This window comes from Arachis ipaensis, chromosome B7 (genome assembly GCF_059453495.1).
Source record: "Arachis ipaensis isolate K30076 ecotype BB chromosome B7, ASM5945349v1, whole genome shotgun sequence".
NCBI classification, from domain to species: Eukaryota; Viridiplantae; Streptophyta; class Magnoliopsida; order Fabales; family Fabaceae; genus Arachis; species Arachis ipaensis.
Genome location: NC_142442.1, coordinates 12,903,525 through 12,975,613, shown reverse-complemented (window position 1 = coordinate 12,975,613; position 72,089 = coordinate 12,903,525). Strand labels below are relative to the sequence as shown.

At 34.9% G+C, this 72,089-nt stretch overlaps 4 protein-coding genes, 1 non-coding gene and 1 pseudogene across 5 annotated transcripts; 3 read left to right on the top strand and 3 right to left on the bottom strand.

The window, feature by feature from the left end:
* Nucleotides 1-3,186: 3,186 nt before the first annotated feature.
* On the bottom strand, nucleotides 3,187-6,046 carry LOC107609124 (ribulose bisphosphate carboxylase/oxygenase activase, chloroplastic). The gene is made up of 7 exons (XM_016310968.3): nucleotides 5,588-6,046; nucleotides 4,948-5,279; nucleotides 4,679-4,781; nucleotides 4,508-4,593; nucleotides 3,848-4,320; nucleotides 3,491-3,772; nucleotides 3,187-3,416 (listed from the first exon to the last, which is right to left on the bottom strand). Exons 1-7 carry the CDS (start codon nucleotides 5,630-5,632, stop codon nucleotides 3,301-3,303), a joined length of 1,437 nt encoding a protein of 478 aa, XP_016166454.1. The 5' UTR covers nucleotides 5,633-6,046; the 3' UTR covers nucleotides 3,187-3,300.
* A 1,729-nt stretch (nucleotides 6,047-7,775) lies between these two features.
* LOC148550367 (small nucleolar RNA R71) lies at nucleotides 7,776-7,884 on the top strand. Its single transcript, XR_015892545.1, has one exon. It is a non-coding gene; the product is annotated as a small nucleolar RNA R71 (small nucleolar RNA).
* A 20,923-nt stretch (nucleotides 7,885-28,807) lies between these two features.
* Nucleotides 28,808-31,059, top strand: LOC107606595 (LOB domain-containing protein 33-like). The gene is made up of 2 exons (XM_088494912.1): nucleotides 28,808-29,104; nucleotides 30,655-31,059. Exons 1-2 carry the CDS (start codon nucleotides 28,826-28,828, stop codon nucleotides 31,057-31,059), a joined length of 684 nt encoding a protein of 227 aa, XP_088351038.1. The 5' UTR covers nucleotides 28,808-28,825.
* A 5,988-nt stretch (nucleotides 31,060-37,047) lies between these two features.
* LOC148550366 (uncharacterized) lies at nucleotides 37,048-38,991 on the bottom strand. The gene is made up of 4 exons (XM_088494462.1): nucleotides 38,670-38,991; nucleotides 37,819-38,348; nucleotides 37,175-37,690; nucleotides 37,048-37,062 (listed from the first exon to the last, which is right to left on the bottom strand). The coding sequence occupies exons 1-4, from the start codon at nucleotides 38,989-38,991 to the stop codon at nucleotides 37,048-37,050; spliced, it is 1,383 nt and encodes a 460-aa protein (XP_088350588.1).
* A 1,114-nt stretch (nucleotides 38,992-40,105) lies between these two features.
* LOC148550365 (uncharacterized) lies at nucleotides 40,106-41,466 on the bottom strand (annotated as a pseudogene).
* Nucleotides 41,467-47,861: 6,395 nt separating this feature from the next.
* LOC148550364 (uncharacterized) lies at nucleotides 47,862-49,670 on the top strand. Its single transcript, XM_088494461.1, has one exon. It carries the CDS (start codon nucleotides 47,862-47,864, stop codon nucleotides 49,668-49,670), a length of 1,809 nt encoding a protein of 602 aa, XP_088350587.1.
* The last annotated feature ends 22,419 nt before the right edge of the window (nucleotides 49,671-72,089 follow it).

Genomic DNA, 72,089 nt, shown 5'->3' with positions numbered 1-72,089 from the left:
TATGATACATTTAAATCAATTTGTAATCATTAATAAATAGATATTGTAGAATACATTTAAGCTAAATTTGGTAATAATTATGCTATGAATATACAAAATATCAGTTATTAAATTAATTATTTGTATAAAATATATCTTTAATAAAATAATTGATTTAATAGTTAATTTTTAGTGTGTTGTATACTATTTTTTTTTATTTGACAAAGGTGTTTGTTTTTTTGAAAAACATAAATATTTCAATTTATATTTGGTAAATATGTTTAGTTCTGAAACATGTTTTTAGAAAGCAGACAAAGAATTAGATGATTTCATTAAATAGTTCCATCTCTTTGTGCTCATTTTTTGAAAGAAATTCTAAGCATAAATCGTCTTAACCATGGTTAATGAATTAACATAAAGTACAATATCCGAAGACAATTTATATAAATATAGGAAGAGGAGATTTGTGTGTTGAAAATTCATTTAGGAATTCATGTAAAGTTAGCTATTCTTTAATTTATTTAAGTAAAAAAAATCTATTTCTATATTTAGTTTAGTTTTTGTATCATGTAACATATAACTTCATGTATAATAGTATTTTTTTAATCTCCTCTATTGAGTTCTAGCATGGTATTAAAGTTATGGTATTTTTCTTGAAAATAATAAATTTTATTTTCGATGAAATCACCGTGCTTTCCTTTTCAAGTATTCTTCTTTTTCATGTATTTTTTCTCTCCTTTTTTTTTTGTCTTTATTTTGATGTTTCTTTACCTAACCGATGACAGATCAACATTCAACATTTTTCACCCATTATTCCAACCCGCTTTTGACCAGCGCCTCGACTAGACTCGCATCAATGTTAAACATGCGTTAACTTGGACTTACTCCGTCGCTGATACAGCTTCATTAACCACTCACGTGCTATCACGTGTCAGTAGGCTACAGACGTGGTAAGTGACATGTCTACTGACGTGATTGGTGATGTGCCAATCTTGGGGACCCCTCTTTAACTATTTTAGTGTCCTTTTTTCGATTTTATCATCCGTTTTTACAATTTTTGCTCCAATCTTATTATTTTTCATCTTTGTGGGACATTTACATATTTTTATGGAAAAATTAGATGTCTTTTTTTGCCATTTTCTGATAGTTTGTTATCTTTCTGACAATTTGCCACCTTTTCATTAGTTTGCCACTTATTCAGCAGTTTGCCATTTGTTCGGCAATTTTTTGGCAGTACGCCAATTTTCCAGCAGTTTCGTCTGTGCTACCTTAGTTCCGATAATTTCGTCTGTACTTTCTCTAGCTGTTTCATTTGCGCTTTTTTGGTAGTTTCATCTGTGTTTTTGTTTCGTCAATTCCATCTGTGCTCTGTTCTGACAATTTCGTCTGCATTCGTTCTATCAAATTTTGTTGTTTTTCTTATTACATTGTTTTAAATAAGTTTCAAACTTAAGTTGCCATTTGAGTTTAAGGGGTGATATTAGAGTAATAATAACTAGTTGAGAGTTAGTAGTGGTTAGTAATTAATAGATAAATATTTATGAGATTAGTTTTTAATATTTCTATATATAGTTTAACTCTCGTATCATGTAACACACAACTTCATATATAATATTACTTTTTTAACCTCCTCTCCTGAATTCTAACACAATAATTATTTCATGCTTGTATAGAAATTCTAGTAAAATATTATTAGGACTTTTTAATTACCAATTTGTTAAAATTTTTATTGTCGAAAATAACTTATCAAATTTAAATTTTAAAAAATATATTTTTAAAAATTATAACACTTATGTTTAGTAAATTAAATAAAAAATAAATAATTTTTAATAAGCACAAAAAATAAAAATTTTGTTTGGTAAAAATTTTTAAAATAAAAAAAATCATAATAGATATAAATAAATAAAATACGATTACTTCATTTTGATGAATCTTGAATCTGGATTTGATGTACTTTCCCCCAATTTTAGAATGTTACTTCCCTCATATATGCTCTCTGTGATTGATAAGTTATCAGAAATAGCCAAAAGCAAGTATACACAGAGCAGTAATATTTATAGAAGTAATTGTGTTATAATATGTTATGGTGGTCGCTTGCCTAAATATTTTTTGATAGATCACAAATATTTTAAAGAAGTCTCGTAATTAAATATTTTGTTAGCTTTTTTTTAATGTATGAAATAAATTATATTTTTTTAATTTTTTAATTATTAATTTTTTTAATAAATTTTTTAATAAAATTTTTTTAATAAATTATTAATATTTTAATAGTCAAATTTGAATTACTTGAAAATGCGTTCGAACTAACCTTGTTCGAATTAGGTGCATTCTTAGTTCGAACCAACCTGGTTCGATTTATGAAGAACAATCAACTGGTAATTCGAACTGCCCAGGTTCGAATTACTATCATATGCAGTTCGAACCATACTGGTTCGAATTATATAAATATAGCATCTGGCGTATTACTGAAACGATTTTCAGTTTGGCTTATATACGTCAATTCTAGATGGCATTGACTTATAATGGTTTTTTACCCAGATATTAATGTATATATATTTTTTTAAAGGTAAATATTAGTACTACTAATTTATTTATTTATTTATTTTTTGGACATGTAGTAGTACTAATTTATAAAAGACCCATATTATCTTTTTTTTTTTGGTCTTGAAAGATCTATATTATCTAGTTGGACTACATTTCAGTTCAAGATAATTATTGATACCATATGTGTCTTTAATATTGTCTGCCTCGATCTAAATGTCCAGAAAACTACTCTGTAGGGCCAAACCCAAGCTCAAAAAACAAGCATTAGCTTCAGCCTCTCTCACATCAGTCAGAGAAGAGATTTGTTCTTGAACAAAAAAAGAAAAACAAAGGAAGAGGAGATCTGACATGTTGCTGCTAGGAATACTTATTTTGTGTATTTTTCTATTTTGTACTTGGTCCTCATGTAGTCATGTCTCTGTCTACGTATAGTATGAACAAGACTTTTGAGCCGTATGTCTTCTGAGTCTATTTTCCAAAAAATTAAACCAAGGGAATTTGCACTTCGCAGCTTGCAATTCGTGACTCCAAGAAGGCCATTAGTAGATAAAGAAATACTTGTTCTTAATTCCTGTATATGAATTTTAGCTCGGAAATTTTATATAGATAGAGATAGAGAGAGGGATCGGAGGAATTTGATTTGATATGCATGATGCACAATAATAACCCAAAACTATTATTATTATTAGAGGATAATGATCCATGCAGTAGATTAACAATATAACAACAAAGTTATTTGATTATCCAAATCTTTGCATTTCTCTCCGATTCGTAAACTTAGAATGTGTATAGGCAGGTTCCATCATCACTTCTAGCGGTTGGGTCGAAGTTTGAAGCATTTGGATCAGTGCATCCTTCGGGGACAGGAACACCAATTTGTTGCGCTGCTTTCCCTGCATACATTTTTTTTTTATTAAATTATTTTATGTGACAAGCACATTATTAAGAGAAGATTTTGGGTACTAACCGTAGAAAGAGCCACTCTTAATAGCATCTTGGTTGGCATCGCCAAGAGCAGCCTCGTTCAAATACTTGTCAGCCAATTGGACTCTCTTGACATTCTCTTGCTCTTGGACAAGCATGTTGCCGTACTCCAACAACTTTGCCAATGTCATCTTTGGTTGCTCGAACGTTGGTGGTCCTTCCTTTGAGTTCACTAGCTTCTTCCCAACTCCATCAACTCCAACACCAGATACCCACTTCCTCACTTCGTCATCGTACACTCTAGCCCTCAGTGCTCCAAAGAAATCTGCATTCCCAACATTAACTCACCACTATTGCCTCGAAATTTCAACATTAAGTTTAGGGAAGAAGATCAAGTTACCAATAGATTGGCCGGGGAAAGTGTCCACAAGTTTAACAATGTCCTCAGGAGGAACATTGTCGGTACGGAAGATTCCGGTGCAGACACCAATCCTGTCCTCTCTCGTTGGCGCCCAGTAGAACTTCTCCATACGGCCGTCACGAATCAAGGGAGCATAGAGGGTGGAGAAATCGTTACCGGTGACCACGATGGGAACTCGAGGATTCTCTTCTTTGTTGTACATCCCTGGGAGCTGAACATTCGTGGGGTTATCGGCGATGTTCATCAGGGTGGCGTTCACCATCTGGTTGTTCACCGTGTACTGCGTAGTTCCACCCATACGACCTGCTCCTGCGTCTAGATCGTTGATGAAGAGGCAGCACATCTTTCCTTTCTTGATTATGTCCGCTGCTTCGCGGTACCGTTGCCTTATCAGCTTTGCTGGCTCTCCGGCGTTTCCGCTTTCAAGTTCTCCGGCACTCATCATGATCGGGCTGTCATGTCATTCACAACATATGCACCATATACTCAACATGTAAGTAGTATATTACACTAGTATATTACACCAATTATCTATAAATACATATATTGTTTAACTTATTTTTATTATATATTTTATATTTTAATATATATTTTATATTTGTGACTGTGATGCTGATGATGTAGTAATAACTAACTCACTTGATTCCCATCTTGGCAAACACAAGCTCACATTGGAAAGATTTTCCCTGACCTTTGCCTCCCCAGATACCAAGAATGAGAGGAACCTGTTTAAATCATGAAGAAGTATATATATCAACTAAAAGAACTAACATATTTTAACCAACAATAAGTTAATAAAAGTTAACATGCCTTGATATTGGGCAGAGTCATGAAGTTCTTGCTGATATGGACAACAAGCTTGTCCATAAAAGCAGGAGCAATGTAAAATCCGTCCTTCGTGTTGTCCATGTACCTAAAATCAAACTCCACTCCATCGTCATTCTTTAGGTTCGAAGAAAAAAGAGTAATGTTATTTGTACATAACCTCTAACATGTTAGCACATCGTGTCATTGATTATGTTCAGATAACATTATTCATTATCTGAATGTGCCATAAAATTTATTGATCTTTGACTCACGTTTTGAGCCCGGTACTGAGGTATTCATAGGAGCTCATGACTGCATAGTGAGTGCCAGTATCCATTGGAGCTTGGAAGAGAGGATCAACCATACCCTTCCCTCTTGTGATGTCTTGCTGGTCATCTGAAATATCATAGGCCAACCCTCTCCATCTGTCCTGATCTGTCTGCTTGTCCTTGTCCTCATCGACAGCCGCCACAATCTTGAAGCTTCCAGAGGAAACCTTGCTGTTGCTGGGGATTCTTGATGTAACCTTCTTCAAGCTGCTTCCAAAGAAAGCTGATGAACTGGGAACTGATGAAGCCACAGCTCCAGAACCATTCAAACTCACCTGCAATGTGAAATTACATTAAGAGTTACTACTATATTCAAAACTCTAATCAAGTTTTTTTAACTATACAAGAAATCATGAATGGCATCTAGATATATTGATAACTCACAAATTAATGATATGTATGTATCCATAGTCCGCTTGATCATTATTTTTCTAATTTGGTATCTATAATATAACTGATTACTAATTCACACTGCATCCAACCCAATTACTATCTTAATCTTATACATAGTTTAAAACTAGAAGTGATAAATTGAGTGAATAGAATTAATTGAAAGTAACAAAGTAAGATAAAAATATCATACTGGAGTTCCTTTGACAGCTCCTATGGTTGAAACTGAAGCAGCCATGGCTGTGTTATAGTTCTTGTAGCAGCAAAGAGTAATTGCACTTGCTACAGAGAAAATAATGAACACTATAAAGACTTATTATAGTGGCTAAGTTGAGTTTAGAGAAAAGAATATAAAAGAATATTTTTCAAGATTGGTTGTAGAATCCTTAACATCCACACAGTGAAGATTAGTTTTTAAGCCACGTGGCAGACATATGTTGCCTCCAAGATATAATATGTTACCCTTATGAGACAGATATTCTTTGGCTGGAATATGAGCCATTTCCTGATCCACCAATAATGAGGAGAGTTTACTACCACACAAAATAGGAGCAATAATCCATCTCTTCATGCTCAATCCTATGGCTTGTGTCTAATTTCTTCCACAAGATGATAAAGTCGCTACAAATACTTATTTCAACTTGGTCAACTTAAACAAAAAATGTGAGGTGCCAAATTTAATTTGTGACTCGTATAAGCCAAATGATTCAATTTTCAATTTCATTAAACTATCTTGTAAGAAATGGGCATGTAATTGAATGAAGACCGTAAATGAATTGTTGATTATTATCTAGCTAGTATAGTATATTAAGGCTCCGTTTGCAAAGATTTAGAAGCGATTTTTTTTTTTTTTTGAGTAAACGATGAAATTAGCCTTTAAAAGATCATTTGTTTTTTAAATTGGTCTTCAAAAATTTTTTTAATCAAATTCGTTCTTAAAAAATTTTAAATTAATTATGTTAGTCTTTTCATTTTGTTTGTTGATGGTGTCAAAATTTACTAATGTGACACATTAAGTGACGTTCCAACACACACCTAGAAATCTTTATTGACTATTAACATAATAAGTTTATGAAATTATATCAAATCAAAACCTAATGGTGGAAAAAACTTGAAGCATTGGAATCTCTCAATTTAGGATTAATTTTATCTAATTTCATAAATTAATCATGTTAATAGTCAATTAAGACTTCTAGGTGTATGTTGGGGTGCCACTTAACGTATCACATTAGCAAATTTTGACATCATCAACAAACAAAGTGACGGAAGGACTAACAAGACTAATTTAATTTCTTTAAAAGAAAAATTTGATTAAAAAAATCTTATAGAAATTAATTTGGAGAACGGGTGATATTTCAGAGATTAATTTGACCATTCACTCCAATTTTTTTTTACTTTTAGTTGATAAAAAGTCATAATATTAATATTTGGTATAATTTTTAAAATTAATTTATAATTTTTTAAAATTTTATTTAAAGTATTTATAAAAAATTTAAAAATAATTTTTTTATAATAAAAATTTGTTTACTATTTTTTTTAAAATAAATATTTTTATGTTTAAAAAATTAAATACAAAATAATTTATTTATAGATTTTTTTAATATAAATTTTATCTTTTAAATTTATTTTTTAAAAAATTTAAATTAAATTGTTTATCCAACATGATAGTAAATTGACACATTTATTTATGGATTTATAAAACATAAAATCTATGTAAAATAAATATAACATTGGATATAGAAGAGAGAGTTGTTTGGAGAGACAAATTTTCTCTTTAAGTAGTGGGGCAAGTGCTCGCAAAGTTACTTAGGGTACGTATGGTGTGCGTTTCTATTTTTTGTTTTCTAAATTTTGTGTGAAGGAAAAAGTAAAAGCAGAAGGTGAAAACAGAAAACAGAATTTTATTGTTTTTATTATTTTCACTTTTTCCTTTACAAAATCCAAAGAATAAAAAATACTGAAAATTAAAATACAAACTAAACACACCCTTAGTAGTTCTAAATAATAAAGGCTAGTTGTCCCTATTACAATATTAATTTTGACCCATCCTTCTTCCATTTTCTCAATTTTCTTTCTCTGCTCTAGAGTTACTACCGCCACTCTTGCTAGCACTACTGCTGCCAACGTCTCGCACCTCTTCATTCTCCACCCTCTTGAGTCTATTTGTCCCTACTGCCTGCTGAGTAGTGTCGCACTGTTGTTGGCTACTACCTCCTGGAGTCTTGCCGTCTTGGTACATTCACTTAGCTGCTTGCTTTATTGCTTAGATTTGGCATTATGTTTGAAGTCTTACTAACTTAATTTCATACTTTTATTGATCCGTTTGTTAATGGTTTGTGTGTCTTGACTTATTTTAAAGATATCTAACATGGTCCAGTCTGAAATCATGTTAGGAGAGCACCTTCTGATTAATTACTTGTACCTCTCCCAGGCTTCATAGAGGGATTCACCCTCTTTCTGTCTGAAAGACTGAACTTTCACCCTGAGTTTGCTCAGCTTCTGACGTGGAAAGAATTTGGTCAAGAATGCATTGACCACCTTTTCCCAAGAGTCTAGGCTTTTCTTAGACTGAGAATCCAGCCATAACCTAGCCCTGTCCCTTATAGCAAAGGAAAAAAGCATAAGCTTGTAGATCTCAAGATCCACTCCATTAGTCTTAACAGTATTAAAGATCTGCCAGAAATCAGAGATGAATATATTGGGATCTTCCTGCGAAAGTCCATGAAATTGGCAGTTTTGTTGAACTAAAGTGAGCAGTTGAGGCTTCAGCTCAAAGTTATTTGCACCAATGGCAGGTATAGAGATGCTTCTTCCATAGAAGTTAGAAGTGGGTGCAGTATAGTCACCTAGAACCTTCCTTGTGTCTCCTCCACCATTAGGATTGGCTGCCATGTTTGTAATTTCAGATTCTTGTTTAAAAAGCTCTGTGAGGTTTCGGAGTGCTGTGCTCTTACTTGTTGCATTGTAAATGCCTCCTTAGAGTTCTCTCAGGTTCAGGGTTAGGATCAAAGAGAGGTTCTTTATCTTTGTTCCTACTCATAAACAAGAAGGAAGAATGCAAGAAGAAAAGAAGATAAAGATTCTCTATGTCAGAGTATAGAGGTCCTTTGAGAGAGTCAGAAGAGAAGAAAAGAAAAGAAAGATATCTTTTAGGTTAAAGGAGTTTTCAAAAATTAATAGAGATGGAGGGGGAGATATTTTCGAAAATAGAAAGGAAAAGAAAGATGAAGTTTTCGAAAAAGAAGAAAGAAAAAGTAGTTAGGAAATTTTGAAAAAGAAGAAAGAGAAAGGAAATAGAAAGAGAATAAAATAAAACAAGTAACTAACTAATAAACAAGAATTGAAAATAAAAGATTTGATTTTGAATTTTTAATTTTAAAAGAAAGTAGAGATTTGGAATTTAAAAGTTTTAAATTTAAAAAGAAGATAAGATAAGAAGGACTTAAAGTAAGAAGATATGATAAGGATTTGAAAAAGATTTGAAAAGGATAAGATTTGAAATTTGATTTTTGAAAAAGATTTGATTTTAAAAATTAAATTTTAAATTTTGAAATTGAATTTTTAAAATTTGAATTCAATGTAACATAAGATAAGATTTTTGAAATTTAAATAAAGATAAAAGAAAAAATTTAAAAAAGATATGAAAAGATAAGAATTGAAATTCAAAATTTAAACTTTACTAACAAGAAAACACTAAACTTAAAGTTTTTAAATCAAGATAAGAAAAGATAGTTAAGATTTTCGAAATTTTGATTAAAGGTAAAAGAATTTTTTTTTTTGGATTTTCGAAATTTAAGGAAAAAGAAAAACAACTAAGAGACACCAAACTTAAAATTTTAAAATCAAAAGACACTAATTTTCGAAAATTAAAGAAAAAACAACTAAGAGACACCAAACTTAAAATTTTAGAATCAAACAAAGAAAATCACCAAGAACAATTCGAACACAAGAAAGAACACAAAAATGGACACCAAACTTAAAAACTGACACAAGACTCAAACAAAGAAAAAGATTACTAAAGAAAAGAAAGAGTTTTGAAAAATTTTTGAAGAACGAAAACAAAAGACACAAACAAAAGAGCAAATAAACCTTAAAAAGTACCTAATCTAAGCAACAAGATAGTCCGGTAGTTTGTCAATCTCAGAACAATCCCCAGCAACGGCGCCAAAAATTTGGTGCGCAAAATTGAACTCCGCACAACTTAACCGGCAAGTGCACCGGGTTATCCAAGTAATACCTCAGGTGAGTGAGGGTCGATCCCATGGAGATTGTCGGATTGAGCAAGCAATGACTATCTTGTAAATCTTAGTCAGGCGATTAGAAAAGATGGTTGTTTGTTTAAAAGCATAAATGAAATAATAAGAACGAGATACAAGATTACTGTAAAAGCAATGATGGATAATTAGTTAAGGCTTCGGAGATGCGTATTCTTTCCGAATTAACCTTTCTTACTGTCTACTTCAACAACAAACGACTCATTCAATGGCAGCCGTAACTGACTAACTCATGTAGCATCCTCATCAAGTTAGTCTCTTCTAAACCATAGCAGTCCACCATATCCGACCAACTCATGTAGCATCCTCATCAAATTAACTTATGGCTTCCCACCATAGTAGAAGGTGAAGACCTAAGCAATCCACTCCCCTTCGCGATCCTACTCAAAATGCCACAGACAAGGTCGGATCTTCCGGATCAGGAAATGCTACTTCTCATGCTCTAGCCTTGACGCCACAGAAACCTCAGTAACCCACGGTCAACGGGATTATATGTCACATATCTAAAGTCGCCCAAGCACGCTCTTGAAATCCGCAGTGCATTCTCTAGCTTGTGATTCAATGCTATCTGGGCAGGATTCACACGGAACCCATGTAGAACAAGGATGATCATCATGGGTCATCCTCAATTCATGATATAAAGAACGAAAATGCACAAGAGAATGGAATTAAATGCATATTGAAATAGAACCGTAATATTATTAATCCATGAGAATCAGCAGAGCTCCTAACCCTAACTTAGGAGGTTTAGTTGCTCATGCTTTTTACAGAAAATAGTGTAATGTTCGAATGGAGGAGGAAGAGGATCCTAAACATGGGTGATCTCCTCCTTAAATACTAATCTCATGACAAAGGATTACAGAAAATAAGATAGACTAGGTTGATAGTGCGAAAATCCGCTTCCTGGGCCCACTTGGTAAGTGTTTTGGCTGAGTTTGGGGTGACTCCACGAGTTGGTACTCCCTTTTGGGCGTTGGACGCCCACTTTGCTTCCCTGTTGGACGCCAACTGCTCCCTTTTGGGCGTCCAACGCCAGGAATGGGGTTGGTAGCTGGCGTTGAACGCCAGTTTTGGACCTTTGACTCCAGAGATAAGTATGGACCATTATATATTGCTGAAAAGCCCTGGATGTTAGCTTTCCAATTCCATTGAGAGCTCGCCATTTGGACTTCTTTAGCTCCAGAAATGCTCCTTCGAGTGTATAGAGGTCAGAATCTGACAACATCTGCAGTCCTTTCTCTGTCTCTGAATCAGACTTTTTTTAAAACTCCTCAATTTCAGTCAGAATTTACCTAAAATTATCATAAAACACAAAAACTCAAATTAGAATCCAAAAATGTGATTTTTTCACTAAAAATTATGAAAACATAATAAAACTTAAACAAAACATAACTAAAACAATATGAAAATGATGCCAAAAAGCGTATAGAATATCCGCTCATCAGTTAACATTGTAGATCGGGTAGCTAACTGCCTTATTCAATGAGCCCTAACTAAGTATAACTAATTCCGAATCTGTTGTGTTAGTTAGCTGTACGCTGTATTCTCGGAACCAATGTGAAAAATTGGTCAATGATATCTTCGAATCTGCCTCTCGGAATAACTTGTATGATAGAATATATCAACGAAGTTTTAATTAGATTACGAAGCTAGTATGTTACTGATTGAAATTTTTTCAAAGACTTATAAAACTCATATGAGGTAGGGTGAAACTTGGTCATAGTTAAGTAACACATGCAGATGTGCGACGTCGATCTCCTTCTGCTATAACCAGTAGTCACTGGCCGCACCCATTGTAGCTCCTTCTAACAAAAAAGATTGGGTATGTTGTTCTGCTTGACGAGGATTCTCTCTTCTCATCGTTCGTTGTCCTTATTCTACATGACTCAACATGAGACTGAAAATAGAAGGAGCAAAATACGAAAGTTTCCTTAGCCAAAAATGCTTCACAGATGCTGCCCTCAATCTGAGCTCTATTATTTACAGTGCGCTTGAATGAACCAATCATCCTCTTAAATTGGTACATTCATCGAAATTGGACCGGCCCATATAGCATTGCTTCGTACAGTAGGTGGACTGCTAAATGTTCCATGACTTCAAAAAAGGATGGAAGGAATATCCTCTCTAGCTTATAAAATATGATGAAAATGTTTTTGTCCATCATTGTGAGGTCATTCATGCTCAGTTTCCTAGCACTTAACTCATTAAAGAACTTGCTTATTTCTGTCAGAAGTTTTCAAATGTTGGTTGGAAGTTCTCTGAATGCGACCGGAAGCAAAGACTCCATGAATACATGACAATCATGACTCTTCAACACAGCAAGCCTACCTTGTGACACATTTGCACACCTACCCAAGTTAGAGGCGTAACCATCAGGAAACCTTAATCCACTTACAAATATTTTGTCTCTTCTCCTTCGTTAGAGAGAACACCGCTTTTGGTTTAGCACATCATCCATTATCAAGTCTCTTTAAGTTCAAATTTGACCGCCTGCAAATGTCCATCAAGTTTAACCTAGCCTTATTGTTGTCCTTTGCTCGCTCATCATCCATTATTATGTGCATGATGTTATCAAACATGTTTTTTTTAATATGCATCACATCAAGACAATGTCAAATCAAGTTGTCTTTCTAATAAGGCAACTCCCAAAATATACTTTGATTAGTCCAATTATGCTCCCTGCCATATCCCAGATGTCTCACACCTGCCCCATTATCGACAATCTTTAGGATTTTCCTGACATGCTGCCAAACTTACCTACCACCCAACCTCCTGGGTGCCTCTTTGTGTTCAACCATATTCTTTTTGAAGGAGTCCTTATTGCGCCAAAAAGGATGATCCATGTCGAGGAGTCTTCGATGACAATCAAATCACGAATTCGTACTGCCATTCGTCAACCAAAATGCCTTTGTATCCTCCATACAAATGGGACACGCCATTCTACCATGCGTGGACCAACCTACAACATGCCATATGCAGGAAAGTCATTAATGGTCTACATTAATGTAGCCCACAGTTGAAAGTTTATCTTCGTCAAAATATCATACGTTTGTACACCATGGATCCATAACTCTTGTAACTCATCCACCAAGGGCTGCAAGAAGACATCTATTTTGGCTTTTGGATTGCTGGAACTAGGTATGATGCAAGTTAGGAACATGTACGGGTCTTTTATGCACATTTCGGGATTCAGGTTATAAGGTATCACGACTTTGGGCTAACAAGAGTATGCGTTACCGAAACTGAAATTTGGTGTAATTCCCGTCACAGCACAAAGCTCGTCTAACGTTCATAGGCTCGCTCGCAAATATAGGATAGATTCGGTCAAAGTGCTTCCAAGCTAATTCTTGTGATGGATGTATCATGATCCCATCATTTCTCTTGCTGCTACTATACCAGGTCATGTGAGGGGCCGAACTCATCGAGACATACAATCATTTTAACCTCGGGATTAAGGGCAAGTAGTGCATCCATTTCACAGGAATTCTCTTTAACCAACATTTACCAATTTGTTCTCTCTCGACTTGAAACTTTGGTGATCTACGAAATTTGCATTCGTTAAGGTATGCATCCGTCTTGTAATACAATATACAACCATTCAAACAACAATCAATTTTCACTGCATTTAGACCCAATTTTGAAACTAACTTCTTTGCTTCGTAGTGGTTTTAGGGGACGCCAGATGACCCTATAGGTACTAGTTCGTTGCAAAATGTGGCCTACATATCAAAAGACTCTTGGGTATAATTTGTCTCGGACTTAATACTCATCATTCTAACACACGCAAACAACTCCGAATGAATGGACCCATCGTACAAAGGTTTCGCAGTAGCTTCTAACAGATGATAAAACCTCTTCACTTCTGGGTTAGACTCTTCTTCAGGCTCTTCCAATTCATTAACACCTGTTACATTACACACCATCTCGTTGTATTTCTCTTGGTTAGTCTCCCAAGTCATTTCATCCATGTTTAGGTCTCTCACCATCCGAACCTTCGTTGATTAACAACCGAACCTATGCAAATTAAAGGCAGACTGGTTTATTCCCTGTTCGTCCACTTCTTCGTGTTCTGTCCACATCCAATACCTATCCTTGAAACCGTTAGTTACGGTAGAGGTGAAGTGTTATGTCCACAGGTCCTAACTACTTAGTCAACCAACACTTTGACACAGACACCTAGAAATCCTTCGGACATAAACGGTTCCTTGCTGAAACCATGTGCAACAAATGCATCAACTCCCTCAAAGAAATCTGGTTTTACACCCGCCGGCCATCGTTATCCCTCTCATACATCCATAAACGATGACTTGGAATAATATCGAAACACACACCCTAGAATTTAACGAACAACAACAATTATTTAAGTTTTTAGAAAAATTGGTAGAGTATCCCTTGTAATTAGAAGCTCCCGCCGCATACAATTATCATTTTCTAACCAACCAAACACGTTTTAAACATTTTAAACGATAATTTGGTAGAAATTCTGCTTAATTCAGCGACATCCATGAAATAAATACAACTGTTTTCATATAGGAAACAGTTGCAGGCATAAATCATTAACATATAGGCATTCAATAAAACATCAAATTCTAACTATTCTAAAGCGCAACCCCTTATAACTCCACAATTTTCCAGTAAACAAGGGTTTCAAGAAGGCGCCATTACGCAACCTTCTCCCACTTCTGTCCTAAAACTCTATCCTAGAAAAAGTAAGTCCAACATAAAATTTAAATAATTTATTATATTCAGAGATAGAAAACCAACTTTGAATATTTCTACACAGAGAACAAAAGAAGAAAACTCCAATTGAGCTAAGAGAAAATAGCACCGTCTTAATAAAAATGATTACTTATTAAATTTACAAGTTGAAACTAATTCAAAAACTAACTTAAAAGAATAGGTAAAACTCATTACTCTAATTAATTAAAACCTAATTCTTAATTAAACCAAACTAACAAGAGGCATCACAAATTTAATTTTTACTTACATTAAAGTAACACAACGACTCCTAATAATATACTTCATTAAGCAAATTTAACCACCGATTGAGCAACAACACTAACAAAATGTTAAACTCACAGGAAAAACTAATTTAAAAGAATAGGTAAAACTCTTTACTCTAATTAATTAAAATCCAATTCTTAATTCAACCAAACTTACAAGATTTAACAATTCCTATAACAAAATGTTAAACTCACAAAATAATATGAAAAAATATAATAACATACCAACAAACGAATCTGATGATAGTAGTGGTGGCTCATGGTGACAGAGGCGATGGTAATGGCTACGTGAACAGCAATCGCAGTGGAGGATGCGATGGGGACAGCAGCAACAACAGAAGATTTGACGAGCATGTGTAGCAACGGTGACAGCGGGTGCTCCAGGCGTGGTTGCGACATCGACGGGAAGCTCTGGTGGCGGCCACGGTGACTGTAGCCGTCAAAGGAGTGACCAAACGAGAGAGAGAGAGAGAGAGAGAGAGAGAGAGAGAGAGAGAGAGAGAGAGAGAATGTCATCGGACATGTGAGCAGGAAGGGCTTCATGTTTGAATTTAGCCCCAATTTTACCGTCGAATAGATCCCATAGTAACGACTTTGCGTGCCTAAAACGCTGCGTTTCACTAAACAACGGTACTGTTGGATTACTCCAACCTTAAATCTGACAGTACTGGGTGCGTCAAAAATTATTTTTTTCCCTCCAAATATTATCATTGGTGTTATCATCGGAATTTGTGTTCCGACGATAATATTTTGGGGTTATGAATTTATTGCCTAATTCGATGGCAACTCCGACGATACTCAGCGTTTTTCTTGTAGTGTTGAAAGATGCTATAAAATGAGAAACAATGTAAAGCAATTATTTTTAAGATTCATTGCAATTAATTAGTGGCTGGTGGCTTGTGTCTTGGTGCCTCACGGTCACTACAGCCTGCACCTACATTCTTAATTTGATATTATATTATTGTATACTTTTTCTTGTTGCTTGGTTTATAGACTTACGGTTATTGTACAATGAATTTTATTAGTGTTTTTTTATTGGTTTGCTAATTGTTATATATTTTGTATTTATAATTTTATATTGTGCTTTAAATTTGTGTGAAATTATAAATTATTTTTATTAATCAATTAACTTAGCTTTATAAATTTATCCTTTTAATAATAGAAAAAATATTTTAAAAAAATATTATCATTAAAGATTGGATCTTAAAATAATTTATCGACCTCTTCTAATAAAAGAAGATTTTTAAAATTTGAAATAGAGAATTTTATAGGATATCCAAGATAATAACCAAAAATTTTAAATTATCATCCGAATGAGAAAGATAAAATTAGATATATATATTATCATGTTATGTAAAATTTTCTTATCACCGAATGTTTGTGAATTCTCTTTACAAAATAGTACTAGTAAATGAGACATTCTTCTCTTGAAAAGAAACTACTCATCAAAACACAAGCTCTGCCTTTATCACTATCCTGTAGTTCTAGTTCATATGGTTTTAATAGAAAATTAAAATTGTCTTTGGACTTTAAATTTTGTTTTAAAATTATTCTTTTTCTGATTTTTGGATAAAAATACATTTTTTTTTCAATTTCTGACACACGTTCAATCACTCGGAGCTTTTATCTTTTTTAGAGCCACATCATTGATGAAAGAAAATGCAAAGAAAAAGAGGGAGAAGACGGTGACGCCGACGAGCTCAAGAGCTATCGTCACCGTCATTGTTGAAGAGAGAGTTAAAAGAGAAAGGGAGAGAGAGTCGAGAAGAGAGCTTGCAAAAGAGAGAAGAGAATCGCAGCAAAGGTTGAAGAAAACGAAGGAGAAAAGGAAAAAAAAGAAGACAATGGTGAGCTCCTGCGGCCACCGTGGTCGGAAACAGAAATCAAAACTGCTGCCACCATTGAGCAGAATTGAAGAGAGAGGGGGGACATTGCAGTTGGAGGGAAAGAAAGATGTAGTGATTGAAGGGAGAGAAAATTGTTGCGCGCTAGCTGTACCACCATCACGCCGGCCGTCATTGCTGTTGCACTATGATTGGAAAAACGCGCTGGAGCTTCCCAGTGTTAGGAAAATTGAGGTTCAATAAGAACATGTCTAACAACAGAAGAACCAAAAATAATTTTTTCACAACCTATGCGATTAAATAGGCAATACCAAAGATACTCTAAACAGCAAATATAATGGCAGAAATTAAATAATCAAACACCAAAATTTTTATCGTGGGAAAACTCCTAAAAGAGGAACAAAAAATCTATGGAACCTAATCTAGTAAAATCTTTCACAATCAAAATAATGGATACACAATCAATCTTTTTAGTAGTACTAAGACATCTCAACAATCAACAAAATACATTATTAAAACTGATGAAATCAACATAAATCCTCCACAAAATAAGTATCTTAAATCAAACAAAAAAAAAGACAATACAACTAACAAATTATATCTTAATGTTCATCTTTACACCAAAAATAATATATTAAAATTTCATAAAAAATAAAACAAATTTACCAATTCAATAAAATTAAAACAGCATTGTTCTTTTTCCCAATTTCTTCTTCTCCTCCTCGTCAGAGCCCTCACTCACTCTTTGTATCTTTCTTTCTTTTTCTTTCTGAAAAATAAAGCCTCGTATCTCTCTCTCCCTCATCTGGCTTATAGCCATTTCTTCCTCTTTTATTTATTTATTTATTTTTAATTTTAAAATATGGATCTCACTTGAGTTGGAGACCCACCAACACCCAGGAACCCCACTTCTGTCACCCTCCGCCTATTCTTTCATGATTGCCTCATTCAGGTTCTTGCGCGTTTCCTATTGATTATTAATTTATTATGCAGAAATTATGTTATTCTTTTTCGTGCTTCCATGACTGTTATTCTTGCATCTTCAATTGCTACCGAGATTTTCATTTTTTGGTGCTATTTGCCTCTACTTACTTAGATTTAGCTTGTTATCACACTGTTATATAGTACTCCTCTTTCTTGTTGGTCTTAGTTCTCTGCTTATTTTCTATTAAAAGTTTTTGTTGCTTTGATTGTGGTTTTGATTTGCACTCTGACTGCTATTGCGTTGTTACTAAATCAGGGTTACGATGCTTCAGTGCTGTTGGATGCTAGCAATGGCAACAGAAACCATTCCACTGAGAAGGGCTTCTCCCTTCTCCTCTCTTCTCTCTGGTTTTGAAAAAAAGGGTATTTTTTTTTCAGGAATTAGAGGAAGGCCGATTTTGAAGGCCAAAAATATTTTAGGAATGGTTTTGTTTTGCAACCAAAATCGTACTTCTCCATTTTCAAAACTAACTTTAACATGTATGGTTTTAGGCATGTTCTAACATGTCAATCTCTAGATTTTGTATATACTGTGCAATGCGTTCCTTTAACCATTTGTCACACACAAATGGTAGTTGTTTTTTATCAACGATTTTCAAGCACATTCCATTAAATGAGGTTCTCATTAATTTTCAGTTTGAAGTCGTAATTAACCAGTTTACATTATGCGATGAACATACTGTAATTTATCAACCTACCATCAATGAAGAGTTCTTCTCTCCCCTTTCTATGCAACACCATTTGTAACTATCTATATAACTTGATCCTGGTGTTTATGATTAGGTAAAATCGAGTTTATTTTGATCTAGACTCAACTTTAAATATTCACTTGGTGTATTTTTAAGGCTCTAATTCAATTTTAAATATGATGAAATTTTATTATTTTTGTGCCACTATTATACTAGATTTAGATCGGACGAAAATTGAGTCTAAATTATATATATGTTGAGATTTTAGACTTAATATCAAGACAACATATACAAGTTAAACTAAAATTAACATAATTATAATTTTTAAATAAGATAGAAGCTTAATTGAATTTCATAATTTTATCTTTTAACAAAAACATACCTTAAAAATCTTCAATTGTTTTCTAATTTCTATCACATCCTCCATTATTATTGGGCTCGAACTAAGAATACTTAGTCCATATTGCCACAACATAATACAATAGAAAAAAAATGTTCCAACAACATCACATTGTATTAACAACTTCAAGTGCATCTTTCAATTAAATCTCAAATTTTTAATTTATATTTTTTTATTTTGAGTTTAACCAGATCTAACAGATTGATCCAAATTTTGATCCGAACTCGATTGAATAATTTAATCGGACTAATTTTTTAAATTTATTGAGAACAATTGTACAAAATATTTTATATTATCAGTATATTAAAATTAATTTAAGAAAATCTAACAATAATAACGTAACACAATTGTGACAATTAGTCAAAAGTAGGTCCCCAATTTGCAAAATAAGAAACTTAAATGGGGACTTTTAAGGAATTTTTTCGAGCATCTTTTCCAACCTAACCTAAAAGCCTAGGCATCAAAATTGAAAAGAAGTTCTACATAACTTATTAGCTACCTAGCTATCTAAGTTAGAGTGAGAGAGAAAAGTACAAACAAAAGGATACCAAAACTGAAGCAAGACGAGCAAAACTCAAAAGAAATAATCAAAGCAGATAAAAACGTTAAAGGGAAAGAGTTAAATCTTTTGAGAAAAAGAGGAGCTAAACCTTATGATTGTATCTATTATTGAACACTTAGCTGATTAATTAATTCATGGAAACAAGAGTGATCAAGTATTATTTCCCTCTACAGTGTGTAAAGAGTAGCAAGTCCTATGTCAAAAATACATGTACCAAAATACACATTTAAAAGTAACAAGCTAAGTATTGAATCAAACAAATGTCTACAAAGATTTCATGAGATTACCATATATAAAATATTTTTTGAACTACCTTTAATTCTGAAAGAAATTAAACATACTTCCAAATTCTAATCTCAACTTCTTGAGTCTTGATTAATCCTGTGACTTGAATGTCGGATTCCTTTTAAATTTTCATTGCTAGGAAAATGTCAAACTTAGAGTAAGAGAATTGTAACAATTTTCATGTTTCAATAAAATATAATTCTCTGTTCTGAACAAAAGTAATACTTGAGATTATGATTAAATGAGAATATTACGTTATTAGTTAATGGGTATGCTATGTTATTAGTTAAAAAGTATGTTATGTTACTAGTTAACGGACATGTTAGTAAGACTAAGGGTTAAGTATAATTTTGGTCTTCAACGTAGAGGTCGAAAATCGATTTCGTCCCCAACTTGTTTTTTGCTATAAAATGATCCCTCAAGTTTCAGTTTATTTTAAAATCGTCCTTTTTACTAATTTTATTTTTTTATTACTAAATTACTCCTCATTAAAAAAATTATAAAATAAAATAAATATAAAATAAATAAAAAAAAGAAAAGAAAGGGATGCAGAGAAGGGGGAAAGAAAGAAGGGGGGTATGCAAAGAGAAAGGGGGGGAGGGGGAGGGAAGGGAAGGGAAGAAGGGGGGGAGGGGAGGGGTGTTGAGGAAGAAGAGAGGAGGGGTTTTATGCGTAAAGTTAAGGGGAAAGGGGGAAGGGGTTATGCAAAGGGAGAAGGGAGGAGGGGGTTCGGGAAGAAGAGGGGGAAGGGTCTTTGCCGTCGCCGCTGTCGCCACCGCTGCTCTTCTTTGCTCGATGGACGTTGCTCGTCGTCGTTCAGATGGCTCGCCGGATTCTGCTTCTGCTTCCATTCTTCTTCTTCTTCTTTTTCTTTCATTTTGCTTCTATTATATTTGTTGATTTTTTATTATTGTTGATTCTGCTTCCGATTGATTATATTGTTTCATTGTTATTGTTGTTGTTCTGTTTCTGTTTCTCCTCTTGCTTCTTCTATTTCTACTTGATTCCATTGTTGATTCATTGGTGACTCATTGTCGTTGTTGTTGTTGTCCTGCTGCTGCTTCTGTTTGATTAATTGTTGTTGTTGCTTCTGGTTCTGTTTCTGCTTGTGCTTCTGCTGGTGCATCTATTGGTGCTTCTGCTTGTGCTTCTGCATAATTTTGGAGAAGAAGGGGAAGAAGAGGGAAGGGAGGGGTATTTTCCGAAGGACGATTTTAAAACAAACTGAAATTTTGGGGACCATTTTGTAGCAAAAAAAAGTTGGGGACGAAATCGATTTTCGTCCTCTACGTTGGGGACCAAAATCGTACTTAACCCTAAGACTAATAAATCACAAAATTATAAAATTGTCAAATCATAACATTAAATACATATTAAAAGTAGTAAATATCTAAGCCGTTATCTCATAAGGTACAAATAAGGGGGAAAGAAAAACTTGGCAGGTAGCTTCTTCTCAATACATTATTACCTAAAATACTACTGACTTAAACATCGGAGTATTTTGCATGTTGCCCTCCCAACTTGGTTCCAACATTGTCAGATTAGGATCTCCAAATCTCATTAGTTTGTTACCTCAGCAAAAAGGTACGAACATTTGGCGCCGTCTGTGGGGATCCTATGTTGTTGGTTCCAGGGGCGGAGTTTAGTTAAGACAAGGGGGGCCATGGCTCCCCCAAATTTTTGTTAAAAAAATTAGTAGTACTTTTTCAGAAAATAAAAAATAGTTCAGTTAGCTTAAATACTTTACTATGATTTAAAATATCAAAATTCAATCTTCATCTCTTGCTTTTATTGCACAATAATTTTTAGTTTTAAACATTCAAGCCTTGTTGGATTTGGACTGAACTGAGTGTATTCGCATTTTGCAACTATCTATTCAATAAGCAACACTCCCTCTATCTTTGAGTTCAAATATAAAAAATTAGGTATTTTTTATTTATGTAATTTAATATTATTTTATATTTTACTGTTTATTTAATTTAATTTTTTATATAATAAAAAATATTAGAATATTCAATAAGTATTGACATTATTGTATTTGTATAAATTGATAAAAAAAATTCAATAAATATTATAAATTTTAATATTTGTCCTTCTAATTTCTTTTTTACATATTTTACAGGATATATATTCAAATTTTTATACAAAATAATCATGAAAATCAAAGAATTGATGCATTTTTAAGAGCAAGGCTAATATTCAAGAAGGAGAACATATAACTTTTACAATATCAACACCTGTAGATAATTTTTCTACTTTAATGAATCACGAAAAAAGTGAGATACAACCTTTTCAAAAGTTCAAAGAATTGCATCTGGTGAGTTTGACCTTAGGGTGTGTGTGGTTGAAGGAATTATAAATAATTTCTAAGAATTTTAAGATGGAAATATCATATTCCCATGTTTGGTTCAAAGTTTGAAAAGTTATTTTTATGCAAGTTTGATTCTCGGGAATCAAAATACCATCATTTTAATTCCCACCTTCCCCTTGGGTATCCTTGATTCCCATGGGAATGGAATATTTATAACAAAGTAATACTTGAACCACACACACCCTTAATTCTTTAGAACGAGACCTTGGAAAACGAATTTAAATTTCGCAATGGAAAAGTCTAGGGGGCCAGCAACTTTTGTGTTTTCTGGCCAGCACTTAACCATCAAAACAAAAGTGAGTGATCTCTCGTCATTAGATGTAATCTCACACCATTAAAAATACTATTGATGGCCAATTGATGGTTACAAAACACCAAAATTGTTGGCCCCTAGCATTCCTCTTTGGCAATATCACCCAAATTAGAGAGATGAGGTTAGACGAACTTAACTTAAATGGGGTCTATATCAAAAATATCTTGACAATTATTTTCTATCTGCCCCCCAAAATTTTGTTTCAAGCTCCGCCACTGGTTGGTTCCATAGCTAATCATGAGATACAACCAGTAATCAACCTAAACGCTCCTTTCAAGGAACAACAAAATTGAGATGACGGAGATGAAACTGATGTCACCCCACCTACCAATCAGGAACATCAAGTTTCTCCAAGGTTCGAAAATTGCGAGATTCAAAACACTGGAGTTCGTCATTTTGCTGGTTCAGGAGAATAGTACGTTCATGCCATGCAGGAAATGTACCATAGAGTACAAGAATTGAAACGTCGATTGGAAGAGAGATCACAGTCAAGGCAATCCTGGTCTCGAAGTCGAACGACTAGAAGTCGGGATCATAGTCGTGAAAGGAGGACCCCAGAAAGGCCTCATGAACGACGTCATGAAAATGATCATTGACGTTCTCGCTCACCTCAAGGACATAGGAGGGACTCGCCTCAACGTAATGAGGGGCATCATGAACCCGAGAGAAGAGGAAGAACTAACTCTTGTTCAGCCCAGTCTAAAAGGAGACGGACTTTACAAAGGAGTCCAAGTCCTAAAAAGCACATGGATACTCGAGAGCATGTGATTATGGACCAAACTCCATTTGCTCCTATGTCCTTCACGTTCGTTTGCCTAAGAATTTTAACAAGCCAACATATTTTAAGTATGATCAGGAGCACATTAATGCTTTTAAGGCAAGAATGAATCTTGAAGGAGTAGGTGATACGATCCAGTATAAGGCTTTCCTGGTAACATTATCATCAGGTCCCGTTATGGCCTAGTTCAACACTTTGCCTTTCGGATCTATTTCTTTTTTTTTTTTTTTTGCGAACATCAAGACAAAGTTCGTAGCACAATTTACCACCAGAAGAACTCAGAGCAAGCACTTGATTTTCTTACTTGGTGTAGAGCAAAAAGTAGCAGAAAGCATATGAGATTATCTGGATCACTTTAGTAAAGCGCTACTAGAGGTTAACAAACAAACTTTTGAAGTTGTGTGCTTGTGCCTCATAGATGGCTTGTTAAAGGTGATTTCAGGAGACATTTAACTTCTAAGGATGTAAAATGTAATAAAAAAATTCATCCGATAGTTGAAGTATATGCGAGATGAGGACGTATTGAAAGTAGTTTCAACTAAACGGAAAAATCTAGCCCCATCACCTAATAAAACTGGAAGCTCAAGGCAATCCCCTGAAGTTGAAATTTCAGGATTTCTTGAGAGGGATCATTTATCATATTATTGGCCAAAAATATTTAAGCAATCAGGTCAGAAAATATTGGCCTCTACTTGGAATGGATCCTTTAAGGTTAAAGAAAATTTGGGTAAAATGGCATACAAATTAGAGAACTTAGATAGTACCGAAGTCCCGAAAACATGAAATGTTGTTCATCTCAAAAGGTACTACTTTTAAGAAGTATCGATGAAAGAATAAAGGATACTCTTTTCCTATTAACTCGAGTTTTAACGAGGCCAGCATTTGATTTCATAACCATTTCACAATGTCAATTTATTTAAATGCTTTAATACTATTATTTCGAACATTATTGCAAATTCAAAACACGCTAATATCAGTAAAACGGTACAATAAGTTAAAACGCAATTATAACGTAGACAATAAAGTCTATTAGACTTAGCCTGAATAAAGAAACAATTAAAGGCAATTAAGTTTATAAAATAAACTTGTCTCATATAGAACGTAAAAGTTCAAAGCATTAAGCACGGAAAATGTTTAAATACAAAATACTAAGAATAGAAAGTGTTTTAATCCCAAAGCACTAAGTTCAAATTACAAAAAGTAAAAATAATTGAGTTCAATAAACTTAGAAAATTTTTACAAAAAAAAACTAAATTATTTCAATGATTTTTTCATTAACGACCTTTTTGAAAGCACAAATTCTCAAAGGTTGGTGTTCTCATCTTGTAAGGATGTGAGATAAGCATTAAGTAGGCTTTGAATTTGAGTTGTATAACTCTTAAGCTCCTTCTCTCTATTCACGTATTTAGAATGGGAATTTGAGATCTCTTTCTCGGCATCTCTGACATTAGTAGCTGAGAAGAAGATATCATCCTCTAAACTCAGGATAAAGTATCCTCAAGAGGCAACTGAGCCAACCTCGACTCCGTTTTCTCGATCATTAAGAATATACTGATAAATACAGTAGGCTGAAACTCCCTCGAGAGAATACAGCCAAATGAGGTCGGGATCTTGAGACGTCCCCACCAGTTAAGATCGTAATGTTGGAAGATAAAGCCAACCTCCTCCTCATGAAAGGACCACTTTAGAAATAAACTCGGTTTGTCCAGCAAATTTGACTACTCTATACTAAGTGGAAAAGTCAAGAAATTCGAGTTGGGACAGTGCTCAAGATAAGAATAGAATCCATTAAATGCTTGTTAAGTAAGGTCATTAAGTTATGAGCTTGTTAAATTGGGAATGGTTCTGGACAAAAATATAATTCATTAAATTCTCATTAAGCGAGGTCATGAAATCATGATCTTGTTAACATGATATTGATATAACGGTAACATGTAAAAACGTAATTATAAAATTTAAAGGCAATAAAATTTAAATAAACTTAGCCTAAATAATTTTAAATAGCTAAGAGCTACTCAAAAAAATGGAAAAAGAACTTATCCACAAAACAAACCAAAGTAACGAGTGCAAAAATTTTATTTAGGCTTGGTCCATCAAACTTAGATATTCTCGATAAAGTCGCTAAGTCAAAAAATTTGAGTAGGGACACTGTTCTGGACAAGAATAATACTCGAGATTATGATTAAATGAGAATACTATGTTACTAGTTAACAAATATGTTACGTTACTAGTTAATGGGTATATTACGTTACTAGTTAACCGATATGCTATATTACTAGTTAACAGGTATGTTATTAAGAAGACTAATAAAGTCATAAAATTACGAAATTGTCAAATCATAATATTAAACACATACATTAAAGACAGTAAAAATGTCTAAGCCGTTATCTTAGAACGTACAAATAAGGAGAAACGAAAATTTAACAGGTAATTTCTTCTCAATATATTATCACTTAAAATACTACTGACTTAAATATTGGAGCGTTTTGTAAATTGTCCTTCTGACTTGGTTCCAACGTTGTCAGATTAGGATCTCCGAATCTCATTAACTCGTCACCTTAGCAAAAGTTACAAACACTCTTCAAAACAACAACAATAAAACTTTATCTTGTCAGATAAAATCGACTACAATATTGACAATAAAATCATTTACACAATATGTAGAGTCTCAAAAAAAAAATCCTCCTTTAAAAAAAGATAAAATGAGACTTCAATAATAAGTTTTTTTTCTTTATAAAATACTTGGTGTTTTGGTTTTGGTCCCGTATAGTTCCCGTCATTATTTTGCTCTATTAAATGTTAATATGGTATAAGTTAAACAATGATATAATATGGGCCTGTTTGGAAAATTCTAGAAGTAATTTTTTTTTAACTTTTAACTTATGAAAAGTAGTAGTATTAATGTCGGGTGCAATTTTTAAAATCAAATTGTAACTTTCTAAGAAGCTATTTTGGAGCTTATAGAGAAGTTAAAAAAAATGACTTCTCTCATAATACTTCTACTTTTCATTACATTTTTTTAAAATAAGCACTTTTAGAGTTAAAAATCCAAACATAAAATAACTTATTTATAAGTTACTTTTAACAGAGTCATTTATTATTTAAGTTATTTTATCAAAAGGAACTTATTAATTAAGTTAGTTACCCAAACTGGACCTATGTCTCGTCACATGAGTATTTCTATATAGTAAACTATAACATCAACATTTAATATAATAAATTAATGACTACAAAAATTAAATGCATAAATTAGCTTTTACAGAATCAAACCAAAAAGATAATTTATATAAATAATAAAATAGAAAATTAGTATTTTATAAATATAAAAACTTCTTTAAACAAAAATTCCATTAGGTATGTAAAAATTCTTATATTAAACAATGAAATTTGATGTATGTACAAGCTGGCATAGCTACTGCTAATTATATTTAAGCCAAAAACACTGCTTCAAGAGATAAGCAATGATGATTAGTACACTATGCATGATGATAGGGAAAGACACACACATCGTTAAACTCGAAATTAAAGCCCCAAGTGTTGTTCATCTCCCTATCCTCATGCAAAGTCCATCAATCAAAAGACAAAAAAGGTTTTGAGTTTTGAAGTGACAGAAACCAGAAAAGTCATCTTAGTGTCAATGGCATTGTCCCCCAACTCCTCCTTACACAACTTTCTTGATTTCTTCCAAAGCTTATTATTGTTACAATAAAAAAAAAAAAAACTTTTATTTCTTATGCACCGTTATTATTACATAGAAAATTTATTAATGCAATTTTGAAAGAGAGGAAAAAGGATAGAGATAGAATAAATTCAGAAAATATTACCACAAATATGATAAAATTGTTATGTATTGACTATTGAGAGCTTATAATATTTGTATCTTTGGTCTAAAAATCCTATTTGATAAAAATAAAAATTCAATACAAGAATTTTTTTTTAAACAGAGGATAAGTATAAAAATAAATAAGATTTTTTATTTTGGAACAAATTAAATTAAATTTATTTAATTTTTATTTATCAAAATATTATAAATTATAAATAATAGAGAAATACAAACACATAGTTTCTTTTAATCATCATATCTCTGACCCAATATCTCTATTTTTATTTAAAATTATGAATTAGCAAATAAGTATTATAAAATTACTTATTAAAAATACTAAAAATAGTACTTTTTTATTTTTTAATGGCATAAATATAGTTAAGAATGCATTAAAAATATATAAAAAAATTCAATGAAATGTTTTATTTAATTTTTGCTTTATTATTATAACAAGTGCTTTTAGGGCACTATACTTATTAACCAAATCCTTAAAAATTAAGATCAGAGTGGTAAACACAGCCAAATGAACAAAAAATTAATACAAAAGTGGTTTGGTTTAACACACCTCAGAGCATCAATTAGTTTAAGTGGCCAACAGCTAAACATGAATTATGGTAGGATTAAAACACGCAAAAATATGACAAGTGGCATATAATTGTGGCATTAAACTAAGGAATTTAAGGGGCCATTAACAATATCAAGACAAAAAAGCCGCAATGAGTCATTCACTCTAAGCTAACAAACTACTCCTATATGAGCTAAATAAAGGTGAATATTATAATGTCTAAAAGGTGGTGTCTATTTACTAAAAAAATTTAAAAATTAATATTTAATTTTAAAAATATAAAAATAAATTATTTTTAAAAATTTAAAATTTACTACACAAAAAATAAATTAAAAAAAATTAAGCAATAATTAATAGGCATTATAGAGTTGGCCCTAAATAAAAGCATGCATAATTCATGTAACTCAAAAACTCTCAAACCTTTTCGCAAAGCCCAAGAAATGATGATGATTGGGTCTTCAATAACTGTCACGTAAGAAGAAAGAGACATTATCAACCAAAAGCCCTTTTGAGGCACACAAATGAGGAAAATATTACCCTAATTGAAAATAACATTGTAGGCCACAAAAGGGACCCAAAAGAAATATGCTTTAAAGTAATTATCAACCACTGAATTCTTAGTTGGTTCTTAAAATTGTATACTTAAAATTTTAATGTACTTAATTAATTTATTAAAATTAATATTTGTTTCACATTATTCTTTTAACTATTTTTCGTTAATTTTGTGTCGATATTGTATACTGACATAAATTATTTCTGTCACGTGTCATTGACGGTTTATATTAGTATATCACGTCAAGACATTAATTGAAAATAGTCGAAAAACTAACATAAGTTACGAAAATCAATTTTAGAACCTAAGTCGAGTAAATTAAAATTTTAGCTACCAATTTAAAATACAATTACAACTTAAGAGACTAACCTAAATATTAACTCAATTATCAACTCTTCACTAAAAATTAATTATTAATTATTGAAGATGGACATGAATTACTTTAGGCAATAGGTATTTTAATTTTAAGGATATAACTAACACGCCTTTAAATAAAAATTTTTAAAATTTTTTTACTTTATAAATATAAAATAAATACATTAAAATTTTGAATTTTAATTTGTATGATTTCTATAAAAGCTTTTTTCGGTAATCTTAAAATATATTCTTGAGACATACGTTAGCTAAATTATTTTTTTAATAAGAAATTTAGATTTCTTTAAAAGGATATAGAAATTTAAATATTTTAAAAAATTTTGAATTGGATTAATTAAATAGAATAAGATTAATCGAATTTCTGGTAACATGACTTAATTAATTAGATAAATGCTAACAATAGTTTTATTATAAAAAAATTATTAACTGAAAATGAGAAATGTCCTTTGGATACCACACAAAAAGAAATGAAGCTCCCATCAAGTGATGCCTATAAAAGTGATGGAATCTTTAAACCCTTCTTGAACAATTGTCTTGTAGTAGTGAAATCATTGAAAAACACCTGAAAGAAAAAGAGGGAAAGAAGAAAAAAAAAAAAAAAAATTTAGGATAATGACAGGATTTGGATCTTCATGTGGAGCATGCAAGTTCCTAAGGAGAAAGTGTGGTAGTGGTTGTGTTTTTGCTCCTTACTTCTCTTATGACCAAGCAGCAACACATTTTGCAGCTGTTCATAAGATCTATGGTGCTAGTAATGTGTCAAGGCTATTGTCACATCTTCCAATCCTTAATAGAAGTGATGCTGCCATCACTATCACTTATGAAGCTCTTGCTCGCATGCAAGATCCTATTTATGGTTGTGTTTCTCATATCTATGCATTGCAGCAACAGGTTTAATTTAATTTATTAATTTCCATTATATTCTATTATGATTTATGATCCCTCACCATTTGCTATATTATATCATCTTTATATCTTTAATTAATATTGATTATTTATCTTCTACTTTTTTTATTTAATCAAATTAAATGTGAAAACATATCTAATATATCTCTAGTTTTGGACGAACTTGTCATATCTGATATATCTATAATAAAATCGTCCTAAACTATTGCAAACTTTTAGTATGATCACAATAAGTTAAATGCAATAAAACTAAAAAGTATCCCATGTGAGTATAACTCTTCTCATCTTACAAAAAATATATATAATTTTAATTTATTATATATTGATTTTTTATTAGAATTTAATTTTGATGCGCTATTAGTGTAAAATAGTTTTATATGTGCATCCAATTATGTAATACTATTTTAATAAAAATAACTACTTTTTACATTAACTATGTAAATGATCATTCAAAAAAACGGATGTGATTATACGATTGTATAAAATACTTTACATGATCAATGTCAGTGTATCAAAATTAAATTTTTTTTATTATTGGTTAAAAAGATAAATAAGACATATATGGAAATTAGTTTGTAAACTACCTATCGTCATAGTTAAAGGCTTTGACGTTATGTTATAAAAATATTTATCTTAAAAATTTAAATTATTAATAAAGATATATAAATAATTATAAATTTAATACATATATTTATCTTATAGAGATGAATATAATAAGGATCAAATCGGATTGAATATGGCCAAAATTTCGATCCGATTCACACTAAAATCAATGAATCTAATATTCACCGTTTTTAAACTTGGATCCAATTCGACATGATCCACATATTTGCGGATCAGATCAAATCGGATATCAAATATAATTGTAAAACATAAAAATATTTTTAAAAGCTTATTTTTATTAAAAAATATCAATAAATCCTTTTTTTCTATTCTTTTAAATATGTTTACTCTTAAAATAATATTAAACATATTTTTTTTAAATAATAAAATTAAAATAATACAATATATATGATAATTATTAATTAAAATAAAACATAAAAAGAATATTTACTTATTTATTTGTTTATTTTTGCGGATTCGTGGATTTGCGGAACCGCAAATATGCGGATATCGACATAAAATTCGCAATCTCATCCTATTAATGTGCGAATCAGATTTGATTCGATCCAATAGCTTTGTAAATTAGATCTTTATTAGTAATTTTTGAATCGAATTCAGATAAACACCACAAATATGCGAATCGAATCTAATCTATGAATACCCTTACCTAGCCGGATTTTTATTCATTGCGAGTTCACATTTAAGTCTTTTCTTATTACTTGCAATTATCGGGGAATCATGTATTAGAATATAATTAGTTCAATCATTGCAAAACTTTAAGAATTGATCCTCACACGAGTTTATTTTCGTACACTTGGTACACGCAAAAACTTTTGACTTTGGAATGATTTTAAATTCAAAACTTTCGTTGAAAATCTAAGGTACGTTTTACTTGTATTTTTACTTTTTATTTTGTCCTTTGTTGTGGGCAGGTTGCAAGTTTGCAAGAGGAGATAGATATTATTGGGAATCTAATGGCAAATTCTACAACTGGTGCTACCAATTGTGGCATAAATAATGTTGAAGCACCAATAACAAAAATGGAGTACTCGAACTGTGGAATACAATATCCTATGCAAGATGATGATGATGCTGTCACAACAACTAATCAATGTTATCAAAATGAAATGGCCAATAATATTCTTTCTCAAGAAGGAAGTATGACACCCCGCCAAGGCTATGGCTCACACATGGATATAGAGCTTCCAAATAATAATGGAAATGGGTTTGAAGGGCCATTTGTATTTGATGACCATCCCAACTTCAATAATAATAATAATCCATTAGAGAAGTTCCTATCTGGAATTGATCAAGAGGGATTCATGAACCACCCGTGATTAAAGCACAATAATGCAATCATAAAGAACTAGGCTTATAGAATTGTCATATGTGACTTTTGCTTAGCACAACTATGGTGCACGAAATATTAATGATGATTACATGAAATGATGAAAACCAATTTTGGTGTGGTATTTGTTTCAATATAATTGGGAGGAGAATCGATATTATTATTGCTCTATATATGTAACTATTTTTTTTTTCCACGGTATCCTCCAACCCGACAGGTCAATAACTAATCCGTCGTGGTACTGAGCTCCGTTTAAAGGTTTGTCGTTGGCCAATGGTTACTGCATGTACAAGGCGGGATTCGAACTGCCAACACTTGCTTAAGCGGACTAGTGAGCTAACTACTAGACCAACCCAACTTAGTTTAAAGCAAAGCATTTTACCCTTCTCTGTCTTCGGGTAGCGTTATGTTTATATAATACCTTCGTCCGTCCTAAGTCAAAAACCTTGGCAAAAAGTGTTAACGACACAATTGAGCATTCTACCTCGCAAAAGCATATGAAAAAGAAAATTTACCTTTTCAATTACTTTGGTCTCTTTCTAAAATTAGAAGATAAGTTATTATTTATTTATATATTAGTAATTTTAATTTAGTTTTTCTTTTATTTAATTTTGACGACGTCTTTATGACTGTCTCGACGACACTACTATTATTTATTTTATTTTTTACTTGTAATATTTGTCAAAAATTTTCAACGAGACTTTTACTCACGCATTTTTTTACTGAAGAATTCATTATTGACGTTGTGGCAGGCCATAAAACTATTGGTAAAAGTCGACTTTTTTTAAGTAAAAATTAAAGAATGAATTTTCAAACTTCTAATTGGTATTCATAATAATAGCACTTCTAAATTAGGATATATTACACTCAACATAAAGTATATTTACGATAATATTAAATAAACAAAAAAAACAGTCACAACTTACTTTATTTAATTAATTATTATAATAATTAATAAATATTAAATAAAATAAATTCTAACTATTTTTTATTAATTCATTTTGGTTACTAAATATTGTTGATATATTTATAACAAAATTCATCAAATTAATTAAGATTCTCTTCCCACTCTCTAGCTATATGCTTCTTCTAATTTTTTCTCACTTTCCTAGGGGTGTTACAGGTATGGGTATAATCCAATTATTATCCGACCAAAATCGATTTAATTCAATTATGTTGGTTATACATTTGATTGGTAATCGGGTCATCAATCCCCGATTAAATCCAATTTTAATTTATTCGAATATTTGTCATGGAATCGCAAAACTTAAACCAGCTCAATTATTCGATTAAGTTTATATTAATTTTTAAAATAAAATATAACAATATATATATTGTTTTTGTATGGATACTTGGAGGGAGAGTTCAGTCTCTAGGAATCGACGTCGAGTTGTTATCTTCGGTGCCGACCTTTGAGCTTTTTGGTAATCCGAGCTTTACTCCAAGAAGATGTTCAATCGCGTAGAGCTTTGAGTAAGAAACAAGGGGGAGTGCACCTGCAAAGGCACTCTGAAACTTAAGTCAGTATTGATGATTCAATGTATCTTTTTAGGATGGAAGATCATACCTTTTATGGGTGGCTATGTGCAAGTCGGTTACGCTTTCGCTTTATTGCTTGTATTAAAGAGCAAATAATAAGGGTGAGATGTTAGGTTGGACGTTTCACAATTGAAAAACAGTCTGTTAAGATGAGTTGTAACGTAAGTGGCCGATTTAATGACGTTGATTGCCGATTAATGACTGTAGTGCCGAACTATAACGCCAGCTTTTTGAATAATAACGTGAATAACGCCGAGTTATGAATGAGTAAGCCGATTTATGATGTTGGATTTGTAACGGCCGGATCACAGCCCCCAAGCTTGGCCTGGAAATATGTTTAATGAAGCAGGTTGAGCTTTAAATAATGTATAAGTCGGCTGCTGGATAGTTCGGCGGGTGGTTATGCCTTGTAGCCCCCAGTTCAAGGTGCTTTATTGAATAGTTATTGGGAGTGTAGATGGTCATGATTAGGAGAGAGAAATAATTTAATGCACGTTGCAGAGTGTGCATGTTTTCAGTGCAGTTTACAGTTTTTGATGTAACTGATTTGACTGAAGGTAGTGGAATCAAAATATGTGGGTAAAGTGTGTTTAATTAAAATACTCTTGGAGTCCTGAGGGGTTTCACTTGGGTTTGCTTATATTTTTTGTTTATCAGAGGCATTTGGGAGCAAAAAATGAGTAAGAGAAGTATGTGCTAATTCCTCTGTTCTTCCTCCTATATTTGTTTGTTTTTTCTTCTTCATCTCTTCTATCTGTTGTTGGTTTTTGATGGAGTTTGAAAGGGAGAAAAAAGAGGAGATTGATTGGTCCTATGATTGGGTTAACGAGGACGTGAAGAATCGTGTTTCTCTATTTTTGGATGAAGATGCTGTGAAGCATATTGATAGTAGTAAGATTGTTAGGGTGGGTGCAGGGGTTCAGTTGGAGTTACTTCCCTGTTCTTCAGGTGACAGGATTTTTCACAGAGGGGAGGGTTTTGAGTTTTTCTATATGTATAGTAGTGTTTTGGAAGAGTTGAGGGTGAGACTTCCATTTACTGATTTTGAGTGTCAGGTGTTAAGGCAGCTAAATTGTGCACATTCCCAACTACCTCATAATGGATGGGCGTTTCTTCGAGCTTTTGAAGTTCTTATGGATTTTTTAGAAGAGGAACCAACGGTGGAGTTGTTCTTTTCATTATTTCAGGCTAAAGGGGTTTGGAAAGGGGGTTGGGTGAATTTGAATAGTTCGCCTCGTTTTGATATTTTCAATCTGTACAAATCTTTTTTCAAAAATTTCAAGGAAATGTATCTAAAGGTGAAAAATTCTGAGGGGGAGTTTCCTTTTTATATGGACGAGCATTTTAGGGAGAAGTTTCCGGTCTGGTGGTGTTCGGAGCCGCAGAGTATTTTGGGCCCAGAGATTATAAATGCACGGAATGAGTGTATCATAGAATACCTAACCGAGGCTGTTGATCGGAAGGAACTTATTTCGGTGTTTGACTTGCTTCAGTGGGAGGATAATAGGGAAGCCGTTACAGACTATTTAGGTGAGGGTTTGGATAATTTTGTTTTTAGTAAGGGCAATTTGTTTTGTAACTGTTTGTTTTTCAGGTAGGAAATATCTGGGAGTGTCTGCGGCGACTTTGAGGTCAAGGGTAAAAAGCAAAAATTTGGACAAAGAAGGTTCCTCGTCTAAGGTTGACAATGTGGCAGGGGTGGGCGAGGTTAACCAGCCCAAGTCGGGTAGGAGGAAGGTTGTGGTGAAGAAGAGGAAGCATGATTTGGTGGATCTGTCTGATGAGTCTGAGGATTTTCGAGACGAGGTTCCAGCAGGTGAGCCGAACTTATTTTATGAGAATCAGAGGAAATTGCATATCGTGGCCGAGCAGAGTGATGGGTCATCTTTGTGGGGGAAGGATTTTCCATATATGGTTGTAACGGATGAAGTTTGTCAAGGACCAGCCGATGTTACTTTGGCTGGTGAGGTTGGTGATGTTGTCATTGACCAATATATGCAGGTATGTGTATGATTGACTATTTCATTTTTGGTTTGGTATGTGTTTTATCTGTCTTTCTATTTTTGTTGAAGGTTGTTGGTCTTCGGCTTGCGAGTTTGGGACGTAGCCAAGAGAAGAAACATTGTCAAGTGGCTGAGCAGAAGCCAGATTTAAAGTTGGAGGAAAAGTTGGACTTAAAGAGTGCAGAGATTACAGAATTGGAGAAAAAGGTAGCTGAGCTTGATAAAGAGCTGAAATTGACGAAGGAAAATTATGCGAAAGAGGTGGAGGATGTTAAAAAGAAAGAGGCTGATTTGTTGAATATGACTATTCGTATAGAGGAATTGACTTCTGAGTTAAAAAATCTAGAAAAGAGTAAGGAGACAGCTATCCTAGATTCTTATTTTGAGGGGTTTAAGCGAGCTTCGCTGCAGGCGAGGTTTTTAGCTCTTAGCATTGATTTTGATCAGATGGATCCAGGGAAGATTGTCCGGGATGGGTCCATGGTTGATGATGATGGTGCTGAAGAAGAGGGGGATGAAAATGTTTGATAGGAATTTGGTTTGTTTCTGTTTTGTTTTTTGTTTGTAAACTAAGTTGCTCCTGTGTTGGACTTTTGTGCTTATAACTGATATTTTGGTACTGTTTGTTGAAGAAAACATACTTGGATGCTTCTGTTTGAATGCTGTTTCTGCATGTTATAATATTATTACTTTATAATAAGTTAATTTTTATCTGGTATGTGGGTTTGGCTTGGAGCCAAATGTTTTGGGTAAAATTTGTTGTAATGGTGAAATGTCATTAATTTGATTGAGAAATGTTATAGGTAGGCTGAGTAGGCCGAGTTTGGATGCCGATTCATAGGCATGATAATAACTGTATTGGTGATCGGTAATGATTTTGATTTAGATCGGCTATTTGTTTTGATTGAATGATCGGATTCCGATTAAGATCGGATTTTTGTATGAATGATCAGTTTCCGGTTTAGATCGGATATGTTGAATAATAGGAATCTGAGTTAGGTCGGATATTTGTCTGATTGTATGATCGGAATCCGAGTTAGATCATATATTTGTCTGATTGAATGATCGGAATCCGAGTTAAATCGGATATTTTTCTGATTGAATGATTGAAATCCGAGTTAGATCGGAGATTTGTCTGATTGAATGATCGGAATCTGAGTTATATTGGATATTTGTCTGATTGAATGATCAGAATCCGAGTTAGATCGAATATTTGTCTGATTGAATGATCGGAATCCGAGTTATATCGGATATTTGTCTGATTGAATGATCGGAATCCAAGTTAGATCGGATATTTATCTGATTGAATGATCGAAATCCGAGTTAGATCGGATATTTGTCTGATTGAATGATCGGAATCTGAGTTAGATCGGATATTTGTCTGATTGAATTTCCGTTATTAGGTCGGCTTTCGGATTGATTGATTGAATTCGAGGTATTAAACTCCGATTAAGATCGGTTAGATGTTTGAATGATTGTATCTGAATGATCGGATTCTGATTAAGATCGGTTGTTTAAATTTTGACAAATGAGAAGTATAAAATGCAAATAATATTGATTGGATAAGGGATTTTATTAATGTAAAACCTTTGAATTTAAAGGCCTAGGTAGGCTAGCCTCGTTAAAACCTCTCCAAGCAAAACCCTTGTGGGAAAAATCTTGGTAGTAGGAAAAAGAGTACTGGCCTGTCCCTGGTATTAACTGTAATATAACTTTAAGGAAGATACATTCCAAGTGTTAGTGAGATCTTTACCCTGTAAGGTTTGTAGTCGGTAGGCTCCATTGTCGATCACTTCTGTTACTCGGTAAAGGCCCTCCCAATTAGCTGCTAGTTTGCCATGTGCTGATGGTTTCCTAGCTTGTTCTGTTTTCCTGAGTACAAGGTCATTTACACGGAAGGACCTTGGATGAAGTCTTTGGTTATATCTTCGTGCAATGTGCTGTTGTATGGCTAAATGTTTGACTGCTGTGGACGATCTGAGTTCTTCAATGAGGTCAAGCTCGGATTGCCAAGCTATGTCTTGTGTAGTTTGGTCGGCCAATGCAGTTCGTAGTGAGGATTGAGAGATCTCCACTGGTATCATTGCGTCTGAACCGTAGACTAAATAGAAGGGTGTCTCCTTTGTGGTTGAGTGAATTGTTGTGTTGTATCCCCATATGATCTCTGGGATGATTAGCCCAGAGGCTTTTTGCATCATCCAGTTTCTTTCTTAGAGCATGTAGTATTACTTTATTTGCAGCTTCTGCTAAGCTGTTTGTTTGTGGGTGTTCGATTGAGGAAAAATGTTGTTTGATTTTTAGTTCCTGCAAAAAGGATGTAAACTTTTGGTCGGCAAACTGGCGACCATTATCTGTGATAATGTGCCGAGGAATGCCGAATCGACAAATAATATATTTCCAGACAAAAGAAATCATTTGTTGTGATGTGATTTTGGCTAAGGGCTGCGCCTCTATCCATTTGGAAAAGTAATCAATTGCTACAACCAGGAATTTTACCTGTCCTGCTGCTGTGGGGAAAGGGCCGAGTATATCTATGCCCCATTGGTGGAACGGCCAACTTACCTCGGAACAGTGTAGGAGTTCGGCCGGGAGGTGTGTGATCGGACTGTGTTTCTGGCAGTTGTTACAGCTTTTAACCTTTGCTTGGCAATCCTGTCGTATTGTCAGCCAATATAATCCAGCTCTGAGGATTTTTGAAGACAGACTTCGGGCTCCGAGGTGTGTACCACAGATTCCTTCATGTGCTTCAGCAAGTGCAAGGTCGGCTTCTGTTCTGCAAAGGCATTTAAGTAATGGACGAGAGAATCCTCGTCTATATAGGCAATTATTATAAATTGTAAAAAAGGAGGCTTGTCGGCGGAAGTGTCGAGCATTTTCGACGTCGCCTGGCAAGATCCTTGTCTGGAGATACTGTATGTATGGAGATCTCCAATTTGCTTCCTGTGTTACACTTAATATTTGTGTTAGTTCAATGCTTGGCTTGGGCAGTGTTGACTGATAAAGTGATGACCCATTAGGTTGAGTGCTGGCGAGCTTAGACAGAATGTCAGCTCGGCTATTACTCTCCCTTGGTATGTGCTGTATTTCATATTTAGAAAATTTTGAAAGTAAATTTTGTACGATATCCAGGTATTTAGAAAGCAGATGGTCCTTTACTTGGTATAAGTTATTTACCTGTTGGACGATAAGTAAAGAGTTGCAATTACCTTAAGTTCGGTGATGTTTAGGTCAGCAGCGAGTCTAAGGCCAGCAATTAGCGCTTCATACTCACTTTGATTGTTGCTTGCTTTAAAGGAAAAATTGAGGGAATGTTCGATGACGTTGCTGTGGCTATCATCAAGAATGATACCTGCTCCATACCCTTGTGGGTTCGTGGACCCATCAACGTATAAAGACCATCCGATGGAGTCTTCAGCTGTACATGGTACCGAGAATTCGGCGATAAAGTCGGCCAAAAATTGGGATTTGATGGATGCTCGGCCTTCGTACTTGATGTCAAATTCTGATACCTCCACCGACCATTTGACTAGTCGGCCAGCCAGCTCAGGTTTTTGAAGGACTTGCCGCAAAGGATGATCTGTCCGGACATGGATTTCATGGCTTTGAAAATATGGTCGAAGTCTTCTAGCTGAGAAGACAAGGGCTAGGGCAAGTTTCTCAATGCTCGGATATCGAAGCTCGGCATTCTGTAATGTTTTGCTGGTAAAATAGATCGGGAACTGTTTCTTTTCCCTCTCTGCAACGAGAGCGGAGCTTATATCCCAGTTAGTAACAGATAAATATAAGAATAATGGTTCCTCTTGTAAGGGGGTTTCTAAAATTGGTGGTTTTGAAAGAGTTTCTTTGATGTTTGTGAATGCTTGTTCACAGTCATCAGTCCATTGGAAAGCCTTTTTATTTTTTAAAGTTTGGAAAAAACATAAAGATTTAGAAGCTAGGCAAGGTAAGAATCTAGAGAGTGCAGCAAGTCTCCCTGTTAACCGTTGGACTTCCTTGATGGTGTGTTGACTTGTCATGTCTAAAATAGCTCGGCATTTTTCTGGGTTGGCCTCAATACCTCGGCTAGTGAGCAGGAAGCCGAGAAATTTGCCACTCTGGACCCCAAATGCGCACTTCTCGGGGTTTAGCCGCATGTTGTATTTTCTTAGTTGTCCGAAGATTTCTGCGAGGTCATCAAGGTGATTGTTGCCAATCTTTGTCTTGGCTACCATATCGTCAACGTAGACCTCGATGTTTCTGCCGATTTGTTTAGCGAATACTTTGTCCATGAGACGTTGATATGTCGCACCTGCATTCTTAAGGCCAAATGACATTACTTTATAACAATAGTTTCCATATTCAGTAATAAAAGCTGTCTTATTTTGATCGGATGGATGCATGGATCTGATTATACCCAGAGTATGCATCCATAAAGCTAAGTTTTTCAAAACCAGATGCATTATCAACTAAGCAATCAATAGAGGGAAAAAGGTAGGAATCTTTGGGGCATGCTTTGTTGAGATCGGTGAAATCAACACACATGCGCCATTTACCGTTATGTTTTTTAACCATGATGACATTCGCCAGCCATGTTGTGAATCTGATTTCTCGGATGAAGCCCGCGTTGATGAGTTTCTTGGTTTCCTCCAGGGAGGCTTGTTTTTTGTCATGGCCGAGATTTCTCTTTTTCTATGTAACTGGTCGGACATATGGGTCTAACGCCAACTTGTGCGATATGATGGATGGATCGATGCCTAGCATATCAGCTGAGGTCCAAGCAAACAGGTCGGCATTTTCCTGTAAGAATGCTCGGAATGATGATTTTTCCTCTGAGGACAATGTTGAGCCAACGTATGTGAATTTGTCTGTGTTTTCTGTGAAATAAATTTTATGCAGGTCTTCTGTTAGGGTTGGCCTTTCCAGTGTTCCAGCTCTGGGATCAAGGTCGGCCAGCATGTGTTGGTCGTTCATGTTGCCGATGTTGTGAACATGGGCTTTTGTGTGTCAGTTAGGTCTTTTGAGACTATTGTTGTAGCACTTCCTGGCTTCTCGGGCGTCACTGTGAATGGTTGCAATTGTGTTATCCTACAAAGGGAACTTAACACAAAGATGAATTGTTGATACTATAGCGCCGAACCTATTTAAGAAAGGCCGGCCAAGTATTAAATTGTAGGGACTGAAGCAATCAACAACTAAGTATTGAATGTCTGAAGTTTTTGACGAGGAAAACTCACCAAGTGTGGTTTGTAACCACACAGAGCCCATAACCGGGACTCGCTCACCTGAGAAACCTACCAGGTCTCCAGTAGAAGGTTGGAGGATGTTGCTACTCAATTTCATCTTTTGGAATGTGGAGTAAAATAGGACGTCAGCGCTGCTCCCAGGGTCCAGCAACACCTTTTTTACTAGGAGATCTCTGAGTTGCAGGGAGATTACGACCGGGTCATCGAGATTTGCTGTACTATTGTTATGATCGGCTGTCTGAAATGTTATCTGCGGGTAGTGTGGTAGTGTCTACTGAATTTGATCGGCATTGATGGAAAGCATAGCTCGGTAAGATCTCTTTCTCGCCGAGCTTGTGGCTCCTCCACCTGCAAAACCTCCGGAAATATAGTTAATTATATGTGTTGGTTGTTCGGGATGGTTGTTGTTTGGTCGGTCTTTATCTCGGCCATGTTGTGCGGCCGAGTTTTGGTCTCCAGAGGGGGGTGCTCGCCGCTGTATGTGGCCGCCGATGTATTTGTCCAGGTGACCTTGCCGAGCTAGTCGCTCCAGTAGGTCTTTGGCGATAACAAGTCGTCAGTAGTGTGTCCGTGCTTCTGGTGGAAAGAGCAGTATTTTGATCAGTCCGCGCCTTTTGAATCTGGGTAACTGCCGGCTCTTCTTAGTGGCTTGATTAATTTTGAATTCAAGATTTCCTTGATGATATCGTCGCGCTTAGTGTTGAATTGAGTGTAGGACTCATATCGTGAAGTCGGTTTAAAGTTCTTCTTTTTGTCTCGAGGTCTATCGTCATCTCTGTAATGAGGCTTTTCTGTTTTCCGAGCTTGCCGGAGTTCCTCGATGTCGATCTGTCCTTTTGCCTTTTCGCGGAACTCGGCCATAGTCTTAGGTTTGGCCACAGCAATAGTTTCCTGGAATTTTCCTGGTCGCAATCCGCTTTTTATGGCGTGTAGTTCCACCTCGGGGTGGAGGTCGGGTATACTTATGGCTATCTTTGTGAAGCGCGTCATGTAGTCCTTGAGGCTTTCTTGCTGGCCTTGCTTGATTGTGTTCATGTAATCGGAGTCATGTAGGTAGATGGCCGATCCAGCAAAGTGCTCCTCAAAGGGCTTTGATATGTCTCGAAATCGAGAAATAGAACCTGCAGGCAAAAAACAAAACCAATCAAGTGCAGGACCGTCCAAGTAAGATGGAAAGCAACGATATAAAACTTTATCAGATGCACCATTTACTATCATTATAGAGGTGAACTTCTTGATGTATTTCTTCGGGTCACCTAACCCATCATAGGGAGTTAGGGTGGTCGGCAGAGTAAACCTCCGGGGTAGCACGAAGTTCATCATCTCGGCCGTGAATGGTCCAGGGGAGCTTTCCTGATCGTCATTCTCGTTGTCTTGCCGAGCTTTCTCATTATGCTCGGGTTGCTCCTCTTCATGCCGAGCAGTGTCTGAGACATGTGTTGGCCCTGACTGCTGCTCGGCTTCTTCTGTTCGTTCTTGCCGATCATTGTTGTTTTCGATTCGGGTGTTATTCAAGTTGGCAATTTGCTGTGCCATTCTTTGGTTCTCCTCGGTCATGCGCTGGTTGGCTTGCTGTAACTCGGTCACAATCTGAAGGAGTTCGCATGGTGTGGGTGGAAGTCGTTCAGCCATGACTCAGGCGAGAATCTCGAGGCCGATGATATATGGAAGGGATTATATTCTCGGTCCCACGGTGGGCGCCAATTGTTCTTGTATGGATACTTGGAGGGGGAGCTCGGTCTCTGGGAATCGACGTCGAGTTGTTATCTTCGGTGCCGACCTTTGAGCTTTGTGGTAATCCGAGCTTTACTCCAAGAGGATGTCCAATCGCGTAGAGCTTTGAGCAAGAAACAGGGGGGGAGTGTACCTGCAAAGGCACTCCGAAACTTAAGTCAGTATTGAGGATTCAATGTATCTTTTTAGGATGGAAGATCATACATTTTATGGGTGGCTATGTGCAAGTCGGTTACGCTTTCGCTTTATTGCTTGTATTAAAGAGCAATAATAAGGGTGAGATGTCAGGTTGGACGTTTCACAATTGGAAAACAGTCCGTTAAGATGAGTTGTAACGTAAGTGGCCGATTTAATGACGTTAATTGCCGATTAATAACTGTAGTGCTGAACTATAACGCCAGCTTTCTGAATAATAACGTGAATAACGCCGAGTTATGAATGAGTAAGCCGATTTATGATGTTGGATTTGTAACAGCCGGATCATATATAATTTTATTTTTTTAGGCAAAAATTAAGATATTTATTTAAATATAATTTTCATGATGTATTTTTTTATTACATATTATTTATATAAAATTTTCTATAATTTTTAATTTTTTATTTTAAAATTCAATTAAATACCGATTATTTGAACAGATTCAATTTGAATTTAATCCGTTCAGATTGACTCGGATCTATTTATAAAAATCTTATATCCGAACCAATCCAGATAAATTAAAATTTAATCAATTTAGTTTTTAATCTTTTCTAAATTCAAATCAATTCAATCAGTGAATACTCCTTCTCTTCCCTCCCTATCCCTGTCTCTCTCCCCTACCTCCTTTTCTCTTTTTCTTTTTTTCTTTGTACAATGACATTTTAACACAAACAATTAAAAAAAAAAAAAAGGAGTCTCATCATCAGCTGTCACTAATTTTTATATTTTATTACTATTTTAAACATGTCAGCTCATTCTTTGCATAGCAGCCAATCTCATTTAACAAATGCCAATCACAAAAAGAGAATTGGCAACAAAGAGAACATCAAAAGCGGTGTATATTTGTCGTGAATAATGCTGGAGCTTATTGTCTGTATATATTTTGTGCCAGTTGTCATAATTTAGAGGTAAGATTAAAAATAAGGGAAGTTCTATGATATGGATAGAGTTAGACATCCAGAGGTATGGATCTGACGTGGACGGGATACAGTTTCGACGCGTGCATGAGATCCCTGTGTCATTGAAGCAGGGGAGCTGATAGAAAGGCTGACAGCAACAGGTGGGGAGCAGGTCTCGTATTTCGTTCTATGGAGTGTTAACAATTTAACAAAATTGATTAAATGTGTGGTGTGATTAAGTTTTATTGGATGATGGGCTGAATAAAACGTTGGAAAGTTCTTTTGATCCGTTGGTTGGATTTTGGAAGCCCATGACAATTAATTACTGATGAAAATTTTGAAAATTTTTGAAGAGTGATGACATAAACCGTAGAAATATGTTTTTGAGGAGTGTCCAAAAAATGATGATGATAGTAATAAAGGGATAAAAAATCAGATCATGATATTGGATGAGCAAAAACATGATGATTACTCCCGTATATACTTATATGTATTTATTAAAAATTAATATTAATAAATATCATATAATTATAAAAAAATAATAATATTGTAATTAATAAAAATGTTTTATATTTGTTATTTATATATATTTAATAATATTTATATAAATAATTATGAATAATAACAAATATAATTAATTTTAATATAAGTGAAAATAATTATAAAAAAAATCTTATGCAATTTTATTATATAAAAAAATTTGAATAAATTAAATTTTTAGAATTTGTTCTATTTTATTACCAAATAAAATAAAAGAACACTAATTATTTTTCGTATTAGTTTTTTGTATCTTATTCTCTAGTGTCTTATTTTTTTTCATTCTCAAAATCGGAGACAGCTTTAGTATTTGTATAGCAAAAATTTTTGTTTAATTTTGTAAAAGTTTAGTGGATCTTCTTTGTTAATCTCTTCCAAAGATTAGCACAGTTCAAATCAAATTTTGTTCATCCAGCTAAAATTTTTAGGTTTTTCAAGTATAATTTATATTTTTGTTCATTGCTTTCAACTAAAAAAATCTGCAGAATCTAAAAAACAAATAAAGAGGAGTAGGATAACAATTTTTATATGTAACTAAAAGTTCTATATTTTTCAGATAAAATTTATATAATTTTATCTTTTTTATTCACGTAAAAAATTACATAATGTAAGCAACACAAAAGATACGACAAACTGTGTTTTATTTAGGGTTTAAGATTTCAAATGATATTTGTTTTTTCAAAATATGGCCCAAAGTTATTTCTAAGACCAAACGTAATTAGTGTGAACGTTGACAAAAAAAAAATGAAATTGCACTTTTTTAATATAGGTCAACAAATTTCTGTTAATTAAATAAAATAATTTTTGAAATAAATAACCTAAGTTATGTATTCATATTTTTTAAAACATTTATATTTTTTTATTAATACACATATTTTTATAAAATTTAAAATCCTTTTAAAAATAATATATACCAATAAATCATTTATTTATATTTATTACAATAATTTAAATTAGAGTACATTGCAAAATAACTTTTAAATTCATTTGATATAAATTCTATTATTTGTAAACAATAAAAATCAAACGGATATTATCCAAATTATAACAAATTAAATAAATTTTATTTTGTAAATCTATTTAAATCATACTGCAAATATAGTTATATCTCATTATTACTAACAACAACATACGTTGAAGGTCGTTATTAAATATTTTTTCTTTGCAAACAACATTAATAAAGAATTTTTTACGGCAATGCTATTGCATGACCAAATTATTTTAATAATTAACTTAGTCTAATAAAAACGCACATAAGAAGAAGAAAAAATAAATATTTAATTAAATTTAATTAAAAAATAATTTTTTAAATTAATATTTTTCATTATTTATTACTTAACTCATTAGCAGTGAAAATGATATGAATAATAAAAAATATTCATATTTTTTAAAAAATATATTAATATACTTAAAAAATGTCTAAAAATAGAAACATTTCCAATCTAATAGAAATGGAAAATATAAAAAAAGACGTCACAAATTATAAGTATTATTTGTAAAAAACATATATTTACGATTTCATCTAAAGATCATTTTAAATTTCTCCAACTATCAAGAGAGACTCCTACTTGAAGTGTCAAAAAGAGACTCCTAACATTAAAAATTCTTAAAAGTGGACCGGTGATTGATTGTTTTATTCATATTGTAACATTTTTCGTCAGCAATTAATTGTCATGGGCTTCCAAAATTCAACCAACGGATCAAAAAACTTTTTAATATTTTATTCAGCCCATCATCAAATAAAGCTTAATCACACCACATATTTAATCAATTTTGTTAAATTGTTAACATTCTATGGAACGAAATACGAGACCTGCTCCCCACTTGCTGCTGTCAGCCTTTCTATCAACTCACCTGCTTTAACAACATAGGGCTCCCGTGCACGCGTCGTAACTGCGTCCCGTCCACGTCAGATCCATACCTCTAGATATCTAACTTTATCCATACCATAGAACTTCCCTAAAAATAATGGTCGAGCGGTATATGTAAACTCGTTTCCTTCTCAATAATTTTAAGTCTTATAAAAAAGATGCCGAAGAAGACATGCTACAGTCTTTATTGAGCCAAATCAATTACAGTAGACTATTATTATTAATGACATACTTATCTTTTTTTGTTTCCTTTCCAATAGTAAGATTAACGTGTGTGTACATATATATATATGTATGTATCAAGAATGTATAGTACATATCTTGTAGTGTTATGCCGTCGTTGTAATAACATGATTAAAATCAGAGTGCAATTCTATTAATTGTCCGCATGAATAACATTGTTCAACAAATAATGATATCATCATTTGCTACTTTAATTTACTTTCAAAAGATAATAACATATAGAGGTGGTAATGAGTAGGATATATATTGTTTAATTTGGTTTGATATGAAATTTTATCTATAAAATCTTATCAAAATTGATAGAAATGAATTTGGTTACGAAGTAAAACAACATTAATAAAATATAATGTAAGGTTAAAGTACTAAATTTAGAAAGCTTTTAGTTCAAAGATTAAATTAAGTTGCTGCACAATTAGTTTTACTTTTAAATAAATGTATACACATTTATCAAACAAATAATACAAATCTAAAGGTTGAATGGATTAATTTCTTTTAGTTTGATGACTGAATGTTGTTGCATATATATTCGAATACTATGAATTAAAGAGTACTACAAAATCTAAATCATAGTATCCGAATATAGATACAGCAACATTCAGTCATCAAACTAAAAGAAATTAAACCATTTAACTTTTAAATTTACGCTGCTTGTTTGATAAATGTGCATGCATTTGTTTAAAAGCAAAACTAATTGTGCAGCAGCTTAGTTTAATCTTTGAACTAAAAGCATTCTACGTTTGGTACTTTGACCTTGTATTATATTTTATTAATGTTGTCTTATTTTATAACAAAATTCATTCCTGTCAATTTCAATAAGATTTCATAGATAAAATTTTAAATCAAACAATAACATTCTTTTTCATCAAAATTAGCAACAGAGACATAAATCTTAGTACATTCTTATTCAGAGTCAACATATGCAGAAAGGTTAATAAATTAAAAACAAAAGGGGCTGAGGGTTCTTGCCGGTGGAGGCTCCGACAACTAGCAAGAACTCTTCCGATAGGTTGCTGAGCGCGTACACGGTACGCCTGCGATTACCTCTTATTCTATATCAATTCAGAAAATTGGCAGGGAGGTCATGGAAGAACAGGGTTCTTCATCTTCTTTGCTAGAGACAAATAAGAGTAGAGGAGAGACTAGATAAACATAGAGCTTTGTCTTCTTTACCAGAAATAAGACGAACAGTGTTGAGCCTAGTTTGATTTTGGGTTAATTAATAATGACAAACATTCAATTGGGTTGAAAGCCCAATATTGTTTAATGTGTGTTTTATTGTGGCATGCCCATTAATTATCTCATAGCCAAACAATGCTACTTGTTTATTCCTTAAATGCTCCAAGTAAATGCACAAGCCCAATACCTCATCATTATTGCACCATTCAGCAAGAATGAAAGGCTATGCATTTGGCAAAAGAAAAAGGGCAGTTGTCTACATCATGAGCAAAACAGGACAGCTGAAAAACAAAGGAAGCAACAATACAGCAAGGACAGGTGTGGCTCTGCAAAAGCAAGAAAGGACACAAGGGCACAACCACTAACCCAAGGACATCAGTTGAGCAATACTAGGATCGTGGTTATGCAAAACACAAACTTGCATAGAGCAGCAGTAGCAAGGAAATGGAGCAGAATGAAAAAGAAGAACATGCCAAGGAAGAAAGTAAGGAAAAGGACTACATAGGTGGTGGACGAGCTACTCCAGTAGCAGAGGTAGTGGAGCATAATGAAAAAGGACAGCTTGCTAGCTGTGCCAGCTTCAACGGGCAGCAAGGACAAGCAAAAAGAATGAAGCTACAATGAAGCCAAGTTAAAGATATATAACAAGCTTCACTCCACCATTTCAAATTAAGAAAAAGAGAACACACATACAGAGCACCATCTCATACATTGACCTGGAATCTTTTTCTTCTACTCAAGCTTAATTCTGATCTTTGTGTTATGGCTGTCTTGTGATATTTTCTGTTTTGATAAAAGGCAATTATGTGAGGTTCAAAAGCCAAGAGAGAAAAGGTAGTAGTGATGCAAAATAGCCACTATTTTTCTGATGTAATTTGGGTGTATGAACTAGGATTAGTTCCCCTTGCCAAGTTGGGTTAGCACTTGGTGAGAATTGAATCTGTGTAGATTCCCCTTCCAAGTTGGGTTAGCACTTTGGGGTTGCTAAACTTTGGTGAAGAAAGCTTGGGGTAGATACTAGTTGAATTAGGGAGTAATTCAATAGTATTGGTGTATGTAATCTGAGGATTATAGTGAAAATTTTACCATGGTTTGTGGTGGAAACTGGAAGTAGGATTCATGGTACTGAGAATCCGAACCAGGATACATGCTGGCCCCTTTTTCTTCTTCTCTGCTCTTTTAATGTTCTGCGTATGAGATAATTTCAAATAATCTCCTGCAACTTAAGCTTCCACTGCAACAGAGTTTGAAACTCTAAATTTTAAGCTAACTTGATTCAACCCCCCTCTTCTCAAGTTCATCTAGAACCATCAATTGGTATCAGGAGCAAGGTCTCAAGGAGTCAAGCTTCACAGCTTGGAGCAAAGATCCATGGCCAACAACATGAATCCCAACATCGTGGCTTTTACTCTCACGGAAGGGCAGTCCAATAATAGACCTCCCTACTTCAATGGCAGCAATTACTCTTACTGGAAAGAAAGAATGAGAATCTTCGTGCAGGCAATCGACTACAACATCTGGAAGATCATTCTCAATGGACCAGACGTTCCCATAAAAAAGAATTCTGATGGAGAAGTAGTGGCAAAGGAAGACAGTGAATGGACAGATGAAGAAAAGAAGAAGGTTGAACTCAATGCCAAGGCAATCAACCTGATGCACTGCGCAATCAGTTTTGAAGAGTTCAGAAAAGTATCAAGGTACAAAACGGCTAAAAAAATATGGGACAAGCTCAGACTCACTCATGAAGGCACTAAGCAAGTGAAGGAAACCAGAATTGACATGCTGATGAAGGAGTATGAAATGTTCAGTATGAAGGAGGATGAGAGCATCGATCAAATATTCGAAAGGTTCTCAATAATCATCAACAATCTGGACTCCATGGGAAGGAACTACTCTAAAGAAACTCTAGTAAGAAAGATCCTGAGAAGTCTCACTAAGAAGTGGGAAGTGAAAAGTACAGCCATCTATGAAAGGAATTATTTGATCAAAGTCACCTATGATGAGCTAAGAGGAAAGCTGCTGGCCTATGAAACTACTCACATGTCTCAAGATAAAGATGACAAAAAGAAAAGTATAGCACTAAAATCAAGAATGACAGCCCAAGGAGAAGAATCTGATGACAGCTTCTCAGATGAAGAAATGGTGCTCTTTGCAAGAAAAATGAGAAGACTACTGAGATACAAAAACAAAGGCAAGGGAAGCTCTTCATTCAAAGAGATCAAGAAAGATCAAGTCAAGTTCACATGCCATCACTGCAAGGAACCTGGTCACTTCAAGTCAGATTGCCCTCAACTTAAGAAAGGCGAAAAATCCAAGAAAGACAAAAAGAAGGTGATGATGGCAACATGGGAGGATTTGGAAAATGACACCAGCTCAGAGAACTCAGATCAAGAAGCTCAATTATGTCTGGTGGTAGATCATAATGATGAAGATGAGGTAGATCTTTCTGACTTATCTATTGATGAACTGCACTACATTATCAAAGACATTTCAGTAAACTCTAAAAAACTCTTGGATAAATATGCAAAATGTAAAAAAGAAAATGAGGCTTTGAGGACCGAAAATGATCTTCTTTTGAAAAAGGTTAAGGCAAATGAAACTGATAATGAAAAGTTTTTAAAAGAAGAGAACATTGCCTTGCGAGCTGAATTAGAAAAATTCAAACTCAAGCATGAAGTTACTGCTTCTACTGATTTGATTTCTGAAAACAAAAAGCTGAATGAACAAATAAAAAATTTGAATGAAGACTTAACAAAGTTTGTTCAAGGTTTTCAAAATCTGAACAAACTACTTGCTAGTCAAAGGTTTGGGTCTGAAAAATCTGGACTTGGATTCATAGAGAAAAATAAGGCTGTTTTTAAACAAAACTTTAAAAAATCTAAAGCCTCCTCTTCCAAGCTTCTCAAACCAAAAGGTTTCAGCAAACCTCAAAAATTAGTAAGCAAGAATCAGTGCTACAAGTGCAATAGAAATGGTCATGATCCTCCTCAATGTTTCATCTTTCTTAAGTCTTATGGTAATGATAGTAAATTATATAAAGTTGTTCATGATTATAATGCTCTTGAGCAACCAAGAAGATTTCACATCAAAGGATCCAATGGATTTGGATACCTAAGGTTAGTTGAAGAACATGCAGGTTTGCCTTGCATCCAAGAAGAAAATGGACATGTGGTATCTTGATAGTGGATGTTCAAGGCATATGACCAGAAGGGATACTTTCTTCATTAAACTCAACAAGTATAATGGCGGATTTGTCACTTTTGGAGATAATGGTAAAGGTAAAATAATTGTCATTGGTAAGGTTGGCAAAGATTTTTCAACTTGCATTGATAGTATCTTTTTAGTTGATGGGTTAAAGCATAATCTATTGAACATAAGTCAATTGTGTGATCTTGGATATGCTGTAACCTTTAGAAAATCTGATTGTAGAGTCATAAATGAGAAAACATGGGCTGTTTTATTTGTTGCCAAAAGAAGTGACAATGTTTATGGTATCACTCTAGATGATCTAAAAGTTCAAAATGTAACTTGTTTCTCTTCAATGGAATCTGAAAAATGGATGTGGCATAAGAGGTTAGGACATGCTAGCATGTTCCAAATATCTAAGCTTGTAAAGAGAGGCTTAGTTAGAGGTCTTCCTAATATAAAATTTGATAAGGACATCATTTGTGATGCTTGTCAAATGGGTAAACAAATTAAAATCTCTTTCAAACCCAAGGAAGATGTCTCTACTAAGAAACCATTGGAGTTGTTGCATCCTGACCTGTTTGGACCAACTAGGACTCAAAGTCTTGGAGGAAAGAGTTATGGTATGGTAATTGTGGATGACTATACTAGATTTGGCTGGGTGTTCTTTCTTGCTCATAAACATGAGGCTTTTTTTGTTTTTGAGAAATTCAGCAAAATGATTCAAAATGAAAAAAGTTTAAAAATTGTTTCAATTAGAAGTGATCATGGTAAATAATTTGAAAATCAATACTTTGAATCTTTTTGTGATGAACAAGGCATATCACATAACTTCTCTTGTCCAAGAACACCTCAACAAAATGGTGTAGTTGAGAGAAGAAATAGAAGTTTACAAAAAATGGCTAAAGCTATGTTATGTGAATATGAAATCCCCAAGTTCTTATGGGCTGAAGCTGTGAATACAGCTTACTATGTTTTAAATAGAACCATCATTAGGAAGTTTTTGAAGAAAACCCCATATGAACTTTGGAAAGGGCATCCTCCCAATCTTAGTTATTTTCATGTGTTTGGCTGCAAGTGTTTCATTTTGAATATCAAAGAAAACTTAGAAAAATTTGATCCTAAAACACATGAAGGCATTTTTCTAGGTTATTCCACAAATAGCAAGGCCTATATAGTCTATAACAAAAACTCCAAAACTGTTGAGGAAACCATGCATGTCACTTTCTGTGAGTCTAACAATGTTCCCAGTGTTTGCATTGATGAAAGTCCAGGTTTTGAAGCTGATTTGTCCAAGAATACTGAGCCAGTTCCTCAAAATTCAAGTTCTCATGAAGTTGCACCTGTTAGCAATGAAAACTCAAATTCTGCAGGAGACAATTTGAAATTATCTCCTGTCGCTGCAAAAAACACTGATGCAGAGGCCATTGTTGATCAAGAGGAACCTGAATCCTCAACTCAACCAAGAAGGCCCAGGGAATGGAAGTTTCTGAAAAACTATCCTGAGAAGTTCATAATTGGTGATCCCTCCAAAGGAATATCAACAAGATCATCTTTGAGAAGAGCTGAATCCAACAACTTAGCTCTTATATCAAAGATTGAACCTCAAAACATCCATGAAGCACTTGCTGATCCATCTTGGGTGTTAGCTATGGAGGAAGAGTTGCAGCAGTTTGAGAAAAATCAGGTCTGGACATTAGTGCCTCACTCAAATGGGAAGAAAGTCACTGGCACTAAATGGATTTTTAGAAACAAGGTGGGTGAAGATGGAACCATAATCCGAAAAAAAGCCAGATTGGTTGCTCAAGGATATGATCAAGATAAAGGGATTGACTTCGATGAATCCTTTGCGCCTGTAGCTAGAATGGAAGCCATCAGATTGCTACTTGCTTATGCAGCTCATTGTGGCTTCAAGCTATTCCAAATGAACGTAAAGTGTACTTTTCTCAATGGCATAATTGATAGAGAGGTTTATGTGGCTCAACCACCTGGGTTTGAAAACAAATCATTTTCTAACCATGTTTTCAAACTAGCTAAGGCCTTATATGGTTTGAGACAAGCTCCTAGAGCTTGGTATAAGAGGCTTAGCTCATTTTTGTTGAAAAATAATTTTCAAAGAGGAGCCACTGACACCACTTTATTTATTAGAAATTATCATGATCACTTTATTCTTGTGCAAGTTTATGTTGATGATATTATATTTGGTTCGGCTAATGAGGATTTGTGTGCAGATTTTGCTAAGCTTATGACCAATGAATTTGATATGAGCATGATGGGAGAGCTCAATTTCTTTCTAGGTTTGCAAATCAAGCAAACTGCAGAAGGCATATTCATCCATCAAGGAAAATATGCTAAAGAACTTGTCAAGAAGTTTGGACTGGACTGTGCTAAGCCAATGGGAACCCCTATGCATCCCAATATCAAGCTTGATAAGGATGAAAATGGTAGAGATGTTGATGAGATACGCTATAGAGGGATGATTGGATCTTTGATGTATCTAACCTCCTCAAGGCCTGATATCATTCAAAGTGTTGGAGTTTGCTCAAAGTTTCAATCAAATCCTAAGGAATCACATATCTCAGCTGTCAAGAGGATCATCCGATATATGCTTGGTACCACTGATGATGGTTTATGGTTTCCTAAGACTAATTCATTTCAATTAGTGGGTTTCTGTGATGCAGACTTTGCCGGGAATAGGATTGATAGAAGAAGCACAAGTGGCATGTGTTGCTTTCTTGGAAAATCTCTCATTGTTTGGTCTAGCAAAAAGCAAGCTACAGCAGCTCTTTCAACAGCTGAAGCTGAGTATATTGCAGCCTCCTCTTGTTGTTCTCAATTATTATGGCTGAAAACTCAACTAGCTGACTATAAACTGAAAGTCTCAAATATTCTATTATATTGTGACAACATGAGTGCTATTAATATTTCCAAAAACCCTGTTTTGCACTCAAGAACAAAGCACATTGAAGTTCGTTTTCACTCTATAAGAGAACATGTGCAAAATAGAAATTTAGATATTCAGTTTGTTAATTCTGAGGATCAGCTGGCTGATATTTTCACCAAACCATTGATAGAGGAAAGGTTCTGCAAGTTACGAACTGAACTAGGCATTCTTACTTCATCCTTGTTTTCTTAATGATTCTGATCATGAGATCTTTTATGTTTTGTCTCATAAATCGCGGTGAGATTTTTCTTTGGCAGATGATGAGTTTACTTCATTAATTCACTGTGAAGCTATTGGATTCAAATCTGATCATAATGAATGATGGACGTCTAGTGCTGAAGCAGTCTCTGCACCTATGGGCTTTTCTTTATTGAAAACTTTGGGGCTTTTTCAATTTTTTTTTGGAACAATTTTTTTGTGACTAAAAGTGGGCTTTCAATTTTTTGAGACAACTGAACTTACTTCAATTTTTTGTTAGTCTCAATTTTTTTTGGGCATTTGCACTTTGTTTAATTGGGCTTCACTTCAATTGCATCCTTTTATTAATTTCCAACTTTGTTTGCTTTTCACTCTTATTTCAATCGCACGAAGGTTACAGCTGTAACTTTCAAAACATTTTCAAAGGTTGGATTTTTATCTTTTCAAGGTGCAACCTTTACACTTCTCTAAGCCTATATTAACTTCCCACTACATGCATCCATTCACACTACTCGTTTCACTCTTTCATCTTCTCCGAACCAGTGTTCTATAAATATGGCTGGAAAGAAGAGAGCTGCCCGCAGAGGCTCCCACAGTGGCACCCACCGTTCTTATTACACACACTCTTCTCCCTCACTATCACCTACTCATTCTTCACCTCCATCACCACCAAACCCTTCTCCTGACATGGCCCGCACTAAGACCACTGCTCGCCGCCCCACCAATACCTCGGATTCTGCGAGATTTTGTGGAGGATGTGGAGGTTGGCCTCACGACATCTGACAATGAGGGGGAGGACGATGGAACCTCTGATGAATCCAACTCTGATGCTTAGCTCATTTTATCTCATATGTGATTATGACTTAGTTTAATTTTGAACTTGTTTGTTTATTTTGGATGACTGTAAATACCTTAACTACTATTATACTACTTACACTATATGCACCAGCCACTAACAAATTTTGTGCAGGTTTTTTCCTTTCCTCTCTTGATGACAAAAGGGGGAGAAAAGAAAAGGAATGTTAGCTTTGGCTTAGGGATTAATAGTAATAGTTAAGAACAATGTTTTATGGTGCTATGATTTGCCCTGTGTTGTGATTAGTGTTAATTGCTCTGTGCTTTCATTACTGTGATATACTGCTTGGAAATATTGGTCTTGGCTGTTTTTAAGTTTTGCCCAGGTTAAGATGTAAGCCATGATCAAGGGGGAGTAATGCTGGCATTGAGGGGGAGCAGCTCACAATCCAAAAGTAATCAAAGGAAAGTGTTCTTAAATCTTTCAAATTAGTCTTTAATTTCCCTATTTTATCATGTTTGTCATCAAGGGGGAGATTGTTGAGCCTAGTTTGATTTTGGGTTAATTAATGATGACAAACATTCAATTGGGTTGAAAGTCCAATATTGTTTAATGTGTGTTTTATTGTGGCAGGCCCATTAATTATCTCACAGCCAAACAATGCTACTTGTTTATTCCTTAAATGCTCCAAGTAAATGCACAAGCCCAATACCTCATCCTTATTGCACCATTCAGCAAGAATGAAAGGCTATGCATTTGGCAAAAGAAAAAGGGCAGCTGTCTACATCATGAGCAAAACAGGACAGTTGGAAAACAAAGGAAGCAACAACACAGCAAGGACAGGTGTGGCTCTGCAAAATCAAGAAAGGACACAAGAGCACAACCACTAACCCAAGGATATCAGCTGAGCAATACTAGGATCGTGGTTATGCAAAACACAAACTTGCATAGAGTAGCAGCAGCAAAAAAATGGAGCAGAATGAAAAAGAAGAACATGCCAAGGAAGAAAGCAAGGAAAAGGACCACAGAGGTGGTGGACGAGCTACTCCAGCAGTAGAGGTAGTGGAGCATAATGAAGAAGGACAGCTTGCTAGCTGTGCCAGCTCCAACGGGCAGCAAGGACAAGCAAAAAGGATGAAGCTACAATGAAGCCAAGTTAAAGATATATAACAGGCTTCACTTCACCATTTCAAATTAAGAAAAAGAGAACACACATACAGAGCACCATCTCATACATTGACCTGGAATCTTTTTCTTCTACTCAAGCTTAATTCTGATCTTTGTGTTATGGCTGTCTTGCGTTATTTTCTGTTTTGATAAAAGGCAATTATGTGAGGTTCAAAAGCCAAGAGAGAAAAGGCAAGAGTGATGCAAAATAGCCACTATTTTTCTGATGTAATTTGGGTGTATGAACTAGGATTAGTTCTCCTTGCCAAGTTGGGTTAGCACTTGGTGAGAATTGAATCTGTGTAGATTCCCCTTCCAAGTTAGATTAGCACTTTGGGGTTGCTAAGCTTTGGTGAAGAAAGCTTGGGGTAGATACTAGTTGAATTAGAGAGTAATTCAATAGTATTGGTGTATGTAATCTGAGAATTATAGTGAAAATTCTACCATGGTTTGTGGTGGAGACTGGACGTAGGATTCATGGTACTGAGAATCCGAACCAGGATACATGCTGGCCCATTTCTCTTCTTCTCTGCTCTTTTAATGTTCTGCGTATGAGATAATTTCAAATAATCTCCTGCAACTTAAGCTTCCACTGCAACAGAGTTTGAAACTCTAAATTTTAAGCTAACTTGATTCAACCCCCTTCTCAAGTTCATCTAGAACCATCAAACATAAATTCAAAAAAAGAATAGCACAGTAAAAACGAGACAAAGAGAGCTTTAGAGAAAGCAGAGCAGAGATGAAATGAAGAGAACTTCTTCTTTTTGCCAAAGAGAAAGATCACCGAATGCAAAACAAAATGAACGATTTTTTTTTTTATTTTTTAGATATATTTTTATTTTGATTTTTAAATTTTTCAAATTCAAAAATATAAAACTAAAGCGAATTGAGTTTTAAATTTTAACTAAATTAAAAGGATTAGGATTATTTTTGTCCAACATAAAATTTAATATTTAAATTTTTTATAAAATTAAATAAAAATTATTTTTTATTTTTATTAAAATATAAAAATATTTTAGTAAAAATATTAATATGATATATATTTAAAAAAAATAATTACTAACATAAAAAATATAATTTATATATTGTACTTTATTTCGTCTATATTTTATTGTATTAGAATATATAAATTTATCATCTTATCAAAACAAACATTTTCAACAAACTATATGCCAATGACTTTGAGCCTTTTCATGATTCATGTAGGTATTGATTAATAGCAGGAGCACCAGACCCGACTATCTCACTTTTGCTATTAACAGAGACTGAATTTCTAGCCTACAGTTACATAGAATAGGCTCATTTTTTTGCAAATGGAGAAGCTCATGGTGTAACACCATGAAATGGAGGCATAGCAAAATATTACACTGCTATGGGTCAGAGACAAAACGTAAATTACGTTTTGTATTTGTTTATTTTTTTTGAATTTTGAAATACACCAAACGTAGCTTACGTTTTGGGTTTTCTTTTTTTTCGGTTTAATACTAAACACAAGTTGCGTTTTACTAAGTTAGAAAAAGAAAATTTTTTTTGAAGCCCACAAAACACATTTACGTTTTATTGGTGTCAGAAATTTTTTCTTGGAAGCTCCAAAATGCAGGTTGCGTTTTGTACACAAAATAATATTTAAATCCACAAGTTTGCCTATAAATACAAAGTCTGGTGATGTTCATCTTCATCTTCACTTCTCCTCTTGTCTTTCTTGCATAAAGTCCTTAGTGGGGTATTTTTTTGGCAGATAACTGTGTCAAAAAAATAGAGTTAGTTAAGGCTGAAGTTATGGAAGGTGTTGCAAACTTGCGAGTATATTATAACGGTGAGGTTATAACAAACACACATGAAGGAGTGACTTTTGTTTGTGAATGTCCGTTGTCATTTTCCATTCCATGTACCATGAGTTTTGTCGAGTTGCAAAATGGTATTTGTAATAACATTCAAAGCCACATTTTGAAAAGGATGAGCAATCTTTTATACAGAAGTCCTGTGCAAGTATTTGGTGGGTTAATATAGTTTCAAATAATGCCCATCACTGACGATGCCAGTATGCAGCAGATGTTGTATATTTATCAACAAACCCGATCTCACGTGCCGATGATAGAGCTGTACATTGAGTTTGAACAGCAATCGGGGATGAGTATGGTCGGCGACTAGATCAATGTTGATGAGCTCGGGGATATAGATTGGGAAGAAGATAATAATGACAGTGAAGATGAATTCGAAGCTAACTATGAAGTCGATGACGGAGACTTGGCAGGCAATCCGGCAGTGCAAGATGAAGTAAATGCGATTGTAAGCCAGCACCCGTTTGGTGTTCCGTCTTTTATGCGGACTCTAGATCTCGAAGCCATGCATGCTCCGAAATTTCCTGAGCATGCGAATACAGGTACGTCATAATTATTAACTGAAGTTTTCTATAGTGCTTATTTTATTTGCCTTGTCTGACTGATGGCGGGGCGCATGTCGTAGGTGAAGGCAACGTTGCGGCGGAAGATGGCGAGTTTAGTATCGAAATGGAATTTGGTTCGAGAGAGTCGGTGATATCTGCAATCAAAAGCTACACCATCTCTAGAGGAGTTGATTACACTGTGTATGAGTCTGAGCCACAGACATTCTATGCGAAATGCAAGGGGTATCGTGCAGGGTGCAACTGGCTTATCCGAGCTAGCTTGATTCGAAAAAAAGCTTGTTGGGAGATCAGGAGATACAATGGCAAGCACACGTGCACCATGGACACGATTTCACAAGATCATGCCAAGTTGGACTCAGACACAATTGCAGATGCCATTAGGCCGGTGGTCAAAGCAGACCCCTCGATAAAGGTGAAGTCTGTTATTGCAGAAGTTCAAGGCAGGTTCAACTATACTGTGAGTTACCGCAAGGCTTGGTTGGCAAAGCAGAAAGCTGTCACAAAAATTTTCGGTGATTGGGAAGTTTCTTACCAGACTCTGCCAGTATGGTTGAAAGCAATGACAGTGAAGATGCCAAGGTCTCGTGTTCAAATTAAAACGCTCCCCGTTTACCGTGAGAGTGAGGAGGTTCAAGGTGTAAGAGTTCTGCACCGCATTTTTTGGAGCTTCTATCCATGTATTGTAGCATTCAGACACTGCAAGCCACTGGTGTAGGTTGATGGCACGCACCTGTACGGAAAATATAAAGGTGCACTTCTGGTAGTGGTTGCACAAGATGAGAATCAAAACATTGTGCCTATTGTATTTGCGATTGTCGAGGGCAAGACAGCAGACGCGTGGGAGTTTTTTCTAACCAATTTGCGGAGATATGTTGTTACCATTGATGGTGTGGGTATTATTTCTGACCGCCATACCTCCATCGACGCTGCAATAGCTCGCAGTAACGGTGCATGGTCACCACCAAGGGCGTGGCACATGTATTGCATCAGGCACATAGGGTCCAACATCTTAAGGAGGTTCAAGGCTCCATAATTGCATAAACTCGTGGTGAATACAGGTATTTCAAATTGCTGTTATGGTTCTATTCATAGTAAATTTGTGGCATCTGCTTATGATTAAATGGTTTGTTCAACAGGCTATTCTTGGACGGAGCAGGAGTACAACAAAAACTATCAAAGGCTTAAAGAGCGGGGTAAGGCATATACTCAATGGTGCGATGAGATCGGTGTTGAGAGATGGGTATTGACATTCGATGGTGGTCATCGTCGGGGACATATGACGACAAACTTGGTAGAGTGCATAAATTCTGTCCTGAAGGGTGCACGCAACCTTCCTGTGACTGCCCTTGTCCGGTCAACTTTTTATCGGCTAAATGAGTTGTTCACTCGGAAGAGTACCGAGGCTCATGAGCGTCCCCGCAACAGATTCACGTATTCAGAATTTGCAATGAAGAGAGTTGAAAAAAGCTTCCGACGTGCAGGAAACATTGTGGTCAACCGGTTCGATAGGCGCAACGAGATGTTTGAGGTTCGTGAAATGCAAGATGGTACCATTTACACTGTTAACCTTGCGCAACGACACTGCGACTGTGGCCATTTCCAGGTCGAGCGACTCCCATGTCACCACGTGCTTGCATGTTGCGCCAACCAGCGTCTTGATTGGCAGGTGTATGTGTACGACGTGTACAAGATGACTGAAATTTGCAAGGTGTACAGAAGCGAGTTTGTTCCGATGGGTGACCCGTCTACGTGGGATAGATAGAAGGAGTGAAGGTGATCGCCAACTGGATACAAGATACGACATTGAATACAAATCTGAATACAACACTGAATACAAGATCAACTGCAACAAACTACTTCCTCGGCGCCTTCTTCGAATACAAGGATGGGGTGTATTTGTCCGGCGGCGCAGTCTGTGTCCGTAAGTTATACGGATGACCCTGCGACACGCCGGCATCCAGCCTACTGCCAACGTCAGGAATACCGAAATCTATCATGCTCGCACCACCAGTGTCATACAAACCTGAACCACTCATCCCAGGAGCACTCACTCCACCAAGATCATACCAGTGCTGCAAGTCGTATCCCAAATCTCCCTCTTCCTACTGCGGATACTCATTCAAATCAAACAACTGGGAGCGTGGTGGTGCGGAAGGACCGGGCGGATCTACATGACCCATCGACTGATCAAAGTCGAAGTCACTGGCATGACCTGATGTGGCGCGACGACCACCAGAATGCTGAGATGTAGCAGGCCCTTCCTGCGGTGGCGTCGAAAAATGATGATCCGTATCTCTCAGCACTTGAGAGAAGCTGATGGTGTCAGATCCACCCAATGAACTAAAATGACCCTCGGCTGGAATTACCAGCTATGGTATGTAGCGCTCAGGTGCCTGAGGTGGTTGTGGTTCCTGTATATATGGTGCCTGCGACTGATATGCCGGCCACTGCTGGACATATGCCGGATCCTGAACCTGATGCTCATATGCCGGAGCCTAATAGTGGTACTCATATGCCGGCACCTAATAAATAATTAATTACAATTAATAGTAATTACTGATAACAAATAATAATAATAATAATACGGTAACTAAACAGCATTGTTACTACTATTATTATCTTAAGAAACAACAACAACAACAACAACAACAACAACAACAATAACAACAACAATAATAATAATAATAATAATAATAATAATAATAATAATAATAATAATAATAATAATAATAACTATTTCATGACTATCGGTACACCAAATCATATCATAGATATGATAATAATAATAATATCGGTATGATAAAACACAACTATTATTCATATCATAGAAATAATAATAATAATAATAATAATAATAATAATAATAATAATAATAAAAACCAATAACTAAACAGTATGTATGTATTATTATTATTATCTTAAAAAATAATCATAAATTATTAATAAATAATAAACAATTATTAAACATTATTTACTTTCCATTAAAAAACAATTATAATTTATTACTATTATTATACAGAATTATTTATTTATTATTAAAAAATATTAATATTTTATTATAAAAATTAATAACTTATTATTAGAAAATATTAATAATTTATTTACACAACCGTATCATAATAATTAATAATAAATTATTTAAAAATAATAAGAAACTTTTAATTTATTTTTTTAATTTATTAGACAGTACGACTAGTATGATAAAAAATATAAATAAATAATTAAAAAATAATAAAAATTTTATTAAAGATAATAAAAAATTTATTACACGGTATTTTTTATTACTAAATAATAATAATAATAATAATAATAATAATAATAATAATAATAATAATAATAATAATAATAATAATAATAATAATAATAATAATAATAATAACAGTTACAGTAATCACAATAATAATAATAATAACAATAATAATAATATTAAAATTAACAATAACACTATCAAAATAAAAAAAAAATATTTATTCATTGATGATGATCAAGATATTTAATAATGTGTTTCTCCGATTTGGTAAAATTACAAATCATTATTTAATTCTTTACCGTAAACTTCTTCTTCTTCTCCCACACTTCTCCCACACTTCTTCACTTTCACTTCTTCATTTTCACTTCTTCTCTTTTTTTCTTTTACTCTTGTTTCACTCCCGTTACTCCTATTTGCGTTTGGTTTTCATTTTTATAAACAAATTTACCATCTTCCATGATGCGTGTCACACATGCAGCTAAGGTGGCTGCCAAACGCAACCTCCGATTTGCTCTGGTAGGCTGACAAACGCAACCTGCGTTTTGCCTTCCCAAAACTGGTCAAAAATGAAGCTGTTTTCATGCAGGGGATACAGAGCCACATTTCATTCTTTGATTGCCTGGGTCTGTCAAATGGCAGGCTGCATTTTGCAGTGTGCTCCTCTTTCTTGTTTTTCGTCCCTCCCAAAACGTAACTTGCGTTTTGTGCTCTCTAACAAATGTTAGCTCCACATTTATGCATAACACACCATGCATCCATTTTTTACTAATTCACCATTTTCTAATCCATTTACAAATTAATTTTTGCACAGAATGATGTAAAATTTATTGGATATAAATGCATATTTTTGTCGAAACAAAATGAGAAAATGAAATTATGATACAACTGTACAAGGATTTTTCATAACAAACCTGATATAATAACACATTTGTGCAATAAAATAATGTATTCAGATCTTGTTGTCACAATTAACGAGATCCATTCAATTCGATTTTTGAATATTAAGGTAATAAATTTCTTTTTATCTCGTTAATATAAACAACAAATAATATGAGCACATGATTAGCACCAATAAAATAAATAATAAAAGACAAAAATATAATTATTTAGCAATCATGTTTTTTTTTTTTATTATTTAGAGTAAAAGATAAATAGGTCCCTGACCTTTTAAAACGGGGACATTTTCATCCCTCAAGATTGAAAAATATATTTCGATCTCCCACGTTTTAAAACGGGCAACAATTATACCCTTCCGTCCGTTTTGGACCATAAACGGCAACGGAGCCAGCTGACATGGAGGGGCAGTGAATGACGTGGCCGTTACTCCTGCTGAGGTGGATTGGGACGAAATTTTAGTGGACAAATTCGTCCCTGAAGTGCCAAACGATGCCGTTTTCACCAGTGAGCCCTATTTCATCCAAACGCAAGGTGGAAGTCATGGCCGCTGCTTGTGCGATCGTCCATGATGAGCGATGGGGGTTCTTCATGCACAAGACCTGGACGGGGATCTTCATGCGCTGTTGTAGGAGGTTGTGATCGAGATGGGGTTGCGCCGAAGTGCTTCTGCGGCGTTTATGCCATTCTTTACAAGTCAAGAACAGCATCTAATCCTAATAGGATGTTTCTCGGGTGTCCATTCTTCAAAGTGAGCGATTATTTTGATAGTAGTTGGATGAGAGTGTTCTGTGTCTAATTATGGTGTTATCTGAAAAATTGCTCCAGGTTAAAGAACGGTATTGCCGGTATTTTGTCTGGCTTGATGAACACCTGAAAAAAATTAGGGCCATGGAGTCTGAAGCATTGGGTGCTGTGGATGATGTTGGAGGTGTAGACATTGAAGATCATGTGGTGCGAAGTCAGGAATTGGAAAAAAAATTCAACTGGTGCGAAGCCAGGAACTGGAGAAAAAAAATAAAAGAGTTGGAGAGGAAACTGTTATGTATGGAGAAGGAGAAAAAAATGAGTATGTGGCATATTGCTTTGATTAGTGTAGTTTTTGTTGTTGCTGTATATTTCTTAAAGTGGTGAGGATGATGAGTTGATGTACAATGTTGATGATGTAATGAAAATTGCCATTGCTGGCTATTCAATGAAAATTGCCATTGCTGGCTATTCAATGAAAATTGCCATTGTTGAACAAAAAATAAGGTAGTAATTCTGTGAATCAGCTATTATATAAGGTAGTAATTCTGCATAGATTATGACCAAAATATGAACAACAATGTATCTGTCTTAATCCAAAACATAAACAAGTTTGCCACAAAATAACAAAACATCTGGTTGGCATATAAACAAGTTTGTCAAACTATAATAAGTAGACAGTGTTGTTTAATTCATACTGAAGACTATGACAAAAAACAGAAATTCATTCAGTAGTGTTCAGTTCTTCTGATTCTTGGATCCAGGAGTTGGTATGAAATTCATTCCTATGGCCTCACTGCTAGTGACTTTCAAGGTCTCCTCTAATGTAGCGACACTGGCACTGGTGCTTTGAGTCTGGGTTGTATCTGGGAGTGGAGTTGGAGGTGGATTTAAAGGTGGATTTGCACTTGCTCAGGGCCTTCTGATTGTCTGCTTGGGTCTGAATTTGGAGGCAGCAGTTGGGGTTTTGGGTTGCCCCATTCTTGGCAGCTGGGATGGAGGCCTGAATGGAGGTTGGACTGGAGCAGATGGTGTTGTTGCTGCAGCATTCTGGCTGATGATATGATTCTGCAAAAGTAACCGAATTATTCAGTTGTTCAAATGCATTGACATGAATAAAGTGATTGTGATTATGAGTGTATTATTTAGGGGGGGAGGCTTACTGGAGACTTCTCTTGCACATCAATATTCTCAGCCAAACTTTCAGTCTGTGTCTGGCTTTGATCCTATGCAACATAGATCAAACAAGGAAAGAACATGGACAAATTAGTCCTTAAAAAAAAGGTATAATGACATCGTAACCACTGACAAAATTTAAAATGTACAGATCAATCCTAAAGCATAGCAGGGATACCTCTAGTTGAGGGGCTGATTGTGATAGGGGAAGCAGCACCAAGGGTTCTGTGTTTGCATCAGTCTTCTTAGCTTTTTTCTTTTTTGGTTTTCAGTTTGGGTTGCTTGGTGCTCCCTTACATGTCTTATAGTTATGGCCTTTCTCATTGCACTTGCTGCATGTCACTTGAAAGCTTCTCTTAAGCTTGTCACCCTGAATATGAGCCTCAGCAGGATCCTTGTTACGATTGTGTACTTTAGGCCTCCCAATAGGTCGCTTGATGGGTGGTGGAGCAGGCCTCAGCTGGTCAGTGGTTATCCAAAATTCCTCACTTGGAACTGGTTTTATGCAATGTGCATATGTCTTGTGAATAGATTCCATACATAACCAGGGATGCACATAATCATTTACCTGGTCATGCCTCTTTGTAATTGCAGCAATACCGTGAATGCATCGCATGCCTGAATCAAAACCACATACCATATTACCTATTATTATTTTAGATCAGTCCTAAAATCATTCAGAACATATTACCTAGCACTATATTAGATCAGCCTTAAAATCATTAAAAACATATTACCTAGCATTATATTTGATCAGCCTTAAAGAAAATCATTCAAAACATATTACCTAGCATTATATTAGATCAGCCTTAAAGAAAATCATTCAAAATTAAAGATATACCGGTCAGTTGCCAAACATTGCATGAACAAGTGTGTTTGATCAAATCCACATCTACTTTGGTTTGCTTTTTGCTAACTTGAAATCTTTTTCGTTCGTTATCTCCCACCCATTCGACAATCCACCTGCTGCTGGGTTTTACCAGCCTCTGCAACCTTTTCTCCTGAACGGGTGCAAGCTTTCCACTATGGTGCTCTAACAGCCTAATATGCTTGGTCATTCTCCGCATTAGATAGCACCTAATTTTCTCACACATAGTCAAAACTGGCTTCATTCTGTACTTAATCACTTTTGCATTAAATACCTCGCACATGTTGTTAGTTAGGTTATCCACCTTGGGGCCATGACTGAAGAAAGCCTTAACCTAAGTGGCTGGTTCAAACCTCATCAGATACTCCCATGCCGCCTTATTTACCCCCTTCAGCTTCTCCATGGTCTCTTTGAACTCTGGTTCAGTGGTGCACCTAGCACAGTCCCATACTATATCTCTAATGTGCATATCTTTAAACCTATTTATGAAGTTTTTTCACATGTGCATGACACAATTCCGATGATGTGCTCTCGGCATTACCTCCTTTAAGGCTGGTAGCAGACCCTGCCAACACATAATATTGCATACACATATATGCAGCAGTTTAAATTGCATTCACAAATATGCAATAACTTCAATTGCAAACACATATATGCAGTATTCAAAATTTCATACACTACTATGCAGTAATATCCATTGCAAACACATATATGCACTAAATTCCATTTCAAACACATACATGCAATGATTTAATATGCTACACTAATATGCAGAAATTTAATGTCTACCACATACATGCATTATATTAATATCCTACACTAATATGCAGTAATGTAGAAGTCTAACCTTTTGTTGGTCGGATATAAAGTTCCAACCAAATTGATGTGCATCATCCAGATCTTCCTAAAGCAGTGTGAGGAACCATTTCCAGGATTCCTTTATCTCCGATCTTGCAACACCATATGCTACTAGGTAGAATTGGTTATTCGCATCCTGTGCCACCGCTGACAGTAGTTGGCCTCCATGGTATGTCTTCAAAAATGTTCCATCTAGATGGATGAAAGGCCTACACCCAAACTTAAAGCCTTGCTTACAACCCTCAAAGGAGATATATATTTTGTCAAAGATAGGTAGGGATTGAGGGATTGGGATCACATCAACTCTTGCAGTCGAGCCTGGATTACTCTTAATGATCTCCATGGCATAGTCCCTAAGCTTCCCATACTGTTCCTTTTTATTTTTCATAATCCTCTCTTTGGCCTCTTTCACTGCCCTGTAGATCATCTTCGGATGCAACACTAGATTAAACTCTTCTCTAAGAAAGTCAATTGCCTTATTAGTAGTCATATGAGGTTGACTAGCCATTCTCTTCTCCACTTTCTTGCTGACCCAGTGTTGATCAGCAGCATTACTGCCCAGGTCTCTAGCACATGTATGCTCTTCCTTGTAAGTCTTTACCTGATAACATAACAATGTTTTGTTGTAGGATAGATGTGCTAGCCATGGACATTCTTCACCCCTGCAGCCAACCCTCACCCTTTCTTTATCATTTTTTATCCACAGTAGTTCCCTTCCTTCAGAAATGAACATATCTTTTACCACTTCTTTGAACCCATCAATGGTTGCAAACTTAGTTCCTATCTCGAACCTACCTTCCCTGAACCCATACTCTTCATTGAAAACTGGAAACTCATGCTTTTCTCCCTCATCCTTTGAAGACACTGGTGTGTGAAGTTCCTCTGATGCATACTCATAAATCGGATCATCATCATCTGAAACCTCCTCACTCACATAGAGTCCTATTGGAGGCATATTCCTGGGTTGCACATTAGGAAGAGGTTCTTCAGCATCTACAGCAGGCCTACTTCTTTGTTGATTTGCATTAGGCCCATTCCTTCTGGACTTCAGAGCAGGCCTGGTCTTTTTGAGCTTTTCTCTTGGCCCAGTTTCTTTGGGCTTGGCTGTTCCTCTGGTCTTCACAGTAGGCCTATCACCTTTGGCAGCACTACCCCTTGCACTCCTTACTCCACCTCTGTTTTTAACTCCACTTGACTCTGCCCCTGTCCCTTCTTTCACACTGCTATTTTTCTTTGACAGAACCTTGTCCTTTCCTTTCAGACTTCTTTTTTTCCTTATCCTATCATCGTTCTCATCAACATTGGAATAGTCCTCATCTGAAACAGTCTCCGAGTCAGTCGGAGGAGGTTTATACATTTCATCCTCCTCACTTTCTTGCCCATCAGCTTCTATGGATGGTGATGGTTGGAGCTTTCTCATGATGTTGTCCACATCAATAGGGTCATCAAACTCTTCCACCCCTGCTTCTGCCACAGCACCTTCATCCACTATCTCTGGCTCATCAACGGGATGGTCGAAGTAAATGTAGAATTCATCCGTCGTTGAATTCTTCATCTTATTCTCTCGAAGTTCATTGATGCATGCATCTCCTCTCAGAATGTGCAGTCCAGCCTCAAGATCACTGCTAGTTAGGTCAAACCAATACACTGTCCTATATGATGCATACCCCAAACCCTTGAACAATGTCACCAAATCCCCAAAATTCACGAAGTCTAAGTCCATCTTCGGAAATTTTTCAACTTTCCCACCAATATACTCAAGAGTTCCACTGGGTTTTCTACCAAAATGGCCTCCGTGGTAAAAAATAGGTACCACATACATATCATCCATCTGCATAATCCACAAGTACATAAACCAGAGATTAAACCCTACCTAATCAAAATTTCGAAATCAGTTAACTTCACATACATTTTTCTCATTCTTTTACCCCAAAACAAAAAAAAAACCTGCAGTCCCCCCATAACCCAACCCCATGCATTCTCAGTTAAACAACATACATACTCTTCATTATCACTCTTACCTCTGTAGATGATGGCAGCTTCCTCTCCACGCAAAGCTTGCCGTAACCTTCAACAACAACCACGTCGACTGACCACACCACCGCTTTCAACTGTAGGAAGTCGTTCTTTTTTTGGAGGGAGAAGGGCGTTCCTGTTCTGATAGGGTTTTCTGTAATATATGGAGTAACTCTTGGGTGTTATGGGAAATGCGAAGCTTCAAATATGGGGGATGGTGGAAACGGCGTCGTTTGGCACTTCAGGGACGAATTTGTCCACTAATATTCCGTCCCAATCCACCTCAGCAAGTGTAACGGCCACGTCATTCACTGCCCCTGCATGTCAGCTAGCTCTGTTGCCGTTTTTGGCCCAAAACGGACGGAAGGGTATAATTGTCGCCCGTTTTAAAACGTGGGGGATCGAAATGTATTTTCTAATCTTGAGGGACGAAAATGTCCCCATTTTAAAAGGTCAGGGACCTATTTGTCTTTTACTCTATTATTTATTAACATATAAAATTATGATATTTACTTATTTTAATTCCTCCTATTCAAATGATAGTCACTCACATTTCTATTAGTTGATATTTTTCAAAAATTCAAAGAAGTGAAGATCACAACTGTTCTTGTATAGTAATTTGAATTAAAGTATAATTTTTTTAATATTGAGGTATAACTTTTTCTTTTATTTATATAACATTTTTTATTCTAAAAGTATAGATGCCCCGAAAAATACCAAAAAGAGTTAGGACATGTAAAGAGATTTTAATGTTCAAATAAGAAAAAAATATAAAATGATGTATAAGTTATTTAGAGTGAACAACGTACTTTTTACCTACTTAAAATTTTGTATTTATAAAGTTGTAAAGCTATAGGTGATTATCCCGTGTTCCTAGTATTTTGGTAACCACTTCTACATGTATTCAGATGGTTCCGTTATAGCTGAGATTTTCTCTAACTAAATAGGCACGTTTTATTTATTTTATTCAAATTCCGATTTATAGGTAAATTTTAGGCCGAGCTATAGCTAACGGATCAATAGGTAAATTTGAGTTGAGTTATAGCTAATAGATCAATAGGTAAATTTAAGAGTACGATTTTGGTCTCTAAAGTAGGAGTTGAAAATTTTTTCGTCCCAAACCTTTTTTTCCTACAAAATCGTCCCTAAGGTTTAACTTAATTTTAAAATCGTCCTTTAGACGAAAATACCCTTCCCCCTTCTTCCCCAAAATCTACCAGAAATAGAAGCAGAACCAAAAGCTGAAGCTGAACCAGAAACTGAAGAACAGAAGTAGAAGCAACAACAATGAAACAACAATAACTAGATGCAGAAGAACAAAAACAACAACGGATCATGTATACAATTAAGCATTTCCAAATAATTCCAGTAGTAATTATAGCAAATCAACCATTTCAATGCTTTCAGCCCAAATCAATTCAGCAGCAACTTTCAACAATTCAATAACCTAAACTAATTCTATCATACTCGCCTAAAATCTACCAAAAGAAAATCAAAATTCAGCTAAACTAATCCAGAATCAAATCAAGAAACTAAGACTAACCAAAAACAAAAATTGAAAGCAAAATGGTAACCTGGATTGTGAAAATAGAAACAAAAAAGAGGGGACAGGGGAGGCAGTGGTGTCGTAGAAACAGTGACAGAGAAGCAGGGGTAGTGCAGCAGCTGGTGGAGTGCCGGCAGTCTAGGCATGACGGTGGAGATGAGGGCCGCGGCGTTGCTAGGGTTAGCATGAAGGGGAGAAGAGAAAAGAGGGTCGTGGTGGAGAAGAGACTACGGACAGTGAGGAAGAAGGGCTCCACATTGCTGCGTGGTGGTGAAGCAGAGGAGGCTCACCGGCGGTGAGCTCTGGTTCGAGGAGGTCCGAGACAGGGAAGGAGGAAGGAGGGGAGAGGGACACGGTTGCTCTAGGGTTAGCGCGAAGGAGAGAGGAGCAGCAGCGGCAGCAGCGAGGAGCAGCAGCGGTGATCCTTCCCCTTCCCTTCCCCACCTTCCCTTCCCCCTATTCCTCCCTGAACCAACTCCCCCCTCCCCCTCAGCCTGATTCCCTTCAACATTTTCTATTTTTAATTTTTTTGTTAAGGATATTTTTGGAATAAAAATTAAAAAATTGATAAAAATGACGATTTTAAAACTAAGTTAAACATTAGGGAAGATTTTGTAAGTAAAAAAAGTTTGGGACGAAAAATATCTTTAGCCCCTACCTTAGGGACCAAAATCGTACTTAACCCTAAATTTAACCCCAACTATAGCTAACAGATCACAGTCCCCAAACTTAACCTGTGATATTTTGCAATATGATAGGTCAAGCTTAGATAATTTTTTTAACCTATAAATCGACATTGTAATAATAAGTAGTAGTCTCAAGCTCAACTTGTACTTGAAAAATAATAGTCATGTTATAGAGAAGAGTCTAAATTAAGTAAAATAAAATAGAATTAAGAGTTATTATGAATAATGATATATGTGAGTTCCTAAGTTTGACCTATTTATTTTTAAGAGAAGCATGTTGAGTTTTTATGAAATATCGAGTTATAACTCAGTAGGATATAAAAGAGATGTGGTTGTGTTGTAACTCGAAAATATAAGGATTAGCCCCTAAGGCCAATGATACGTTGTCAGGAGAGCATTCTCGTCATTTTAGAGCTAAGGGGCAGAATAGTAATTTCTTCACGTTCAAAGATTTGAATACTAGAAGAATTATACTATGCCGGTCTTGAACATCAAGAAGATCAAGAGTCCGTCTCAAAAATAGTGGTGCTGAAATGGCGACAACTCATAAGGCTCATTGGGCTAAGTCAGGATAACAAGAAACCCAATAATGCTTTTCAAATTCAATGGGAGACATAATTTATTATTAATTTTTTAATTTTTAGGCCTTTATTTTAATTTGTTTTGCTGTTAGAGTTTGTTGAAAGATTTGGTTTACTTCTGATTTGCTTAGCAGTATTTTTAGGGATTTTAAATTTAAATCAAATCTGATCTAATCTAATAAGATCAAATATGATTTAAATTAGTTATCATATTTTAGGATTTTAAAATTTAAATCAAATTTGATCTAATCCAATAAGATCAAATCTGATTTAAATTAGTTCTCTTAGGTGAGATAATTTACACAACTATTGATGAATAAATATTTCTTAGTGCTTTATGCACGTTTTTTTAGTGTGATTAAGTGAGGTGAGTGATTTGCTTCGCTTGTTGCATGAAGAAGATTGATGGATCTAACACTAAGGTGACTCTGCGTGGCGGTTTCTTCAATTTTCATCCCTCTGATCTAGGTTGTCAAGGACAGGTTCTTTGAAGGTCTAGTAGGAAAAATTCTTCCGGTGACCTAGATTGCTAAGAACAAGTTTCTTAGAGGTCTAGTAGGAAAATCCTTCCAGTGACCTAAATTGCTAAGAACGGGTTTCTTAGAGGTCTAGTAGGAAAATCCCATTTATCTATCTTTTTGTGTTTCCGTTGCGTCTTTTCTCCATCTTTTTCTTACCTCTTTATCCTTCGTTCTAATTTTCTTATCATCTGGTATCAGTTATAGGTCGTAGATAAATTCTTATTTATCTATACGTTCCATGGGTCTTGTTTAGTCTCTTTGTTTTTTTTTTTCTCTTTAATTTCTACAAATTCACTTTAGAGTCCACAAAAACCAAAAAAGAAAGAAAGAAAGAAAAGTGTCACAAAAAAATGATTGAGTATTATGATAGTAATGATGAAGGCATCTTATATGTGAAAAAGGGTTCTCGATTGGAAATCCCTGCATTTAAAGGGAGGAATGATCTCGAAGCTTATTTCGGATGGGAAAGAAATGTAGAGTCGATTTTTGCAAATTGCATCCTTGCAGAGGAAAAGAATGTTTAACTGGTACAAGCCAATTTTTCTGATGCTGTCCGTATATGGTGAACTGAGTTAGGAAGATCTAGAAGACGGTATGAAAAGAGCTCAATTTGCAACTGGGAGAAGATGAAGAAAATCATGAGGAGCCAATTTGTGCCATTATCATACCACAACAATTTTTTTAGAAAATTTTATAAGTTACAACAAGGTTCAGAATCAGTGATGGAGTACCACAAGGAGTTTCTATATTTAATGGACAAGACTAATATTAAACTGAGCCCTGAAGTCCTTATGGAACGATTTTTGTTTGGATTATGCGAAGACCTTGCAGATAAAGTACAACGCTATCATTACGAGACCATGGAGGATTTGGTCAAATTGGCCATTGACATGGAGCATATGCAATAATTTATAGCAATTTGGGAGTCCAAAAGAGCAAAATTTGAGAATCAGGCAAAAGTCAAAGTTTCTGATTTCAAGAAAGATATTATATATCGACATAAGAAGATAATTTCTTCTACGTCTATCTTTCATTCTTCTTCAAAGTCAGAGATGGAAGAATTTATTGAGTATGCTGTAAAAGGTGATGTGTACTTGGAGGATCCAAAAGTGCAAAATTTCTCAAATGGGTCCTTGGGATGTGAGGAATTTAAAAATCCAGAGAGAAAAAAAACGGAGAAAGAAAGTGAGTGTTAGAGTGAAAAGAATCCATGTTTGATTGAAAGCGAGAGTTTTGAGAGAAAAGAGGAGAATAGTGAGCGAGAGGAGTCAATGAGTGAAAAAGAAACTGAGAGCAATAAACACACTTGTGAGAGAGATCTAGAAAGTTCTAGCTTAGACAAGAGTGCATTAGTATCATTGAATTTCACGAAGTCCTTAATTTCTCATACTTCTAATCATGAAATTTTTAGTGTTTTTATATCAACTTTTTTAGGTTTTGTAGATTCACTGGTCAATTATAGAGGCATTAATATGGATGAAAAGGAAGAAAGACAAATTGCACACTTTGGACAAGATGGTGAAAGTATGGTCCGAAAGATTGAACTTGTACACATGAGGGACATAGTCACAATTCAGTGGGTAGAGAAGAGCCATCAAACTATGGTATTTGAACCCGGAGATTGGGTTTAGATTCCTTAGAAGGAAGAAGAGCTTCTCATTCAAGATTCGAGGACGAATCTTTTTGAAGAGGGAGAGGATGATACGTGGTCAGGAGAGCGTTTTTGTCATTTTAGAGCTAAGGGGCAGAATAGTTATT

Excerpts from the sequence above, each read along its gene's own strand:
- LOC107609124 (XM_016310968.3), bottom strand. The coding sequence starts at position 5,632 with ATGGCTGCTTCAGTTTCAACCATAGGAGCTGTCAAAGGAACTCCA. Across the intron at positions 4,782-4,947 it reads CTCAGTACCGGGCTCAAAAC|GTACATGGACAACACGAAGG; the intron begins GTGAGTCAAAGA and ends GTTTGATTTTAG. Across the intron at positions 3,417-3,490 it reads TAAGAGTGGCTCTTTCTACG|GGAAAGCAGCGCAACAAATT; the intron begins GTTAGTACCCAA and ends AAATGTATGCAG.
- LOC107606595 (XM_088494912.1), top strand. The coding sequence starts at position 28,826 with ATGACAGGATTTGGATCTTCATGTGGAGCATGCAAGTTCCTAAGGAGA. Across the intron at positions 29,105-30,654 it reads TCTATGCATTGCAGCAACAG|GTTGCAAGTTTGCAAGAGGA; the intron begins GTTTAATTTAAT and ends TGTTGTGGGCAG.
- LOC148550366 (XM_088494462.1), bottom strand. The coding sequence starts at position 38,991 with ATGCATCCATCCGATCAAAATAAGACAGCTTTTATTACTGAATATGGA. Across the intron at positions 38,349-38,669 it reads CTTCCTGCTCACTAGCCGAG|AGAGGGAAAAGAAACAGTTC; the intron begins GTATTGAGGCCA and ends CTCTCGTTGCAG. Across the intron at positions 37,691-37,818 it reads TAAACATCACCGAACTTAAG|CACATACCAAGGGAGAGTAA; the intron begins GTAATTGCAACT and ends TATGAAATACAG.
- LOC148550364 (XM_088494461.1), top strand. The coding sequence starts at position 47,862 with ATGGCCAACAACATGAATCCCAACATCGTGGCTTTTACTCTCACGGAA.